Below are 64,215 nucleotides of genomic sequence, written 5' to 3'. Positions count from 1 at the left end.
CAGAAGTTTGAAATGAGTTACTGTGTATCATGGTATGTTTGTGTCCCCCTCAAAATTCATATGTTGAAGCCCTAACCCCAAAGTGATTATACAGTATTTAGAGATGAGGCTCTAAGGAACTAATTAGGGTTAAATGAGGATAAATGAATGGGATCCTGATCTTGTAGGATTAATGTCCTCAAAGGAGACTAGGATTTCTCTCTCTGCCTCTTTCTCTCAATCCATACACACACACTAAGGAAAGGCCTTGTGAGGACATAGTGAAAAGGTGGCCTTCTACAAGCCAGGAAGAGAGCCCTCACCAGAAGTCCACCATGCTGGCACCTTCACCTCAGACTTCCAGCCTCAAAAACTGTGAGAAAATATATGTCTGTGTTTAAGCCTTTCAATCTGTGGTATTTAGTTATGGCATCCCAAACAGACGAATACACCATATTAAAATCAAGGTATTAGAAGACTTTCATTCTTTCTGAAGGCACTAAGATAGAATCCTTTTCCTTGCCTTTTCCATCTTTAAAGGTCACCTACATCCCTTGATTTATGGCCTCTTTCCATCTTCAAAACCAGCAAATGCCTTCATTGTAACATCTCCATCTCTGACTACAATTCTTCTGTCTCCCTCTCCCACATTTAAAGGACCCTGGGGAGTACCTTGAGTCCATCTGGATAATCAGAAATAATGTTTCTATTTTAAGTTTACTCGATTAGTAACGTTAATTCCACCCACAGTTAAATTCACCCTTGCTATGTAACATATCATTGGGTTAAGGATGTGGACATCTTTGCAGGGCCATTATTCTTCATAGGAACTCAATCACACATTCACCTAGGAATGCTTTCAAAAATAACTGAGTTCTCTGGGCTTCCCTGGTGGCGCAGTGGTTAAGAATCTGCCTGCCAATGCAGGGGACACGGGTTCGAGCCCTGGTCTGGGAGGATCCCACATGCCGCGGAGCAACTAAGCCCGTGAGCCACAACTACTGAGCCTGCGCATCTGGAGCCTGTGCTCCGCAACGGGAGAGGCCGCGACGCGACAGTGAGAGGCCCGCGCACCGCGATGAAGAGTGGCCCCCGCTTGCCGCAACTAGAGAAAGCCCTTGCACAGAAACGAAGACCCAACACAGCCAAAAATAAATAAATAAATTAAAAAAAAATAAATAACTGAGTTCTCTTCAGCCAGGTTGAAAATGTATTGAGATTAGTTCTTTTGTAAATTGAAAAATAACCATTTTTTTTTTTTTTTTTTTTGAAAAATAACCACTTTGATTATGCCATTACCCCTGACATTCAGGTAACTGAAAACACCCATAAACAGAGTAACTATACATACGGACGTAAATAAAACCAAAAGCTTCTATTTAAGAAAAACAAATATAACTGGCAAGACACTTCTGTCAATTCTTTTTTCTATTCAGTGAATAATACTATTCATGGCTCTTTCATGAATGAAATATTTTTTTAAACGATTTTTTTTAAGGGAACTTTATTTATTTTTTTGGCTGCATTGGGTCTTTGTTGCTGCGTGGGCTTTCTTTAGTTGCAGCGAGTGGGGGCTGTGGTGCGTGGGCTTCTCATTGCTGTGGCTTCTCTTGTTGGAGCATGGGCTCTAGGCATGCAGGCCTCAGTAGTTGTGGCACACGGGCTCAGGAGTTGTGGTCCACGGGCTCCAGAGTGCAGGCTCAGCAGTCGTGGTACAGGGGCTTATTTGCTCCATGGCATGTGGGATCTTCCCAGACCTGGGCACGAACCCATGTCCCCTGCATTGGCAGGCGGATTCTTAACCACTGCACCACCAGAGAAGACCCGTGAATGAAATATTTTAAACAATGTCTCTCTCTCTGATATATATATACCCATAAATGAAAGATAGTATTACTTTTTATGTGTTTTAATAGGAAATAAATGGCATCGTACAATATACATCTTCTGCAACTGGAATTTTTCATTTAATATTTTTGTAGCTTGTCCACATTGATATTTGTAGCTCTGGTTTGCATACCTTTATGGTTAGACAGTACTCTGTTTTATGAATATAACAAAATGTATTTAACTGTTCAGTGTTTGATGAGCATTTTGGTGATTGCCAACTATGATGGTTAATTTTGTGTTAACACTTTTAGGCCAAAGTACCCAGATATTTGGTCAAACATTATTCTACATGACTCTTTGAAGGTATTTTTTAAATGAGAGTAACATTTAAATCAGTAGACTTTGAGTAAAGCAGATTACCCTCCATGATATGGGGGAGCCTCATCCATCAGCTGAAGGCCTCAATAAAATGACTGATCTTCCTCAAAGAGAGACCAACATACTGCTTTTGGACTCAGACTGCAGGATCCACTCTTCACCAGATCTCCAGTCTGTTGGCCTACCCTGCAGAGTTTGGACTTGCCGGCTTCCACAATCATGTGAGCCAATTCCTTAAAATCTCCCTCTCCCCCTCCCCTTCACCCTGTACTCTCCCTCATTCTGTTTCTCTGGAGAACCCTAATACAATAACTTTCTCTATAATCAATATTTCAGTGGGTACTTCTGTACATGTTTCCCTGTATGCATATGGAAGAAGTTCTCTGGGGCTATTCCTATTATTGGAGCTGCTGGTTTGAAGGGTATAAACATCATCATTATCATGAGATATTGTAATATTGCTCTCCAAGCCGGTTATCCCAATTTATCATCTTAACAGCATTGCTCTTGCTTTACATACCCACCACATCTTGATATTGTCAGTTTTTGTCAACTGGCATTTTTAATAAGGAATCTCATTGTTGTTTGAATTTGCATTTCTGAGATTTCTAGTGAAGTTGAGCATAGTTTCATTTGTTTGTTGGATGTCCATATTTCCTCTAATATGAATCACCATTTTACATATTTAAATCTTTTTTTCTATTGGTTTGCTTATCTTTTTCTTATTGATTTCAAGAAGTTCTTTTTTAGGTTACCAATCTTTTATAAGTTATATGCATTGCAAATATCTTCCCCCAGATTGTGGGTTTTCTTTTACTTTATTTGTGATGCATTTTTGTGTAGAAATTTACTAGATTTTGAGTAAGCCATACTGTCTCTATATTTCCTTTAATTACTTATTCATGTCAGTTCTCTGAAATCTGTGATGCAGGTTACTGGGGCCAAAAGGGTACAGTTCTGGGATGCTCATTTGTTCTTTCTGGGTCCAGAAAAAGGAAAGGTTTTCAATGTTTTAATCTGGCTGAGGGCTTATGAGTTGCTTTTGGTCTGTACCTGATTAGCCTTTCTCATCTTCCTCCAGGAGAAGTTAGCCACCTGAGGAGCATAGTTCCTTTTGGACTAGTTTCATCTTTTACTGAGTGGCAGCCTTTATCACAGTCTTTTCCCCTTGTAGCGGGCAGTGGGCACTTGTCTGTCTCTCCTGAATAGCTAGAGTGAGAACTGCTAAACCTCTGCCCCTATTTTCAGGGAATACCCCCACCACTGCTTCATTGACATCTGGGTGGAGACAAGGTTCATGCTCACATCCACTTAACAAGCCCCATCCCTTGGTTCAAGGGGGTTTATGAGTGTGTTGTGTTGACCATAGCTAAGGTTAGCAAACAGGCTCATGCACGAGAGAAGCTCACCATAGTATCCCTATCACTCTGCTTCAGGTCCTCATGCAGTGAAGTTGCTCTCTCTCTCTTCCGTTTTGAATACATTTCACTCCTGTTTTGAGATACCAAAGTGTTTACCTTTTCCCTTACCCAAAGCCTGATACCGAATGTGATGTCCTAATTCACATTCCACTTAGTCTTTCTCCCTTTCATATATATTTGAAGAGGGGCTTCTCAAGAACATCCCCCTGCACAGATGCAAAAAAGGGAAATCAGTACAACAGAAGACTACATGCAACACTCTTAAACCATTTTATGGACTGTAATATAATTTTTTAAATTCTATGATCATTGTTCAACATAGAGTTGCAGGGCCTTTAACTACCAATAAACCCACGAGGAAGTGGCCCCAACTTGGTCAGTTATTCAAATTAAGTGTGTGTAGTGCTTGGCACTCCACTCTGTCCCTCCACTGACATCCCAGAACTTCAGGCAAATCATCAGCTTTACATCCTAGTACACATGTGAGTATTCACAGAACTAAGTAGCTTCAAAGTTCTGAATGGAATGTTTATTGTTATGGCTGTTTGGATGTCCCATCTTAAACTCTTCCTCACAGTAGCTTTGAGAGGCTGTTGATGTGTGCCAGACAGAGGATCAAGCCTCCTCAAACTCACCTCTCAGGTAGCCATTTCATGTGGAGTTTTTCCAGGGACTAATGTGTTCCAACTGTTGGTCACCATAACTGATGTCTGCCCTTTCTTTAAGTCTATGGTCCTATTCATGACCTACTGAAGATTTTATAACTTACATTAGGAAATGGTAGTCTTCAGGCAAAAGGATCTATAACTTGGCCGATGGTTCATTGCTGATGTTCTGATATAAGTGAAAATCTTGCTCCCTTTCTGGAGACGGTGCCCACCTTCCTGGGTTTAGGACAAGTCTCTGAGATTCCCACTCAAGTGTTCAATATCAAAAGTTGGAAGCAGAGATTTATATTTATATCTGGAGAACAGAAAAACAGCTATCACAGCTCATGAGTAACAAATCTCCAGCCCCATCTTATTTCTGAATTATAATTAGCCACATATATAAAATACATCTGCCCCTACATGAGCCTCTTCTCTCCTGTCCTGATACAGTTACTCCATCCACACTCCCTGCCCCCATTTTGTGGTCCATCACAATGACTCCTGCTCTTCCTCTTCTTCAGGATACCTGGGTGTTATCTCTAGCTTCTCTATTTATAAATCTAAATGACAACAAAACATCTCTGAGGTGCATATTTTTTGATCTTTAAAACTGGGATGAGAGGAGAATGACGTTAGTGAAGTGGCAAAATCACAGTTTTCTAACATATTCCACCCAAAGAAGACTGATCTTGACAGTCACCCATGAATGAGAATGCCTTTGTGAAAGCCCAGCAGTTAAGCAGAGATATTCCAGCACACTGTTGGAGCAAAAAATATATATATATCAGAGATTGGGCACATTGAAGAGGGTAAGAGGAAGGATTTCACTTTATCCACATCACCCGTTCCCCAAGGCAGCAAAGCTCAGTACCAAGGGAGACATTCTTGGCTATGATTTTTCCCACTGAGCAAAGTTGGGCATGAGAGGGAGTACCTAGCTTGCCCAGATGTGCAGGAAGCCGCCAAAGAGAAAAACCTATCCAGAATACTGAGGTATGTCGAACAAAGAGGGGGCAGCTGGGAGAACTGTAGCTGGAGCTCTTGGAGGACAGCAAAAGGGCATGGATCCTATAAACTGCATCACAGACTCCATCAGGTAGCCCACCCACTAGCCCTTGGGGACACCTCACCTGCAGATCCCACCAAACTGGCCCACAGGCACCCCAAATACTTCACGTGCCTCACCTACTCACATCCCTTCCCTCTGGCCAGCTCCTGTGCATGCCGCCAAAGGTGGCAAGAGTGAATATTTGGAGATGGCTAGTGAGTACACACAGAAAGGAAGCCTGACAATACAAGTCTGGAAAAAAAAAAAAATCACACAAACTTGAGCATTCAACACCAGCCTAGGGAAAGCAAACAAGAGGTTGTCAATACCTGGCCTGGCTTTGCAGGGTAAAGAGAAGGCATAAAATCTTAAGAATTACCCCCAACAGGGAACAAGAAGTGTGGAGCGGACATGTTCATAGAAAGGTCTGAGAAAGCCTCAGAATCCCTAATAGGGCTGTCAGAAGATATTTCTCTCCAGAAAAAGGTCAGTAAAGACTAAATTATGTTAAATCATATAATTATCATTTCCTTTTGTTTTGAGAATAATTGATTTACTCTGTTAGCAATTTTGAAGTTTACACTACAGTATTGTTCACTATAATCACTATATATTGTGCATTAGTCTCCAGAACTTATTTATCTACTAGTTGCAAGATTGTACCTATAAACAACATCTCCCCAGTTCTCCAACTCCCTACCCCCAATAACTTCCATTCTACTCTCTGGTTTTTCACAAGTTCGGTTTTTTAGATTCCACATATAAGTGATATCATACAGTACTTGTCTTTCTCTGTCTGAATTATCTCACTTAGCATAATGGCCTCAAGATATATCCATGTTGTTACAAATGGCAGGATTTCCTTTTTTCTCATGGCTGAATAATATTCCATTGTATAGGATAAAAATATCTATATAGATAACTCACATCTTCTTTATCCATGTATTCATTGATGGACACTTATGTTGTTTCCATATCTTGGCTATTGTGAATAATGCTGCATTGAACATAGGTGTGCAGATCTCTTTGAGATACTGATTTCAATTTCTTTGGATATGTACCCAGGATTGGAATTGCTTTATCATATGGTAGTTCATTTTTTAAAAAATTTTTTGAGGAAGCTTCATACTGTTTTTCATAAGGCTGTATGAATTTACATTCCCACCAACAGTGTATAAGTCTTCCATCTTCTCCATAGTCTTGCCAAAATTTGTTATCTCTTGTGTTTTTGATAAAAAGCCATCCTAAGAGATGTGAGGTGATATTTCATTGTGGTTTTAATTTGCATTTCCATGATGATTAGTGATATTGAGCACCTTTTCATATACCTGTTGGCCATTTGTATGTCTTCTTTGGAAAAATGTCTATTCAGGTCCTTTGTCCATTTTTAAATTGGATTATTTGCTTTTTCGATATTGAATTTTATGAGTTTTGTATATATTTTGGATATTAGTTCCTTATCAGATATATGGTTTATGAATATTTTCTCCCATTCTGTTAGTTGCCTTTTCAATTTATTATTTCCTTTGCTATGCATAAGCTCTTTAGTTTAATGTAGTCTCACTTGTTTTAGTTTTTGTTGCCTGTGCTTTTGTAGCTTATCCAAGAAATCATTGCCAAACCAATATCAAGAATATTTTCCCCTATTTTTTTCTTCTAGCAGTTTTATAATTTCAGGTCTTAACGTTTATACCTTTGATTCATTTTGAGTTAATTTTTATGACTGGTGTAAGATAAGCATTCAGTTTTATTTTTGGCATGTGGATATCTAGTTTTCCCAACACCATTTATTGATGAGACTTTCCTTTTCCATTGTGTGATATTGGCAGCCTGCCTGCTTGTATGCCAATACCATACTGTTTTAATTATTATGGCTTTTTAATATAGCTTAAAATCAGGAGACATGATGCTTCCAACTTTGTTCTTCTTTCTCAAGAATGTTTTGGCTATTCAGGGTCTTTTTTAGTTCCATGAAAATTTTAGGATTGTTTTTTCAACTTCTGTGAGAAATGCCATGGGAATTTTTAGCAGGATTGTATTGAATCTATAGATTGCTCTAGGTAGTATGGACATTTTAACACTATCGATTCTTCCAATTCATGGACATGGAATATTTTTCCATTTATTTGTGTCTTGTTCAATTTGTGTCATCAATGTCTTATAGTTTTCAGGGTACTCACCTCCTTGGTCAAATTTATTCCTAAATATTTTATTATTGTAAATGGGATTGTTTCTTAATAGCTCTTTCAGAGAGTTTGTTGTTAGTGTATATAAATGTAACTGATTTCTGTATGTCAATTTTGTATCCTGCAACTTTACTAAATTCATTTACTGGTTATAATAGTTTGTAGAGTATAGTGTTTCCTATATGTAAGATCATGTCATCTATAAACAGATAATTTTGTTTCTTCATTTCCAACATGGATGCTTTTTATTGCTTTTCTTGCCTAACTGCTTAGCTACTAGTTCCAGTACTATGTTAAATAGGACTGGTGAGAGTGGGCATCCTTGTCATCTTTCTGATGTTGGAGAAAAGGCTTTCAGCCATTCACTGTTGCATATGATGTTAGCTGTGGGCTGTTGTATATGGCCTTTTTTATTTTATTTTATTTATTTTATATCTTTATTGGAGTATAATTGCTTTACGATATTGTGTTATCTTCTGCTGTACAACAAAGTGAAGCAGCTATATGTATACATATATCTCCATATCCCCTCCCTCTTGAGCCTCCCTCCCACCCTCCCTATCCCACTCCTCTAGGTCATCACAAAGCACCGAGCTGGTCTCCCTGTGCTATGCAGCAGCTTCCCACTAGCCATCCATTTTATATTTGGTAGTATATACATGTCAATGCTACTCTCTCACTTCATCTCAGCTGTGTCCTCCCCACCATGTCCTCAAGTCCATTCTCTACATCTGCATCTTCATTCCTGCCCTGTATGGCCTTTTCTATGTTACAGTACATTCCTTCTATACCCAATTTACTGTGTTTTTGTTTTTAAAAGATGTATTTTTTCAAATTATTTTTCTGCACCTATTGAGATGATCATATAATTTTTATCTTTCATTCTATTAATGTGGTGTGTCACATTTATTATTTTGCATATGTTGAACCATCCTTATATCCCAGAGACAAAATCCACTTGATCATGGTGAATGATCATTTATTGTGCTATTGAATTTGGTATGCTAATATTTTATTGAGAATTTTTACATCTATATTCAACAGGAATAATGGCCTGTAATTTTCTTTTTTTGTAGTATCTTTGGCTTTGATACCAGAGTAACCCTGGCTTCATAAAATGAGTTTGGGAGTATCCCTTGCTCTTCAGTTTTGTGAAAGAGTGTGAAAAAGATTGGCATTAATTCTACTTGAATGTTTGGTGTAAGTCACCAGTGAAACCATCTGGCCCTATATTAGAGGTTTTTGATGATTGATTCTATCCCCTTATACTTTATTGTTTACATTTTCTATTTCTTCATGATTCAGTCTTGGTAGATTGTATGTTTCTAGGAATTTATCCATTTCTTCTAGGTTATCCAGTTTTTTTGGCATACAGTTTTTCATTGTAGTCTCATAATCCTTTGTATTTCTGTGGTATCAGTTGTAATGTTTCCTCTTTCATTTCTGACTTTATTTAATTCCTTTCCCTTTTCTTAGTTAACTAAGCTAAAGGTTTGTCAATTTTGTTCATCTTTTCAAAGAACCAGCTCTTAGTTTCATTGATTTTTTTTTTCTTTTTTTTGATCTCTTTCATTTCTGCTCTTGGTTATTTCCTTCCTCCTGTGAACTTTAGGCTTAGTTCTTTTTTCTAGTTCCTTGAGGTGCAAAGTGAAGATGTTTATTTGAAACTTTTCTAGTTTTTAATGTAGGTATTTATGGCTATAAATTTCCCTCTTAGAACTGCTTTTGTAGCATCCCATAAGTTTTTGTATGTTGTATTTCCATTTTCATACATCTTAAGATATTTTTTTTATTTCTCTTTTGATTTCTTCTTTGACCCGTTGGTTGTTCAGGAGCATGTTTAATCTCCATATATTTATGAATTTTTCAGCTCTTTTCCAGATATTAATTTCTACTTTCATACGATTGTGGTTGGAAGAGATACTTGGTATGATTTAAATCTTCTTAAATTTGCTAAGACATGTTTTGTGACCCATCTTGGAAAATATTTTATTGCACCACCATTTTCATTGCAGTATTATTAACAGTATCCAAGATATAGAAACAACCTAAGTGTCCATTGGCAGATGGATGGATAAAGAAAATAATGTTATAAATGCTGGAGAGGGTGTAGAGAAATGGGAACCCTCCTACACTGTTGGTGGGAATGTAAATTGGTGCAGCCATTATGGAGAACAGTATGGAAGTTCCTTATAAAACTCAAAATAGTTACCATATGATCCAGCAATTTCACTTCTAGGCATATATCCAGAAAAGACAAAAACTCTAATTAGAAAAGATACATGCACCCCATTGTTCATAGCAGCACTACTTACAAAAGCCAAGACATGGAAGCAACCTAAGTGTCCAGTGACAGATGAATGGATAAAGAAGATGTGGTATATATAAAAAAGAAATATTTCCATTTGCAGCAGCATGAATGGACCTAGAGATTATCATACTAAGTGAAGTCAGACAGAGAAAGACAAATATCAAAGGAGAAAGGGGGAGGAGGGATAAATTAGGGGTTTGGGATTGACAGATACACACTACTATATACTACATATAAAACAGATAAACAACAGTGACCTACTCTATAGCACAGGAAACTATATTCAATATCTTATAATAACCTATAATGGAAAAGAATCTGAAAATGAATATTTATGTATGAATCACTTTGTTTTACACTAGAAACCTAACTACATTTCAATTAAAAAAAAGAAAGAAAATATGCCATATATATATATATATATATATATATATATACACACACACACACACAATAAGATATTATTCAGCCATAAAAAAAGAAGGAAATCCTAACTTTTGCAACAACATACATGAACCTCGATGGCATTATGCTAAATGAAATAAGTCAGACAGGGAAAGATATATACTGTATTATCTCACCTATATGTGGAATCTAAAAAAGCCAAACTCATACTAATAGAGTAGAATGGTGGTTGCTAGGGGCAGGAGGGTGGTAGAAGTGGGGAGATATCATTTAAAGAGTACAAACTTGCAGTTATAAGATTAATAAGTTCTGGGGATGTAATGTACAGCATGGTGGCTATAGTTAACAATATTGTATCATATAGTTGAATTTTGCTAAGAGAGTAAATCTTACATGTTCTCATCACACACAAAAAAGGTAATTATGTGAGGTGGTGGCTGTGTTAACAAATCTTATTGTGGTAATCATTTTGCATTACATATGAAATACAAATCATTATGCTGTATAACAAACTTACATAATGTTATATGTGAATAATATGTCAATAATGTTAGAAAAAGAAAAAAGGAAAAAACTAGTATGAGGGTTGAGCTAGAAATGATACGTTAGTTCCCACACTGAACCAACTACAATTCTCCTAGAAAAAAAGATGTTTGATGTCATGGAGTAATGTCCAAAATTATCTCCAGAATTAAAAAGCTATAATATTTGCTTGAAGCGAAATACAAGATTTACATTCTCTCTAAAAACTCAGAAGAATTTCCATTTTATATAATTGGAGAGTTATTACTCTTATTGAGCACCTGTGATATAGGAAACATTTATGTTGTGGGAGTGTTTAAAAACAGTGTTTGTATTTTAGGTCCACTGGCAGCTATACCTTGCTTTATCAAACTAGAAATAATCATGACCAGGGAAAATATTTAAAGTGAGATTCTTTAAGAAAACAATTGGAAGACCACCAACTTATCCAGCTGTTTTACTTTTTCTCTGGTGATGTGTCTATAAAGATCAGTACAGTTACACTTATTAAGAAACATTAAAAATACACATATAAAAACATCTATATACAATATATAAAACAATAATAGATTTATTAAAATAGTAAATTAATATATTGGTAATAGCAATTTAAAAAATAAGTATATTTCTCATTTAAACATTTAAAATATTTGGAAATATTTTAACAAAGTAACCCTAAAATTTATGTGGAAACTCAAGGGATCCAGAATACCCAAAGCAATCTTGAAAAAGAACAAAGTTGAAGGACTCATTCTTCTACATTTCTAAACTTAACTACATACTAAAGTAATTAAGACACTGCAGAAATAGAGACACAGATGTAGAGAACAAACGTATGGACACCAAGGGGGGAAAGTGGCGGGGGGAGGGGGGTGGTGTGATGAATTGGGAGATTGGAATTGACATGTATACACTAATATGTATAAAATGGATAACTAATAAGAACCTGCTGTATAAAAAAATAAATTAAATTAAAAAAAAGAAAAATACAGTACAGCACTGTAAAAGAAAATATATATATATATATATAGGCACCACAACAAATCAAGTTCATATAAAAAGATTAACATTAAATTAAAAAAAAAAAAGACACTGCAGTACTGACATAAGATAGGCATATATATCAGTGGAACAGAATAAGAGTCCAGAAATACACCATTATGTTTATGGCCAATTGATTTTCAACAAGGATGCCAAAATACTTCAATGGGAAAAAACAGTCTCTTCAACAAATAGTGCTGGAACCACTAGATACTCGTATGCACAAGAAAAAGTTGTAGTTCTATCTCACAGTGTACACAAAATTTAACTCTAAAGGGATTAAAGACCCAAATGTAAGAGCTAAAACATTAACCCTATTAGAAAAATCAGAGGAATAAATCACTGTGATTTTGGATTATAAAGTGATTTCTTAGACATGACATATAAAGTACAAGCAAAAAATGACAACAAAAAAAGATAAATTGTACTATATCAAAGTTATAAACGTCTATGCTTTAGTGGACATCAAGAAAGTGAAAGGACAACCCACACAATGGGAGAAAATATTTGCAAATCTTATATTTTATAATGGGATTTAATCCAAAATGTATAAAAACTCTCACAATTCAACAATAAAAATACAAATAACATAAGCAAAAAATACACAACAATTTGAAGAGAGAGTTCTCCAAAGAAGATATACAAGTGGCCAATAACACATGAAAAGTTGCTCATGAACATTAGTTGTTAGGATAATGTAAATCAAAACCACAATGAGATATGACTTCAGACCTACTAGGATGGCTATAATAAAAAAGACAGACAGTAACAAGTGCTGACAAGGATGCAGAGAAATAAGAACTCTCATACTTTGCTAGTAGGAATGGATTAGCCACTCTGGAAAATATTTTGTAGTCACCTCCAAAATTAAACATATAGTTACCATGTTAAAGTAAAAAACGGAAGAAAGAAAAAAAAAAGAAAATAGCTCTTAAGGTTGCATTTTCCTCTCTTTCGCTAGGATCCTTTCTTCACTTCTCTTTACCTCAACTCTCATTTCATAGCCTGATTCTTGGTAATGCAAGCTATTATTGAAAACTCACTCTTGTTTTCAGTAATAAATATTTTTCCAAAGTATATCTTTCTCTTATCAAGACTGATATTCATGTGTTGCATTAATGTTGTGATGTCTTGTTTGCTTCTTTTAATGTATCTGAATGAGAGTAAAACTTACAATATTTGCCCCAAAACAAAGTAAGTAAATCCTTTAATACTTTCAATGTATTTATAGTCACTGTTAGAATCATCTTCTTAGACTTTGAGCTGGAAGCACGAGTTTGTAAATTTATTTCATAAATTTAATCCTGATGCAAGCTGAGGAAAATACAGAGAATAATGAGAATTTAATCAGGGCCAATTAGAAAATTTTGACTCCATATATATTTGTTCTAAGTTTGTTAGGATCACGGCACTAGAGTTAGATAGCTCCCCAAGTCTCATTTTTAAAATTTTATCTGTTTTTTACGCAGGATAAAATGTTTTCATGTCCACCATAACACATCCTTCAACCTTGGAGGAAAAAAGTTCAGACAGTCATTGTCAAATGATTCTGAACCTAAAGATTTAATGGTATTTAAATAGATCAAGGCCACATGGGAATGTGTGTAACAATTTACAGGGTTTACTACTCTCATATTAGCTGGGGCTTCTTGTATTCCTGAGGTTCCTTTATGGTTTTTGTTGCGAGATAGACTCTGTAAATAAAACCATAAATATTTCAGTTGAGAACACTTTAAAAAATAAAGTATGGATGATGTTCACCATTTAATTTAATGTTTACCATTAAATGAAGAAAAACTAAACCTGAAGTTGAAGTTGATTCCTGTCTCTAACAATGTTATTTTTCTGTAATGTTAGATTTTGAAGACAAAAGGAGGAATCTCTCCAATCTGTCAGAGTCTCAAGCATTTATATAATCTAGATTATGGATTTTTGTAATATACAACCCACAATACAATGGATGCAAACACCAGGGTCAATACCCAATTATCCACCTGGATTGGAATATTTGACTCAGGTATGATAATATGTTTCTTAATTTAGTTGATGGAAAATAACATGAATTTAGATAGCTTCAAAATATAATTTGTGTTACTGGAAAATATTTTGACTATAGATTAAAATACTACACCTGTAACATTAAAAATCTTACATTTTATTTAATTTTAATTTCTGATTGAGGTAGTAAACTTATAATTTAAATACAGTTGTCCCTCAGTATCCACCAGGGGACTGATTTCAGGACCAGTCTGGCAGATACCAAGACTGGAAGGTGCTCAAGTCCCAGAGTCTGCCCTCTGGATATGAGGTTGATTGGATTTGTGGATGCAGAAACAGGAGTATGGAGTGATGTCTGTAGAGTTACTCAAAAAAAAAATCCACATATAAGCAGACCCTAGCAGTTCAACCATGTCATTCCAGGGCCAGCTGCAATATAACATTGTTATTTATAAATGTACTTCCTGAGAAACCTATTTAAAAATAAATACCTACTTTTTAAAATAGGAAACTGGATTTGGGGAATGTAAGTAAAAATGACTTAAGGGCTCTTCAGTTCATCTAACTGCTTAGATAGTAGAAGCCTGGTATGCAAATGTAAAATATGAACACTAATATTAGGAAAACATCTCTGTTCGCTACCAAATTTAATGACACGGAATTACTATTTTTGTTTACGCTATCAATTCTGATTTAATTTCCTAAGTGCTGTCTTTGAATAGTTAATTAACTTTGGCATTTCACATTACTAATTATTGGCCACATCTTATTTTTTAATTCTTTAAAAATGAAACAGTATGCATGTTCCTTCTTAAAAAGGTTGTTTACATTTTCAATGCTTAATTGTAAACTTGTTGCAAACAATAATATAAATCTAATAAGTCATTTTTGAATATGGGTAAAAACTACATTAAACTTTTTACTTCAAATTACAGTATAGATATTTCTCTCTGAATTTCAAAAATATTTTTAATAAAAGTCTTTAAAAATTTTTTGTGAACAAAAATATTGAGTACATTAACAATGGAGCAAAAAGAATACACTTTAGAGACTATCTGATAATATTTTTTCATTTCCTTTTTCTATGGTAAAAAATTTTTAAACTTCACACTTAGACTAGTATAATGTTATGACATTTGACAGAAAAAATGAGAGATGTTGATAATGAATCAATTACTTTAAATATCCTAAATGGAAGTATTAATGTATATATGTATTATTATGTGCTTTAAATTTAGTTTGAATACTTCATATCACCTATGTTTACTTTCTACTGTAATAGATAAATCACTTACGTGTGTGTCAGCGTTTTGATCTTCTGGAAGGTATGTACCAAATGCACTGGTATATTAATTCTTGAATATGTACCTTGTTTTGCTATAGTTCTACCAACCCCTATAAATTAGTGTTTTGGTTTTTTTTTGGCTGCACCGTGCGGCTTGTGAGATCTTAGTTCCCCCACCAGGGATTGAACCCGGGCCCTCGGCAGTGAAAGCATAGAGTCCTAACTAGTGGACAGCCAGGGAATTCCCTTAAAGTGCATCTTATGTCTGAGGATAGCTAAACCTTGATATATGAAGCGATTATATAGAAGGTCTTTAGATGATGAAAACGTGAATGTGATCGTAGTCTTCTCATGGGAAGGGAGGGATAAAGATATTGGCTCCAGATTACACCTGAAAATTCTAGTCTGTGTTAGTCTTCCTAAGCAGTAGGTCTATTTCCTGAAAGGTTTTGCCCATCCTGAATTCCTCAAATACAGGTATTTCAGAGAAGCAACGATTCCAAATTTTTCAGGAGTTCTGCTAGTAGAAGCAGAATGCAGGTAAAGTAATGTGCGGTCCAATTCCACTCCCTAGTCTGAGAAGTTAAACTGTCCATTAGAATTCAACTGTTCAGGGGTTTCCCTGCTGGCGCAGTGGTTAGGAATCCGCCTGCTAATTCAGAGGACATGGGTTCAAGCCATGGTCCAGGAAGATCCCACATGCCGTGGAGCAACGAAGCTGGTGCGCCACAGCTACTGAACTCGTGCTCTAGAGCCCGCGAGCCACAACTACTGAAGCCCATGAGCCTGGAGCCCGTGCTCTGCAACAAGAGAAGCCACCGCAGTGAGAAGCCTGTGCACCGCAACGAAGAGTATCCCCCGGTCGCCGCATCTGGAGAGGGCCCGCGTGCAGCAGTGAAGACCCAAGGCAGCCAAAAATAAAATAAATTAAAAAAAAAAAGAAGGATGAGAAAAAGAAAATTGCAGAAATATTTTTTTGAAAAATAAGAATTCAACTGTTTACCTTTATCTCAACTTAGTACAAATATTTCTTTCATGTAGATGATGCTGTAGTACATGTAAATAAAATGAAATTGAATGCTTAGTTTAAAAAAATAGTATTATCACCACTGATGACCTTTCTCATTGACATTAGAGGATCTAAGACTAAAATACGCATTTAGGGTTTTATTTAATTCACAAAAGCATTCCAATTTAGGTATATTATAAATGAATGCTGGGGGCGGGTACGTTTCTTGCTACCTTACACTAAAGGCTTTTTTTTACGTAAGACAATTTATTTCAGAATCCCCACTGAGTACCTATAATGAACAAGCCATGTGTTACCATTTTGAAAGGATCAAAGATGAGTCAGACCTGGCTTTGCCCTGAAGGGCTTGCCCTAAAATGTGAGAGTTAATATACTTAAATAAAATCACAGTATGAAGTAATAAAAGTCATGAGATAGGTAGAAACCAATTGTGGGAACTCACAGGACAGAAACAGCTACACTTACTTATAATTTCAGTAGCGACAAAAATAGCAAAAATATTGAGAAAAATCTAACCATCTATGTTATGGGAAACTAGTTCTCCAAACTAATGATTCTTAGAGTATGGTCACCAGACCAGCAGCATCAACATCTTCTGGGAACATGTTAGAACTATCAAATTCCCAGGCTTTATCATAGACCCACTAAATAACCAAATCAAGAGATGGGGTCTGTGCTTTATCAAGCCCTCCAGATGGTTCTGAGGCAGGCTAAAATTTGAGAACTACTGCTCTAAATGATATGTTCACATAATCTAACACTGTACAGTTATTTAAAAGAATGAGACAGCTCTACAAAATTGTCAGGAATATTTCCAAGATATACTGCTAAGTATAAAAAGCAATTACAAAGTAGTGCATATGTTAGCATGTGAGTATGTGTGTGTGTGTGTGCAAAATACATTTAGGCTTTGCATATATTTGAGATATCTCTAGAAGAATGCATATGAAATTGGAGAAAGAAGAAGAAATAGAATAAGCCTGGAAGGAAGAATTGTTTTTAATTTTATACTCTCTTTGCATTTTTAAATTTGTGCCATGCATATATAATTCCTAATAATAAAAAGAAATTAAATTTAAAAGGCAGTCAGATTTTTTTTCATAAATTTTGAATCATGATTTTTCTGTGAAAGTTACATCAAAATGAATACCTTTCAAATACGTTGGTACAATATGAAAACATAATTATGCTCATTTGTACATTAATCATTAAAAAGTGAGGAAATTCTGTAACTATTAGTTTCAAAGGTTAACAAAATAAAATGTTAAATGTATATTAGAGAAATATATACTCATTAAACATATACTCACTAAAGAACATTTAAAATTAAGAAAAGTGGGAGATAATCATCCATGTACAACTACTGATAAATTTTTTCTGAAGGCTTTTTAAAAAATTCCTTTGATGAGGTTTTTTGAAATCACTTTTAATCATTGTCCATGAATTTTATATATTTATTCACTTAATGTTAATATTTTTGTTATTTTTATCTTAACACCCACCATTAAAAATATTTTTAATTGAAGTATAGTTAATTTCCAATGTTGTGTTAGTTTCAAGTGTACAGCAAAGTGATTCATTATACATGTCTATATATATATTTTTTTTTCAGATTCTTTTCCATTATAGGTTATTATAAGATATTGAGTATTGTTGCCTGTACTATACAGTAGGACCTTGTTGTTTACCTATTTTATGTATCATAGTGTGTATATGTTAATCCCAAACTCCTAATTTATCTCTCTCCACATCCCTGCCCCGCCATCCCCATTGGTAACCGTAAGTTTGTTTTCTATGTCTGTGAGTCTATTTCTGTTTTGTAAATAAATTCATTTGTATCATTTTTTTAGATTCCACATATAAGTGATAGCATATGTTATTTGTCTTTGTCTGACTTACTTCACTTAATATGATAATCTCTAGGTCCATCCATGTTGCTGCAAATGGCATTATTTCATTCTTTTTATGGCTGAGTAGTATTCATTGTATATACACACCACATCTTCTTTATTCATTCATCCCTTGATGGACATTTAGGTAGCTTCCATGTCTTGGCTATTGTAAATAGTGCTGCTATGAACATTGGGGTGCACGTATCTTTTTGAATTAGAGCTTTCTCCAAATATATGCCCAGGAGTGGCATTGTGGAATCATACGACAACGCTATTTTTAGTATTTTAAGGAGCTATTAAAGTGGCTCTACCAATTTACATTCCCACCAACAGTGTAGGAGGGTTCACTTTTCTCCACACTCTCTCCATTTGTCAGTGTAGACTTTTTAATGATGGCCATTCTAACTGGTTTGAGGTGATACCTCATTGTGGTTTTGATTTGCATTTCTCTAATAATTAGTGATGCTGAGTTTTCTACGGATATATGCCCATGAGTGGGATTACAGGATGATATGGTAATTCTATTTTTAGTTTGTAAGGAACCTCCATAATGTTCTCCATAGTGGCTGTAGCAATTTACATTCTACCAACAGTGTAGGAGGGTTCCTTCTTCTCCACACCCTCTCCAGCATTTATCATTTGTTGACATTTTAAAGATGGCTATTTGACAGGTGTGAGGTGATACCTCATTGTAGTTTTGATTTGCATTTCTCTCATAATTAGTGATATTGAACATCTTTTCATGTGCCTGTTGGCCATCTGTATGTCTTTTTTGGAGAAATGACTATTTAGATCTTCTGCCCATTTTTTTAATTGAGTTTTTCTTTTTTTGATATTTAGCTGTATGAGCTGTTTTTATATTTTGGAAATTAATCCCATCAGTAGCATTATTTGCAAATATTTTCTCCCAGTCCTTAAGTTGTCTTTCCATTTTGCTTATGGTTTCCTTTGCTGTGTAAAAGCTTATAAGTTTAATTAGGCCCCATATGTTTATTTTTGTTTTTATTTCCATTACTCTAGGAGGCAGATCCAAAAAAAATCTTGCTGCAATTTATGTCAAAGAGTGTTCGGCCTATGTTTTCTTCTAGGAGTTTTATAGTATCTGATCTTACATTTAGGTCTTTAACCTATTTGGAGTTTATTTTTGTATATGGTGTTAGAGAATATTCTAATTTCATTCCTTCACATGCAGCTGTTCAGTTTTACCAATACCACTTATTGAAGATACTGTCTTCTTTCCATGTATATTCTTGCCTTCTTCATTGTACATTAACTGACCACAAGTGTGTGAGTTTATTTCTGGGCTTTCTATCCTGTTGCATTGATCTATATGTCTGTTTTTGTGCCAGTACCATACTGTTTTGAATACTGTAGCTTTGCAGTATAGTCTGAAGTCAGGGAGCTTGATTCCTCCAGCTCCATTCTTCTTTCTTAAGATTGTTTTGGCTATTCAGGGTGATCTGTGTTTCCATACAAATTTTAGAATTTTTTGTTCTAGTTCTGCGAAAAAATGCCATTGATAATTTGATAGGAATTGCATTGAATTGCCTTGGGTGGTATGGTCATTTTAACAATATTGAGTCTTCCAATCCAAGAACATGGTATATATTTCCATCTGTTTGTGTCATCTTCAATTTTTTTCATCAGCGTCTTATAGTTTTCAGAGTACAGGTCTTTTGCCTCCTTAGGTAGGTATATTCCTAGGTATTTTATTCTTTTTGATGCGATGGTAAATGGGATTATTTCCTTAAATTCTCTTTCTGATCTTTTATTGTTAGTGTATAGAAATGTAACAGATTTCTGTATATTAATTTTGTATCCTGCAACTTTACCAAATTCATTGATTAGCTCTAGTAGTTTTCTGGTAGCTTTCTTAGAATTTTCTATGTATAGCATTATGACATCTGCAAACAGGGACAGTTTTACTTCTTTTTCAAATTTGGATTCCTTTTATTTCTTTTTCTTCACTGATTGCTGTGGCTAGGACTTCCAAAACTATGTTGAATAAAAGTGGCGAGAGTTGATATCCTTGTCTTCTTACTAATTTTAGAGGAAATGCTTTCACCTTTTCACCACTGAGTATGATGTTAGCTGTGGGTTTGTCATATATGACATTTATTAATCTTGAGGTATGTTCCCTCTATGCCCACTTTCTGGAGAGTTTTTATCATAAATCGATACTGAATTTTATCAAAAACTTTTTCTGCCTCTACTGAGATGATCATGTGATTTTTATTCTTCAATTTGTTAATGTGGTGTATTACACTGAGTTGTGGATATTGAAAAATCCTTCCATCCCTGGGATAAATCCCACTTGATCATGGTGTATGATCCTTTTAATGTATTGTTGGAATCGGTTTGCTAGTATTTTGTTGAGGATTTTGTATCTATGCTCATCAGTGATATTGGCCTGTAATTTTCTTTTTTGTGATATCTTTGTCTGGTTTTGGTATCAGGGTGATGGTGGCCTCCTAGAATGATTTCAGAAGTGTTTCTTTCTTTGCAGTTTTTTGGATTAGTTTCAGAATTAGTTAAATCTTCTCTAAATGTTGGTAAAATTCACCTTTGAAGCCATCTGGTCCTGAATTTTGCCTGTTGGGAGTTTTTAAATTACTGATTCAATTTCAGTACTGATAATTGGTCTGTTCATATTTTCTATTTCTTCCTGCTTCAGTCTTGGGAGACTGTACCTTTCTAAGAATTTGTCCATTTCTTCTAGGTTGTCCATTTTATTTTTTTATTTATTTTTTATTTTTTCATTTTTCTCTTATTTTAATTTTTTTAACATCTTTATTGGAGTATAATTGCTTTACAATGGTGTGTTAGTTTCTGCTTTGTAACCAAGTGAATCAGTTATACATATACATATGTTCCCACATCTCTTCCCTCTTGCGTCTCCCTCCCTCCCACCCTCCCTATCCCACCCCTCTAGGTGGTCACACACCACCGAGCTGATCTCCCTGTGCTATGCGGCTGCTTCCCACTAGCTATCTATTTTATGTTTGGTAGTGTATATATGTCCATGCCACTCTCTCACTTTGTCACAGCTTACCCTTCCCCCACTCCGTATCCTCAAGTCCATTCTCTAGTAGGTCTGTGTCTTTATTCCCATCTTACCCCTAGGTTCTTCATGACCTTGTTTTTTTTTTTTCTTAGATTCCATATATATGTGTTAGCATATGGTATTTGTTTTTCTCTTTCTGACTTACTTCACTCTGTAGGACAGACTCTAGGTCCATCCACCTCACTACAAATAACTCAATTTTGTTTCTTTTTATGGCTGAGTAATATTCCATTGTATATATGTGCCACATCTTCTTTATCCATTCATCTGTTGATGGACACTTAGGTTGCTCATTTTATTGAACATAATTGTTGCTCATAATTGTCTGTTCTGATCCTTTGTATTTCTGTGGTTTAGGTTGTAACTTCTCCTTTTTCATTTCTCATTTTATTGATTTGGACCCTCTCCCCCACCCCCTTTTTTTTTGATGAGTCTGGCTAAAGGTTTTTCAATTTTGTTTATCTTTTTAAAGAGCCAGCTTTTAGTTTCATTGATCTTTTCTATTGTTTTTTAATTTCTATTTTATTTATTTCTGCTCTGATCTTTATGATTTCTTTCCTTCTACAAACTTTGGGCTTTGTTTGTTCTTCTTTCTCTAGTGGCTTTAGGAATTATGTTAGGTTGTTTATTTGAGATTTTTCTTGTTTCCTGAGGTAAGATTTTATCATTATAAACTTGCCATAGATTTTGGATCATTGTGTTTTCATTTTCATTTATCTCTAGGTATTTTTTGATTTCCTCTTTGATTTCTTCAGTGATCCATTGGTTGTTTAGTAGCATATTGTTTAGCCTCCATGGGTTTGTGTTTTTTGCAGTTTTTTTTTTTCCTTGCAGTTGATTTCTAGCCTCATAGTGTTGTGGTCAGAAAAGATGCTTGATATGATTTCAATTTTCTTAAATTTACCAAGCCTTGCTTTGTGGCCCTGCATGTGATCTATCCTGGAGAATGCTCCATGTGCACTTGAAAAGAATGTATATTCTGCTGCTTTCAGATAGAGTGCTCTATAATATCAATTAAGTGCATCTGGTCTAGTGTGTCATTTAAGGCCTGTGGGGTTTTTTTAATTGATTTTCTGTCTACATGCTCTGTCCATTGATGTAAGTGGGGTGTTAAAGTCCTCCACTATTATTATGTTACTGTCCATTTCTCCTTTTATGTCTGTTAATATTTGCCATATATATTGAGGTGCTCCTATGTTGGGTGCATATATATTTACGATTGTTATATCTTCTTCTTGGATTGATCCTTTGGTCATTATGTAGTGTCCTTCTTTGTCTCATGTAACAGTGCTTTAAAGTCTATTTTGTCTGACATAAGTATTGCTACTCTAGCTTTCTTTTGATTTTCATTTGCATAGAATACCTTTTTCTATCACCTCACTTTCAGTCTGTATGTGTCTCTACATCTTAAGTGAGTCTCTTGTAGGCAGCAAATATGTGGGTCTTGTTTTTGTATCCATTCAGCCAGTCTGTGTCTTTTGGTTGGAGTATTTAATCCAATTACATTTAAGGCAATTATTGATATGTATGTTCCTATTGCTATTTTGTTAATTGTTTTGGATTTATAGATTTTTCTCTTTTGTTCTCTTCTCTTGTGATTTGATAACTATTTTTAGTGTTGTGTTTGGATTCCTTTTTTTGTGTGCACGTGTGTATGTCTATTATAGATTGTTGTTTTGTGGTTACCATGGTGAAACCCAACATTGTAAATAGCTACCCAATAATTCTAAATAAGGGATAATACATATTGCCTTTTGTTGTTAAATATTTACTTTGCTTCCATTTTATTTTTTTTTCTAAGTTGTGTAGTAGTGAATATTTGGTGCAGAAAGCAGTTTTTTAAATTTTAGGATTATTTGTTTGCATGATCACAGAAGTAAAATTATTAGGACAAAAGATAATATTTCCATTTTCTTGCAAAAAAAGGTGAATTTATTATCTTCTGTGGATGATATATGAGAGTGCTCACTGTCTCCCCTAATTTAGCACAAGTGAAATATTTTTTCTTGGTTTCTATTAGCCAGACTGAAGACCTAATAAAGTCATTTTCATGCCCTATAGGAAGGAAAAGATGAAGAGGAGTAATTTTTAAAGTAACTCAAAACATAATAGTTATAGGTTAATTTCTCTGAATTTCAAAAATGATACAAAAAAGCTATGCATGGAATTTTAGTAGTAAAAGGAACCAGAGGATAGCTACCATCTCTTTTATTTTTCTGTATGGGGAAACTAAGATATTAGTGAAGAAAGTTGCTTAAAACCAAGGGGTTTCTTACCCAACATTACCCAACTTACTCAAATTTGCACATAATTTGATATGCAATTTATACAAGTCACATCAGTTTTATTAATAAATCACCATATTGTTTCATTCTTTAGTCCTTGGTCTTTTTGAAACTAACAAAACATATGATGTCATGAATAATCAAGGACAGAGAATTTATTTTGCAGAAGAGAAAAGTAATTGTTTCCTCAGACACTTCTGTGGACCTTCAAGGCCTTTTACCATGACAGTTTATGGCAATGTAGGATGCGATGTTATTACTATGCATAAAGCTCTAAGATGGAGCTGTTGTTGGAGTAACTGCTGCCCACAAAAGGTCAGTAAATATTATTTCTACAATGTGATTTAGAATGTATTTGAGTTCCTTCAGAAAAGCCTCAACACGGGGCAGTATATGAAAATTAAAACATTGGGTTTGGCTACAAAGAATAGTCTGGAATGAAATATGTCAGAGAAAGAATTATATTCATGTCTCATACCTTCAGGATGAGACTCATGCATAACACTGTGAATATTTTTCAGGCAATGAAAGTCATAAGAAATTTAGATTTTTAGAAGTTTTTTATTCTAAAATATCATTGTGATTTTTACTTGCATTTCCCTGCATGTGCTTATTAGCTATTGAATATCTTATATGTAGTGTTTAAATCTTTTGCCCATTTTAAAATGAACTAATTTGTCTTATTGAATTATAAGAGTTCTTTAGATAGTCTGGATATAAGCCTTTTGTCAGATATGTGTACTGCCAATATTGTGTCCAGGTTTATGGCTTAGGTTTTCATTTTATTATCCTTGGAAAAAAGAAGGTTTCAATTTTGATAAAATCTAATTTATCATGTATGTTCTTTTATGGTCCATGCTTTTAAGAACTTATCTAAGAAATCTTTGCCTATTACAAAATAGCAAAGACTGTGTCTTATATTTCTTCCAGAAATTTTATATTTAGGTCTAGTTCCATTTGGAGTTAATTTTTGTGTATCTGTGAGGAAAGATCTGCGACTTTTTTTTTTTCAATTTGATATCCAGTTGTTTGAACATCATGTTTTGAAAAAGACTACCCTTTTCCATATAACTGTCTTTTTATATCTTTGAAAATAAATTGCCAATATATGTGTATACCTATTTCTAGAATCTACTCTCTTCCACTGTTCCACTGATCTATAGATATAGCTATACATAAATATGTACCCTATGCCAATACTACATTGTCTTGACTACCTAACTTTAGAGTAAGTCTTAATACTAGCCACTATGAGCCTTCCAATTTTGGTTTGCTTTTTAAAAATTGTTTGATTCTGTTAAGTACTTTGCAATTTTCATGTAAGTTTTAGAAGAATCTTTTATATTACTTGAAGTTTCCTGCTGAGATAGTGATTTGGATGGCATTGAACCTATTTATTAATTTTGGGAAGAACTGATTTCTAACTAATACTGTGTCTTCTGCTCAATGACTATGGTACATTTCTCCTTAGATTTAGGTCTTCATTAATAACTCCCAGTAGTTGTTTGCAGTGCTTAGTCTTACAAATATTCTATTAGGACTAAATTTAAGTATTTCATGTTTTTAGATACAATTAAAAATATCTTCAAGTTAAACATTCCATTTTTGTTGTTCATATATAGAAAAACAATTGACCCTTTATTATTGATCCTTTACCTTTTGACTGCCAAAAATCACTTATGAATTCTAGCAGGTTTTTACAGATTCCTTAAAGTTTTCTTCAATTATATAATATGAAAATAAAGTTTTACTTCTTCTTTTGCTATCTGTATGCTTTTTATTTATATGTGTATATGTATAAATGTCATTTATTTATTGCCATTTTGTTCTGGTTAAGAACGCTATTATAATATTGAACAGAAGCAAGAAAGGATAGTCTTGCCTTTTGTACTGACTTTGAAGAAAAGATTTAATTTTTAAGTATGAGGTTATCTGTAGTTTTTTTTAAGATACACTTTCTTAGGTTGGGGAAGATCCCTTTTATTCCTAGTTTTCTGAGTTTATACCATAAATAAACTTTGTATTTTGTCAAATATTTTTCTGCATCTATTCATTTGATTATATGACTTTTCTCTTTTAATCTGTGAATATGTGAACTGCATCAATTGATTTTTTTAAATGTTAAATCAACCTTACATTCTTGAGGTAAATCCCACTTGGACATATTTCTTATTCTTTTTATATATTCCTGGATTCACTTTGCTAAGAATTTGTGTTTATGTGTATGATATATAGGTCTGTATTATTCTTTTAAGTTTTTGTGTGGCTTTGGAATTAGGATAATGTTAGTTTCATAAAGAAAGTTGGAAATGTTCCTTATTCTTTTCTGAAAGAGTTTGTGTAGGATTAGTATCATACCTTACTTAAATATTTGATTATATTCAACAGTGAAGCTATTTTAGCCTGTAATATTGGGTGTGTGAAGGATTTTAGGTTGAAATTCAAAACTTCTTTAATATATTATAGGGGTAGTCAGGTTTTCTTTTTCTCCTGAAGTCCATTTTTATAATTTGTGTCTTTCAAAGAATTTGTCTAACCTAAGTTATTGAATTAATTGGCATAAATTTGTTAATATATTCCTTTATTGTCCTTTTAAGTTTGCATATTATATAGTAATAGCCCCCTTTTCATTTCTGACAGTAGTAATTTGTGTTTTCTTTCTTTTTTCATGCTTAGCTTAGGGAACTTTATTGATTCTTTCAAAGAATCAGCTTTTGTTTTACTTGTTTTCTATTTTTTGGTCCATTTCCTATTGTTTTTTTTTTTCTTCTAATCTTTTATTATTTCTTATTTCTACAATTTGTCCTACCTCCTTAAAGTAGAAACTGTTATTAAAAACTTTTCACAACCCCGTGCAGCACTGACCGGGGCCAGACCTCAAATAAGAAGCCACAAAAATCAAGGGACTCAAGCAGTGCCATTCCCTTTTCCAAATGTAGACTCACGTCCAGTTTTTATCTTCAGAATCATTTTAAGAGATTCTCATAGTAGAGTTCTAGGGATTTCCCTTCTGTTTCATTGTGTAATGTTAGGAATATAGCTTCTTGGTTCTTTTTCAGATTTACCTTCTCTGTACACCTCCTCCACATTTACCTGAAATTCTCTTCCTTTAATCCCAGATCTTCCTGTCTTACTCAGTTTTTATTCTACTCCCAGCAATTTCTTGTCAGTGTAAAACTTTGTTATGAAAGGGAATCTTGGATGGATGATTTTATAAAAAGTTCTTATGCCTAGACAACTTCAGCCCCAGTCAATCTTCCCACAGTCTTCTTATACTGCCTACAAATTAGGAGCTATGAAGTTCCATCCCATTTTCAGCTATGTTTCTCAAACTGGTCCTTTGAGCTTTTATTCTGAGTGGGACCCCTTTCTTTTTGTGAAGAATACTTGTTAGTGGTGTCTGGATTCCTTGGATCTCAGGAATATCTTGCTGCCGTCACTTGTTTCACTACATCTACTTGTATTTTAAGATGTGAGGCTATAATTTTTCCATCTACTTTGATAAATAATTTGACAGTGCTTTGGTTTTGTTTAGCTATCATACTTGTTCTATCCCTTTTATGAGGGTTTTGAGAAGATTCAAAAACTACATCACCACTGCCACTATCTTGACTTAACAGTCTCCATTTATTTTTTGAAAGAGTAATACTTATATATATATAAAGAAGGAAGGAAGGGAGGGAGGGAGGGAGGAAGGAAGAAAGGGAGAGAACGAAGGAAAGGGAAAGAAAGTCAGCTAGCAAAGAAAGTTATTCAGCTAAAACAATGTCTCTCAAACACTTATTTCCTATGTCTGCTGTATTCTTCTTCAGAGGCAACTGCTATTATGAGTTAAGGTATTCTTCCAGAATTATTCTGTGAATATTTGTACAACAGGTGCATATTTATGCTATATATATGTATACATATACACATATATATGTGTGTATGTGTGTGATGTGTTTGGTACACAATTGGCAGATATTCTTCTACAATTTTTTAACTTGAAGATTATATCAGTATGTATAGAGCTTTCTCATTCTCATAAATGGCTGCATAATAACCCGTTGTATGGATGATATACCACAATTTATTGAATCAGTCTCTATTGATTCTGATGAACTGGGCTTTAAATCACAATGAGCATGAGGAATTTCAATGAATTCATATTTGCATTGGCATAGAGGTACAAAAGTCCTTGGCATGTTGGATAATAAACAGTTTTGGTGTGATTGGAGTTTTTAAGGCATATCTATTGGGCATGGAAATTTAAAAAGTGATCCTCGTAAGCACCTAAAGATTATTATTATCCCTCTTTTGCAAATGGACAATTAATTTCAGAGAGGTGAGTGACTTGTCCATATTTCATGTGGTTAGTGAGCAGCAGCATCAGATCTCAACTCAGGGATTTCAACAACTAAATCCTTTACTTCCATGTCCATTCCCAAATATAAGTCATGCTTTAAACTCACGAAGTTCTGTCCACATATACAAAAAGCTAAGTAAAAGGTAGCATATAAGTAAATACAGTGTTGCTTACAAATCAAACATATCTCACTTGATTAATACTACATTTTTTAATATTTTGTAGCTAAAAGTTGAGGCCCCTCCTGGAGAAATAATTGGATATGTTTATCAATACTATCACCCATTTTTGCTAATGTTTAAAATAAAAAATGAGAATAAGGAGGATTTAATGAAAATCAGAGGGCCATGTGTGGTTTCTAGCTGTCTCAAAGATCTAAATTTTAATGTGAGTAATTCATAATGTTTTAAATTATCATGCTCAAATTAATTAATAATTTGATAATTGTCTAATGCACATAGTTAATTAATGTGATTAAAAGAAAATAAAAACATATTACAATTACTATAACTATTTGCCTAATTTTTAAATTGAATTTCTAATTCATAGTTTCTTTGCTTAATTAAGACCTACAGTTTGTGAAGCTTATAAGGCACCTTTTTAATCTATATTTTAAGTGTATAGTTATCAAACAACAAGTTTTATATTTAATATTTCAAGGAACGTTGAAAGAGAAAATTAACTTTATTGCAGTGGACAATGACATAATCCAGCATTAATTATAGATAAGAGATTAATGCTAATTTTTATAAAATTCTGAAACTGGCATGATACAATTTTGTTAAATTTTTATGTGCTTACTGATTTATTTCTCAGATTATGGCCAACATTCAGATAATAATTTAGGAAGCTAACTACTAAATATAGTTAATAAACATCCCACTACACTTGGTTAAATGTGAAGATTCCTAAGCAACAAAGAATACTGTCTTGGTTTGATAAGATATTCAATTTGAAAAAAGACTGCTTTTCAGTCTTTCATCAAGGACATGTTTGCTTGTTTTAATATCTGAAATGTCTAGTCAGAAATCTGGACACAGCCTAGGTAAAATACTGCCTGATTTTTTTCCTTCTTTAGAATTATGTCAATTCAGTTTAGTGATACTTACATGTACTGATTAAGACATACTTAAAAATTAATTATAATAATAAGTTTAGTTTAGAAAAATTTAATAAAATGAGCACACAAGACTCTATTCTTCTCTGTTTCAAGTTGGAAACCAATGCAACAGAGTGGTCTGTGCATAAAACCCTGGAAGCCAAAGCTACCTTGCCTCATTTTTAATAACATCATTGTCTTGTATCTCACATTATGGTACAATAAATCCTACTTTATTCTAGTGTCTTAAGAACTATTGTTAAGGTATATAGAATATTTCCTATTTCTTCTACGTTTGAAGCAAAGCCATTTTAAAGCTGGCACTTATAGGTAACCTCCAAGAGCAAGGGACAAGAAATGAGGTAATGATTCTGTGAGAATGTGCATCTTTTGCATGAATATGGACAAACCTTTTAATACTTTTGGCTATGGAAAACAGGAGAGAGGTAAAGGAGTAGCTAGGACTACTATAGGACAGGACTAGGGTGAGGCAAATAAGATATTTATCTCAGGTACAAAATTCAAAGGGACACCAAAAAGCCTAGTAATTAAGATAAATGATATTTGATTATATTTTAAACATCAAAATTAATGCAAAAAATCTATTTGGAACAAATACCAAAAATTTAAGTTAAGACAGAAACTGACTCTGCATGACTTGTCTCCCTGCCTTACCATAATCTTGCTCCTGCCTGGATGGGGGCACAGAGTGGACAGGGAGGTATTTTTATGAAAGGTATGTCCTTAGCATGCTTTGATTTTAAAGGAAAGAAGCCAAATTGGAGGAAAAGTGTGGAGAAACAACCAAAATTGAATATCTGATGAACCCTGTCTCTTGGTATGGGACCTAAGGCATGTAGGGAACTGGCCTCGAACAGGCATAGAGATGGCCCATTAATCACACTAGGAAGGAAGCAGGACGTGTTGGTACAGATATAATAACTTTCTAGACTGGCGGCTGGGAGTCCAGTAAGTTACTGTCCAGTTGCTTCTATTTTCTCTTCAGTGGAAAATATAAGCTGTATTGTTGAGGGTGAGGGGGAACGATGTGTTCAGAGTTCTGGAAAAACTGGAAAAGTTTGACACAGTTATGTAAAACTCTTCCATATTTCTCTCCCCAAATTCCTTAACATTACTTACAAGGCTATGTATGACCTAGCCCTGCATACCTCTCTTTTCTTACTTTCTACCACTATCCGCCTCACTCACTTCGCTCCAGCTATGTTTATTCCTAAACCAGAGCCTTTTCACATGTAGCTGACTCTCTCTAGGAAGCGCTCACTTTCCCTATTCCTCTGTCACTAATTCCTTCGGACCCTCCAAATCTCAGCTTTAATGGCATTTTCCCGCTTTTTCTCTAAAACCATCCCCCCAATTCTTTTAGTCTGCCTATTATCTCCCTATTATACTCCATCATATCACGCTACCTTTTCCTTTCTGGCATTCATCACAAAATAAGCAGTAGCATTTATCACAGATTTATTGTTTTACCTTTACATGAGCATCTCTTAGGTTGAGAAATGAATATTACTTGGTACAAGAAGTAGTGCTCCAGGGAGTCCAGATGAGTAAAGAAGAAAAGGGGTGAGGTAAAGGTAGAGGGATTCAGAAAATCAGGATGCTTAGGAAAGAATTAAGTGTGTAAAAGAGCTGAAAAGCTAGTGGTTTTCATTTTCTAATTAAATTGATTCTCTGATCAAATTTAAGCAAATTATATACATTAATGTAATTTTATATATAATATGCATTGTATATAAAACATAATATATGTATGTATACACATACATATAAATAAGATCACTTGTATCCAATCAATTTGAAAATTTTCTTTTAGGTAGAAATTGTCTGTAGATGTTTTCATAGGCTACTTTGTGTCCATATTGCATATTCTTTTTACTTCAGATTATATTATAACTCACATATGATTATAATTCATATGGGTCATATTTAATTACTAAAATTGATGTGGGAATGCCTATTGTTTTTATTTCAGAGATTTTATCTAAGGTTAAAAATATTTTTTATTTTAGTTTTTGTCCCTGGATGAAAAAATGGTTATTGGTAAGATTTCCAATCAGTGGACTGGATTTATGAGGGAACGTTTTACCAATGCTGATAAATTTCGGATCCAGTTTCCTTTTGATCTTGATGTCAAAATAAAAGCATTGATGCTCGAAGCAAGTTTCCTCATTGTGAGTCTATTTTTATTCTATCTAGCTGCACATTAATTTTCTGAGATTATCACTACATTTTTGCTAATATTTCTCCGCAAATCACTTAGATCAATTGCAATCTGTGCTTTTGGTCTAGTCCTAGGTCCCCAAATTACATCATGGATTGAGTGTTCACATTGCAAAGGAAATAAAAACGAGTGTCCTGGAAATGTGATCATTAAAGTTGAATTCCTTTGCCTTAATGAAAAACAAGACTAAGTCACTGAAAATAAGAACACAATGTCTCATTCAATGTAATTTACTGTTATTTCCAACAATTTAAAATCTTATAATAAGTACCTTTTTTAACATTTCATTTAAAAAGTAATCATTGTTAATTTGAAACCACAGAGATGTGGAAATATATATATATATATATTTTTTTTTTTTTTTTTTGCTTTGTGGCTATACATAATTTTCTTTTTTTTATTGGAGTATAATTGCTTTACAATGTTGTGTTAGTTTCTGCTGTACAATAAAGTGAATCAGCTGTATGTATACCTACATCGCCTCCTTCTTTGACCTCCCTCCCACCCCCCACCATCCCACCCATCTAAGTTATCACAGAGCACCGATATGTAGAAATATTTAAAAAGAAAATATCACTTGTGATTTCAGTTGGGTCTTAGGGAGAAAATGAACATAAGCAACTACCTTCATTCTCCAAATATTATGAAATGACAGGAAATGGCAGAAGTGGTATGCAGGGATGAATCATACAGTATTAAGAAATTTGGAGAAAGAGTAAAATAAACAGATTAGATAGCAGATCGAATGTAGCTGAGGAAAAAATTAGTGAACTGAGAGATATAGTTGAGGAAATTATTCATAATGAACTACAGAGACAAGGAAACATGAAAGTCAAGAGTTCTAAGTAAGTAAGATAGGATAGAGAATAACTGCTAAAAAATTTCCAGAAGAAACATGAATCCAGTGATTCAGAAAGGACAATATATCCTAAGTAATATAATTAAAAAGCAACATCTATATAAATCACAGTGAAGCAGCAAAACAGCAAAGAAAAATAAGTAACCAGAAAGAAAAGATAAATCTCCCACAAGCAATTAGACTGACAACTGCCTTCTCAACAGAAAGAGTGGAAGCCAGAGAGTAGAATAATATCTTCAAAGTATTGATTAAAAAAACGATCTTAACTCTCAAATTCTGTTTTCTTCAAGAATACATATCTCAAGGAGAAGAGGAAAATAAATAAATTAGTTTTTTAAAAAACACAGTTTTAAACATACAGACCATTTCTAAAGGGGATAAATCAGGAGGAAGGAACATAATCTGAGAAGAATCATCTGAAGTTCAATAATATTTATGAGAAAATAAAATGCTAACTATATTTGTGAATGTAAACATGTTTTTAAAAATAAATCAATAGCAGAAGTGGTTCAAGATGGCAGCATAAGAAGAGCCTGAACTCACCTCCTCCCATGGACACACCAAATTTACCACTACACATGGAATAATTCCCTCTGAAAAAAGCCTGAAAACTAGCTAAATAGCTCTTCAACAATGAAGGATAAAAAGACCACATCAAGACAGGATGGAGAGGCAGAGATGTGCTCTCACCCAAAAACCCACACTTGGTAGAGTGACCCACAATCGGGAGGGGTCTCACAAATACAGATCTTCTCCCTCAGAAGCAAGGTGTTCATGCCCCACTTCAGGCACCCCAATCCTTGGGATCTGCACTGAAAGACAACCCCCAAAACATCTGGCTTTGGAAACCAATAGGGCTAATGTTCAGGAGATTCAAAGTGCTGTAGAGAACAGAGATTCCACTCTTAAACGGCTCATATGCAGAATCACCCCAAGACAGCATACAAGCAGCAGTTTGAAAAACATGTAGATGATATTAGCTCATGAAGGAGATTCACTAGCTAATCTTTTTTTTTTTTTTTTTTTTTAAATTTATTTATTTATTTATTTTTGGCTGTGTTGGGTCTTCGTTTCTGTGCGAGGGCTTTCTCCAGTTGCGGAGAGCGGGGGCCACTCTTCATCGCGGTGCGCGGGCCTCTCACTGTCGCGGCCTCTCTTGTTGTGGAGCACAGGCTCCAGACGCGCAGGCTCAGCAGTTGTGGCTCACGGGCTCAGTTGCTCCGCGGCATGTGGGATCTTCCCAGACCGGGGCTCGAACCCGTGTCCCCTGCATTGGCAGGCAGACTCTCAACCACTGCGCCACCAGGGAAGCCCTCACTAGCTAATCTTAAAGCATCTGCTAGAGGGGCAGGGGCCTGTTGGGACTCTGGGGACAGAGATGCTGGTATGTACCATTTTCATGCTCTCTTTCTACCTTGTAAGGGCCAGCATTGACAGGTGCCATTTTTGTACTCCTGTTACCTTGCTAGTGCTGGCGGTCATACTCTGCCTGTAGTCTTGCTAAAGCCAGCAGTCATGCCATGGCCCCAAGCTCACCTGTGGCCCTGCTAAAGCCAATAGGTGTGTACAGTCCACACAGGGGATACCTCTTGATCACCTGGCTCTGGTGGCCAGAGGTGCTTGTGTTTCTGGGCCCCATGTGACTGGTACAATGAGAGGGAGAGTGCTTAAAAGGCTACCACCCCCCAGACCATGGCATAGACAGCAGACTGGAACACACGCCCAGTCTTCCTGTGAAAAAGGCTTATCTACTTGTGCTGAAACCTCAGGTTGAGGGGCAGGTTTTAGGTTTACTGCACATCTAGAGGCTTCAAATTTTCCTCAGGGAACATAGGCTGGGGGAATGCCATTTTTGCACTTTCTCTTGGTCTTGCTTCAGCTCAGTGGTACCTATCAGGAAGGAGATTATACATTCATCTAGAGTCCCAATTTCTGCAAATATCACCAAAGGGATGCCTCCAAATTACTTGGTCTGGAGTCCAGCAGGGTTTATGACTGAAATCCCATAGGACTGTATATATTTGCATACCTTAAAAGCTGCTGCTTAAGAATCTGGCTTCCAGTGAGCCTGAAACTAGGTACTGACTGAGATCCCTCCTTTCGGACACTGACAAACCTTGGAAAAACCTCAACAACTGGGACCTTTCAAGAATAAATCTGGGTGCTTAGGTAATCACAAAAGTTTGAGACATAAGCAAGAGCAAGGGCAAGGTTAAATGATAAGATTCATCTCCTATACAAGGCCATTCCTTCAAGACTAGGAAAGGTAGATGCTTTGCCTAATGTAAAGACAAACACAGAGAGTCAAGCAAAATAAAGAAACAAAAATATGCACCAAATGAAAGAACAAGATAAAACACCAGAAAAAAAGAAAAAAAAAACTTAATGAAATGGAGATAAGTAGTTTACCTAATTAAGAGTTCAAAGTAAGGGTCATAGAGATGGTCACTAAACTCAGGAGTGGATGAACACAGTGAGAATTTCAGTAAAGAGAAAGAAAATATAAGAAAGTACCGAACAGAAGTAATAGAGCTGAAGAATACAATAACTGAACTGAAAAATACATTAGAAAGGTTCAACAACAGACTAGATGAAGCACAAGAAAAGAACAGTGATCTCGAAGACAGAAACAGTGGAACTCACTCAAACTGAGGGGAAAAAATATTATATGTATATATATGGCTTAAGGGACCTATGGGACAACATCAAGTTGAACAATATTCTCGTTTAGGGATCCCAAAAGAAGAATAGAGAGAAGAGGAACAGAAAACATATTCAAAGATAATGGCTGAAAACTTCCCTAACCTGGGGAAGGAAAAAGACATCCAAATCAAGGATTCTCAGAAAGTTTCAAATAAGAGGAACCCAAAGAGATCCACACCAAAACACATTATACTTAAAATGCTGAAAGATAGAGAATCTTAAAAGCAGCAAGAGAAAAACTTGCTACTTAAAAGGGAACCCACATGAGGCTATCAGCAAATGTCTCAGTAGAAACTTTGAAGGCCAGAAGGGAGTAGCATGAGATATTCAAAGTGCTGAAATGGAAAACTTCTAGTCAAGAATATTCTACCTGGCAAGATTATCATTCAGAACTGAAGGAGTTTTCCAGATAAGCAAAGCCTATAGTAGACACTCAAAAGATAATTTTAAAAGGAATTTAAGGATAACACTAAAGAAAGTCATCAAAACACAAGGGAAGAGAAGAAGATAGTAACAAGAGAGGAACTACAAGACAGCCAGAAAACAATTATCAAAATGACAGTAAACACATACAATTTAAAGGTAAACAGACTAAATTCTCCAATTAAAAAACATACACTGGCCGAATAAAAAACAAGATCCATCTATATGCTGCCTACAAAAGACTCACTATAGGAGGAGGAGCTTCAAGAGGGTGGAAGAGTAAGACGTGGAGATCACCTTCCTCCCCACAAATACATCAGAAATACATCTACATGTGGAACAACTCCTACAGAACAGCTACTGAACGCTGACAGAAGACCTCAGGCCTCCCAAAAGGCAAGAAACTCTCCAAGTACTTGGGTAGGGCAAAAGAAAAAAGAAAAAACAGAGACAAAAGAATAGGGACAGGACCTGCACCAGTGGGAGGGAGCTGTGAAGGAGGAAAGGTTTCCACACACTAGGAAGTCCCTTTGCAGGCGGAGACTGGGGGTGGCAGACGGACGGGGGAAGCTTTGGAGCCACAGAGAAGAGCGCAGCAACAGGGGTGCGGAGGGCAAAGTGGAGAGATTCCCTCACAGAGGATGGGTGCCAACCAGCACTCACCATCCCGAGAGGCTTGTCTGCTCACCTGCCGGGACGGGCGGGGGCTGGGAGCTGAGGCTCGGGCTTCGGTTGGATCGCAGGGAGAGGACTGGGGTTGGCTGCGTGAACCCAGCCTGAAGGGGCTAGTGTGCCACAGCTAGCCAGGAGGGAGTCCGGGAAAGTCTGGAGCTGCCGAAGAGGCAAGAGAGTTTTTCTTGCCTCTTTGTTTCCTGGTGCGTGAAGAGAGGGGATTAAGAGCGCTGCTTAAAGGAGCTCCAGAGACAGGCGGGAGCTGCGGCTATCAGCAGGGACCCCAGAGATGGGCATGAGACGCTAAGGCTGCTGCTGCCGCCACCAAGAAGCCTGGGTGCAAGCACAGGTCACTCTCCACACCTCCCCTCCCGGGAGCCTGTGCAGCCCGCCACTGCCAGGGACCCGTGATCCAGAGACAACTTCCCCGGGAGAACACATGGCGCCCGTCAGCCTGGTGCAATGTCACGCCGGCCTCTGCTGCCGCAGGCTCGCCCTGCATCCGTACCCCTCCCTCCCCCCGACCTGAGTGAGCCAGAGCCCCCGAAACAGCTGCTCCTTTAACCCGTCCTGTCTGAACGAAGAACAGACGCCGTCAGGCGACCTACATGCAGAGGCGGGGCCAAATCCAAAGCTGAACCCCAGGAGCTGTATGAACAAAGAAGAGAAAGGGAAATCTCTCCCAGCAGCCTCAGGAGCAGTGGATTAAATCTCCACACTCAACATGATGTACCCTGCATCTGTGGAATACCTGAATAGACAACGAATCATCCCAAACTGAGGAGGTGGACTTTGGGAGCAACGATATATATACATTTTTCGTTTTCTCTTTTTGTGTGTACACTTATGCTTGTGTGTGATTTTGTCTGCATAGCTCTGCTTTTACCATTTGTCCTAGGGTTCTGTCGGTCCTTTTTTTTTTTTTTTTTAGGATAGTTTTCAGCGCTTGTTATCACTGATGGATTTGTTTTTTGGTTGGGTTGTTCTCTTCTTTCTTTCCTTTTTTTTAATTACTTAAAAAAATTTAATAATTATTTTTTGTTTTTTATTTTAATAACTTTTTAATTTAATTTAATTTAATTTTACCTTTATCTTTCTCTCTTTCTTCCTCTCTTTATTTCTCTCCCTTTCCTTCTTTCCTTCCTTCTTTCCTTCCTCCTTTCTTCCTTTCTTTCTTTCTCTCTCTCTCTCTCTCTCTCCTCTCTCTTTCTTTCTTTCTTTCTTTCTCGCTTTTATTCTGAGCCATGTGGATGACAGGCTCTTGGTGCTCCAGCCAGGTGTCAGGGCTGTGTCTCTGAGGTGGGAGAGCCAAGTTCAGGACATTGGTCCACAAGAGACCTCCCAGCTCAACGTAATATCAAATGGCAAAAATCTCTCAGAGATCTCCATCTCAACACCAAGACCCAGCTCCACTCAACGACCAGCAAGCTACAGTGCAGGATACCCTATGCCAAACAACTAGCAAGACAGGAACACAACCCCACCCATTAGCAGAGAGGCTGCCTAAAATCATAATAAGGCCACAGACACCCCAAAACACACCACCAGAGGTGGACCTGCCACCCAGAAAGACAAGATCCAGCCTCATCCACCAGAACACAGGCACTAGTCTCCCCCACCAGGAAGCCTACACAACCCACTGAACCAACCTTAGCCACTACGGGCAGACACCAAAAACAACAGGAACTACGAACCTGCAGCCTGTGAAAAGGAGATCCCAAACACAGTAAGTCAAGCAAAATGAGAAGAAAGAGAAACACACAGCAGATGAAGGAGCAAGGTAAAAACCCACCAGACCTAACAAATGAAGAGGAAATAGGCAGTCTACCTGAAAAAGAATTCAGAATAATGATAGTAAAGATGATCCAAAAATCTTGCAAATAGAATGGAGAAAATACAAGAAACGTTTAACAAGGACCTAGAAGAACTAAAGAGCAAACAAACAATCATGAACAACACAATAAATGAAATAAAAAATTCTCTAGAAGGGATCAATAGCAGAATAACTGAGGCAGAAAAACGGAGAAGTGACCCGGAAGATAAAATAGTAAAAATAACTACTGCAGAGCAGAATAAAGAAAAAAGAATGAAAAGAATTGAGGTCAGTCTCGGAGACCTCTGGGACAATATTAAATGCACCAACATTCGAATTATAGGGGTCCCAGAAGAAGAAGAGAAAAAGAGAGGGACTGAGAAAATATTTGAAGAGATTATAGTTGAAAATTTCCCTAAAATGGGAAAGGAAATAGTTAATCAAGTCCAGGAAGCACAGAGAGTCCCATACAGCATAAATCCAAGGTGAAACACGCCAAGACACATATTAATCAAACTGTCAAAAATTAAATACAAAGAAGAAATATTAAAAGTAGCAAGGGAGAAACAACAAATAACATACAAGGGAATCCCCATAAGGTTAACAGCTGATCTTTCAGCAGAAACTCTGCAAGCCAGAAGGGAGTGGCAGGACATATTTAAAGTGCTGAAAGGGAAAAACCTACAACCAAGATTACTCTGCCCAGCAAGGATCTCATTCAGATTTGACAGAAAAATTAAAACATTTATAGACAAGCAAAAGTTAAGAGAATTCAGCACCACCAAACCAGCTTTACAACAAATGCTAAAGGAACTTCTCTAGGCAGGAAACACAAAAGAAGGAAAAGACCTACAATAACAAACCCAAAACAATTAGGAAAATGACAATAGGAACATACATATCGATAATTACCTTAAACGTAAATGGATTAAATGCTCCAACCAAAAGACATAGACTGGCTGAATGGATACAAAAACAAGACCCATATATATGCTGTCTACAAGAGACCCACTTCAGACCTAGGGACACATACAGACTGAAAGTGAGGGGATGGAAAAAGATATTCCATGCAAATGGAAATCAAAAGAAATCTGGAGTAGCAATTCTCATATCAGACAAAATACACTTTAAAATAAAGACTATTACAAGAGAAAAAGAAGGACACTCCATAATGATCAAGGGATCAATCAAAGAAGAAGACATAACAATTGTAAATATTTATGCACCCCACATAGGAGCACCTCAGTACATAAGGCAAACACTAACAGCCATAAAAGGGGAAATCAACAGTAACACAATCATAGTAGGGGACTTTAACACCCCACTTTCACCAATGGACAGATCATCCAAATTGAAAATAAATAAGGAAACACAAACTTTAAATGATATATTAAAGAAGATGGACTTAATTGATGTTTATAGGACATTCCATCAAAAACAACAGAATACACTTTCTTCTCAAGTGCTCATGGAACATTCTCCAGGATAGATCATATCTAGGGTCACAAATCAAGCCTTGGTAAATTTAAGAAAATTGAAATTGTATCAGGTACCTTTTCTGACCACAACACTATGAGACTAGACATCAATTACAGGAAAAAGTCTGTAAAAAATACAAACACAAGGAGGCTAAACAGTACACTACTTGATAACAAAAAGATCACTGAAGAAATCAAATAGGAAATCAAAAAATACCTAGAAAGAAATGACAATGAAAACATGATGACCCAAAACCTATGGGAGGCAGCAAAAGCAGTTCTAAGAGGGAAGTTTATAGCAATACAATCCTACCTTAAGAAAGAAGAAACATCTCAAATAAACAACCTAACTTTACACGTAATGCAATTAGAGAAAGAAGAACAAAAACACCCCAAAGTTAGCAGAAGGAAAGGAATCATAAAGATCAGATCAGAAATAAATGAAAAAGAAATGAAGGCAACGATAGCAAAGATCAATAAAACTAAAAGCTGGTTCTTTGAGAAGACAAACAAAATTGATAAACCATTAGCCAGACTCATCAAGAAAAAAAGGGAGAACCTCAAATCAATAGAATTAGAAACGAAAAAGCAGAAGTAACTACTGAACTGCAGAAATACAAAGGATCATGAGTGATTACTACAAGCAACTATATGCCAATAAAATGGACAACCTGGAAGAAATGGACAGATTCTTAGAAATGCACAACCTTCCAAGACTGAACCAGGAAGAAATAGAAAATATGAACAGACCAATCACAAGCACTGAAATTAAAACTGTGATTAAAAATCTTCCAACAAACAAAAGCCCAGGACCAGATGGCTTCACAGGCAAATTCTATCAACATTTAGAGAAGAGCTAACACCTATCCTTCTCAAACTCCTCCCAAATATAATAGATGGAGAAACACTCCCAAACTCATTCTACAAGGCCACCATCACCCTGATACCAAAACCAGACAAAGATGTCACAAAGAAAGAAAACTACAGGCCAATATCGCTGATGAACATACAGGCAAAAATCCTCAACAAAATACTAGCAAACAGAATCCAACAGCACATTAAAAGGATCATACACCATGATCAAGTGGGGTTTATCCCAGGAATGCAAGGATTCTTCAATAAATGAAAACCAATCAGTGTGATACACCATATTAACAAATTGAAGGATAAAAATCATATGATCATCTCAATAGACGCAGAGAAAACTTTTGACAAAATTCAACACCCATTTATGATAAAAACCCTCGAGAAAGTAGGAATAGAGGGAACTTTCCTCAACATAATAAAGGCCATATATGACAAACCCACAGCCAACATCTTCCTCAATGGTGAAAAACTGAAACCATTTCCACTAAGATCAGGAACAAGACAAGGTTGCCCACTCTCACCACTATTATTCAATATAGTTTTGGAAGTTGTAGCCACAGCAATTAGAGAAGAAAAAGAAATAAAAGGAATCCAAATCAGAAAAGAAGAAGTAAAGCTGTCACTGTTTGCAGATGACATGATACTATACATAAAGAATCCCGAAGATGCTACCAGAAAACTACTAGAGCTAATCAATGAATTTGGTAAAGTAGCAGGATACAAAATTAATGCACAGAAATCTCTTGCATTCCTATACACTAATGATGAAAAATCTGAAAGTAAAATTAAGAAAACACTCCTATTTACCATTGCAACAAAAAGAATAAAATACCTAGGAATAAACCTACCTAAGGAGACAAAAGACCTGTATGCAGAAAATTATAAGACACTGATGAAAGAAATTAAAGATGATACAAATAGATGGAGAGATATACTATGTTCTTGGATTGGAAGAATCAACATTGTGAAAATGACTATACTACCCAAAGCAATCTATAGATTTAATGCAATCCCTATCAAACAACCACTAGCATTTTTCACAGATCTAGAGCAAAATATTTCACAATTTGTATGGAAACACAAAAGACCCCAAATAGCCAAAGCAATCTTGAGAAAGAAAAACGGAGCTGGAAGAATTAGGCTACCAGACTTCAGACTATACTACAAAGCTACAGTAATCAAGACAGTATAGGACTAGCACAAAAACAGAAATATAGATCAATGGAACAGGATAGAAAGTCCAGAGAAAAACCCACGCACATATGGTCACCTTATCGTTGATAAAGGAGGCAAGAATATACAGTGGAGAAAAGACAGCCTCTTCAATAAGTGGTGCTGGGGAAAGTGGACAGCTACATGTAAAAGAATGAATTTAGAACACTCCCTAACACCATACACAAAAATAAACTCACAATGGATTAAAGACCTAAATATAAGGCCAGACACTATGAAACCCTTAGAGGAAAACATAGGCAGAACACTCTATGACATAAATCACAGCAGTATCCTTTTTGACCCACCTCCTAGAGAAATGGAAATAAAAACAAAAATAAACAAATGGGACCTAATGAAACTTAAAAGCTTTTGCACAGCAAAGGAAACCACAAACAAGACAAAAAGACAACCCTCAGAATGGGAGAAAATATTTGCAAGTGAAGCAACTGACAAAGGATTAATCTCCAAAATTTACAAGGAGCTCATGCAGCTTAACATCAAAAAAACAAACAACCCAATCCAAAAACAGGCAGAACACCTAAATAGACATTTCTCCAGAGAAGATATACAGATTGCCAACAAACACATGAAAGAATGCTCAACATCATTAATCATTAGAGAAATGCAAATCAAAACTCCAATGAGATATCATCTCACACCGGTCAGAATGGCCATCATCAAAAAATCTACAAACAATAAATGCTGGCGATGGTGTGGAGAAAAGGGAAGTCTCATACACTGTTGGTGGGAATGTAAATTGATACAGCCATTATGCAGAAGAGTATGGAGGTTCCTTAAAAAACTAAAAATAGAACTACCATACTACCCAGCAATCCCACTACTGGGCATATACTCTGAGAATACCATAATTCAAAAAGAGTCATGTACCACAACGTTCACTGCAGCTCTATTTACAATAGCCAGGACATGGAAGCAACCTAAGTGTCCATCGACAGATGACTGGATAAAGAAGATGTGGCACATATATACAGTGGAATATTAGCCATAAAAAGAAATGAAATTGAGTTATTTGTAGTGATGTGGATGGACCTAGAGTCTGTCATACAGAGTGAAGCAAGTCAGAAAGAGAAAAACAAATACCGTATGCTAACACATATATATGGAATCTAAAATTAAAAAAAAAAAATGGTCATGAAGAACCTAGGGGCAAGATGGGAATAAAGACGCAGACCTACTAGAGAATGGACTTGAGGATATGGGGAGGGGGAAGGGTAAGCTGGGACAAAGTGAGAGAGTGTTAGTGTATATATGGACATATATACACTACCAAATGTAAAATAGATAGCTAGTGGGAAGCAGCCGCATAGCACAGGGAGATCAGCTCAGTGCTTTCTGACCAGCTAGAAGGGTGGGATAGGGAGGGTGTGAGGGAGGGAGATGCAAGAGGGAAGAGATAAGGGGATATATGTATATGTATAAGTGATTCACTTTGTTATAAAGCAGAAACTAACACACAATTGTAAAGCAATTATACTCCAATAAAAATGCTAAAAAAAAAGGCTCACTATAGATGTAAGGACACACAGACTGAAAGTGAAGGGATGCAAAATATGTTTCATGCAAATAGAAACCAAAAGAAAGCTGGGGTAGTTATAGCTATATCAGACAAAACAGACTTTAAAATAACACTGTAATATAAGACAAAGGTGGGCATTACATAATGATAAAGTGTCAATCCAACAAGAAGATATAACATTTGTAAATATTAATGTACTCAACAAGGAGAACCTAAAAATATAAAGTAAATATTCACAGACCTAAAGGGAGAAATTGACAGCAGTACAATAATAGTATGGGACTTTAATTCCACACTTAACATCAATGAATAGATCATCCAAACAAAATCAATAAGAAAAGCCAACCTTAAATGACACATTAAACCTGACAGGTTTAATACATATATACAGAACATTCCATTCAAAAGCAGCAGAATACTCATTCTTCTCAAGTGCACGTGGAACATTCTCCAGTCTAGGTCATATATTAGGTCACAAAACAAGTCTCAATAAATAAGAAGACTGAAATTATATCAAGCATCCTTCTGACTACAATGGTACGAAACTAGAAACCAATTACAAGAAGCAAACTGGAAAAATCACAAATATGTGCTTAAACACATGTTATTGAACAACAAATGGGTCAACCATGAAACCAAAAAGAAACCAAAAAGAAAAAAAATACCTTGAGACAAATAAAAATGGAAATGCAACATACCAAAATCTATGGTATGCAACAAAATTGATTCTAAGATAGAAGTTCAGAGAAAAACAGGCCTACCTCAAAAAATAAGAAAAAATCTCAAATACTCAATCTAACTTTACACTTAATAGAAATAGAAAAAGAACAAATGAAGCCCAAAATTAGTAGAAGGAAAGAAATAATAAGATCAGATCAATAATAAATGAAATAGAGACCAAAAAGACAATAGAATAGATCAATGAAACAAAAAGCTGGTTCTTTGAAGAAATAAGCAAAATTAACAAAACTTTATCTAGACTTACCAAGAAAAAAGAGAGAGGGCTCTAATAAATAAAATCAGACATGAGAGAGAAGTTACAACAGATAACAAAAAATACAAAGGATTATGAGATACTACTATGAAACTAGAGGAAATGGCTATATACCTTGAAACATACAAATTTTTCTCATAGTGGGCCAAGAAGCAAGTCTCAACAAATTTCAAAGAATTGCTATAATTTGGACCTTGGTATCTAAGCAAGTAACACTAAATCAGAAGTTGATAAAGACACATGTTTTTAAATATTTTGTACACATGGAAACACATAAATAAGTCAGGGATAATAAGTAATGCATAATGAAATTTTAAAAATACATTAAATTGTATAATGTGAAAACTTCTGGAATGCAACTACAAATGTTAAAGAGAAATGTAGAGCTGTAAATATTTATCGAAGAAAAGAAAAGAAGTGAAAAATTAAGGAACCTGGTATTTATCTCTAAAAAGTTAGTAAAAGAACAGAACAAGCTCAAAGGAAGCATAAGGAAAAAAATACTGAATTATTGATCAAAGATAAATAAACAAACAGTATCCACACCTAGTCTCTAGATGGAAAAGAACTTTCAAAGCAAGTAAGTCACAAAGTAACAGACTGCTAAATTAGAATATCTTAAACTTCTGTGCCTCAAAACAAATCATAATATTAAATATTCAAAAGCAGACAAGAAACTAAAATATATGCTTCAAATATGACCAAGAAATAATATCCTTATATTAATAAAAATTTTACTTAAATGAGAAAAAGAATCAAATTCCAAATGGAAGTGGACAAAGAATATGAAAAAGTAATTTATACAACCATTAAAGAGGGAATACAAATAATCAGTAACCATATGAAAACATTTTCAAAAACATGAAGAAAAGGAATAAACAGCAATGAAATACCCCTTTTCATTTTTTTTTCATAATGATGAACTCTCAATGCTGATGAAGATTTAAGAAATCCGACACTCATGAGCTATATAGGTACAACTTTGGGGGAAAAAATTGAAATATCCATTAAAAATTTTAATGTTGGTATTTTTCATATGTATTAGTTTATTCCAAAAAATTAGGAGATGCAGACAAATAATTATGTGTACTCATAAATAGCAATAAAATAGTATAATCTATGTTGCAAACTTCACTCTAATAAATAAAAAAATATTAAAACCTAAAACTTAAGGTATGATATTTATTAAGCACATTATGAGCTATCTCTAAAATAGAATGTTAAAGACTCAAAATAAATGCTCAGTAAATGAGCGTTAATAACATGGATATTCAGGATATATTATGCAGTGAAAAAAGCAGGATATATGCATACTATAATACCAACTGTGTGTCTGGAAGGAACTTGAACTGAAACATTAATGGTAGATCTTGAGACAATTGAAATTATAAGTTTTTCCCTTTTTTCTTCCTATATGTTTATATATTGAATGAAAAAAATATAGGGAGAAATAAGTTGGAATTAGTTGCTGTTTTCTAAGGGAAATGAATTTATATTATATTCAAATTTATTATTTTGGTGTATTTAAAAGTAGTCTATCATTCTTAAACCCTTAGAAACTGGTTCCTCACAGGTCTGATCTTCAGAATTCTGTTTTAATATGTTTTATAATCATGTTTTAATAACACAGGACCTAAAATTCACTCTCAGGTATAAGGTCTATAACTGTTTCTACTATTAAACCAGCTTAATTACATTTATTTTTCATTTTCATCCTAGGACTACATGTATTTTGAATTCTGGTCATAAGAATCAGCCTGAAAGATCATGCCAGAGATCACTGGCATTAAGTTTTGCCAGCCCTCAGCAAAATTAAACAAATTTCACTTAGAATATCTAAATAAAGTTTTGTTTCACTAAAATTATTTGTCTGAATTTTTCTGCGTAACAAACCACACCAAAATTTAGGAACTTAAAAATGATCATTGAAAGCAAAAATAAACAAATTGGACATAATCAAACTTATAAGCTTTTGCACAGCAAAGGAAACCATAAACAAAATGAAAACACAACCTATAGGCTGGGAGAAAATATTTGCAAATGATGCGACCAACAAGGGCTTAATTTCCAAAATATACAATCAGCTCATATGACTCAATAATGAAAAAGCAAACAACCCAATCAAAAAATGGGCAAAAGACCTAAATAGACATTTCTCCAGAGAAGACATACAGATGGCCAATAGGCACATGAAAAGATGCTCAACATCACTAATTATTAGAGAAATGCAAATCAAAACCACAATGAGGTATCACCTCACACCAGTCAGAATGGCGTCATTAAAAAGTCTACAATGACAAATGGAAAGGGTGTGGAGAAAAGGGAACTCACTTACACTGTTGGGGGGAATGTAAATTGGTACAGCCACTATGGAGAACAGTATGGAGGCTCCTTAAAAAACTAAAAATAGCATTGCCATATGATCCAGCAATGCCACTCCTGGGCATATTTTCAGAGAAAACTCTTATTTGAAAAGGTTCATGCACCCCAATGTTCATAGCAGGACTATTTACAATAACCTAGACATGGAAGCAACCTAACTGTCCATCAACAAACAAATGAATAAAAAAGATGTATATATTTACAACAGAATACTACTCAGCCATAAAAAAGAATGAAATAGTGCCATTTGCAGAAACATGGATGGACCTTGAGATTATCATACTAAGTGAAGAAAGCCAGACAAAGACAAATATCATGATATGACTTATATGTGGAATCTAAAATACGACACAAATGAATTTATTTACAAAACATAAACAGACTCACAGACATAGAAAAAAACTTATGGTTACCAAAGAGGAAAGGGGGTGAGGGAGGGATAAGTTAGGAGTATGGGGTTAGCAGATACAAACTACTATATATAAAATAAACAACAATATCCTACCATATAGTACAGAGAACTAAATTCAATATCCTGTAATAAATCATAATGGAAAAGAATATATATGTATCTTTTTGAATTATTGTTTTCTCCAGATAATCCCCAGAAGTGGGATCCCTGGATCATATGGTAACTCTATTTTTAGTTTTTTAAGGAACCTCCATACTGTTCTCCATAGTGGCTGTACCAATTTACATTCCCACCAACAGTGCAAGAGGGTTCGTTTCTCCACACCCTCTCCAGCATTTGTTATTTGTAGACTTTTTGAAGATGGTTATATTACCTGCGTGAGGTAAGATACATGCACTCCAATGTTCATAGTGGCACTATTTACAATAGCTAAGACAAGGCAGCAACCTAAATGCCCATTGACAGATGAATGGATAAAGAAGATGTGGTACATATATACAATGGAATACTACTCAGCCATAAAAAAGAATGAAATAATGCCATTTGCAGCAACATGGATGGACCTTGAGATTATCATACTAAGTGGAGTAAGTCAGAGAGAGAAATACAAATATCATATGATATCACTTATATGTGGAATCTAAAAAAAAAAATGATACAAATGAACTTATTTATAGAACAGAAATAGACCCACAGACATAGAAAACAAACTTATGGTTACCAAAGGGGAAAGGGGGGCAGGGATAAATTAGGAGTTTGGGATTAACGTATATACATTACTATATATAAAATAGATAACCAACAAGGACCTACTCATAGCACAGGGATATATATATATATATACGTATATATATATACATATATATATAGATACACATAACTGAATCACTTTGCTGTACACCAGAAACACAACGTTGTAAATCAACTATACTTCATTTAAAAAAAAAATGATCATTGTATTTAGCTCAGGATTCTTCTGTATAGTTCTCCTGGTCAAGACCTGGCTCACTCATGCATGTGCAGTCAGTAAACAGATTGGCTGGGGACTGTCACATCCCAGATGGCTTCATTCATATTTCTGGCTGTTGTCTGAGGCAATAGGGGCATCAGGTCACATAGCTCTCATCATCTAGAAGGCTAGCCAAAGCTTTTACACATGACTATATTAGAAAAGCAGCAAGAAAGTTAAGCTCAAATGTTCCTGCTCATTTCAAGCCTCTGTTTCTATTGTACTTACTAATGTCCCACGGGCCAAAGCAAGTCAAATAGCCACGTCCAGATTCGAGGAGTGGAAAAATGACTCAATTTCTTTATGGGAGTTGCTGCAAAATATTGTGGCTTTTTAAAATTCTCCCCATTCTACCATTGTCCACCCTCTGGTTATAATTATTTCATTCTCCCCACATGAAAAAATCTTCAACCATCTCAGAACTTCTAAAACTCTCTTTCCTTATGCCATCAGGTTCAAGTCCAGTATCACATGATCTGCATCTTTTGTGAATGCAAATGAGGATACTTGGATGCAGTTCCTCTTGATTCAGAGACTTCAAAACTAAAAACACCCAACAATAGTGAGCCAAGGGCAAAATAACCACAACAAACAAATGGACTCCTCATAGCAATTTTAGAATTGAGATGGGCATGTGTTGCCAGCTCCCCTTACTCCAGGAACAGAGAATATTCTGCCCTCTGGCAGTGGCTCTCTAGTCCATCGTTCTCTGTGTCTCTGCCCTCTGGGATTTTGGCTCTGCCTTCTGAGACATTTTTCCTTTTCTAAATGAAATGGCCATGTTTTTAACTAAGTAGCTTTGTAGACTTCTTCCTACCTACGGAAAGTTGGAGACAGAAGTCTTTTCATCTTAAACTGGCTCAGCCTTTTTTAGTCTATGCTAGTATAACTCTCTTAAAAAACTGTATGGCTTTCCATGTATCAGATTTAGCCCTCTCTATTAGAAAAAGTCACATGCAGTCTTCTTTTCAGGACAGGCAAGACAGCTGGGTTCTAAAAGCAGCCAGAGAATACATCCTTATACACAAGCACTTTTCAAACCTCTGCTTACATCAAGTTTGTTAATGTCCCATTGGCCAACTCAAGTCACATGGCTAAATCCACATTCAAGGGACATTTAAAGAGATCCCACTCCTTGATGGCAGGCACAATAAAATATTGTAGACATTTTTTTTCACACTCCACCACATGATTTAACGGGTAATTTTTCTTGATTTGAGTTTGCTATAGACTGAATATTTGTGTCCTCCAAAATTGATATTTTGAAACAAAATCTCCAATGTAATAGTATTTGGAGGTGGGGCCTTTGGGAGGTGATTAGTTCATGAGAGTGGAGCCTGCATGAATGGGATTGGTGCCCATATAAAAGAGGCCTCAGAGAGCTCCCTTGCCCTTTCACCATGTGAAGTTACAGCAAGAAAACAGCTGAGTATGAATCAGGAAGGGGATCCTCACCAGACACTTAATCTGCTAGCATCCTGATCTTGGACTTCCCAGATTTCAGAACTGTGAGAAATAAATTTCTGTTGTTTGTAAGCCACTCAGTCTATGGTATTCTGTTATAGCAGCCCAAACTGACTAAGACAGTGTTACCTATAAAATAGTTTTTAATATATGATTTTATTTCTCAGTTCTATCTCATTGTGAAACTGACTGATAATTATTTATGATTATTCTTGGATATGATTGGTTTCAACAAGAGATAAATCCAAAAAAACAGGTCATTCTACATCAGAACTACACAGACACTGTCTTAAGGGGAACAAAAGAGATAAAGACTCAGTGAGATATAATAAAGCAAGGACTGAATATTTCCACACAAAGGCTAATCTTCCTTCTTACAAAAGTGTTTGGATAGAGAAGCCCTTGTCATACAAAGATTGCCATTTCACGTTCTGAATAAATCCTGTCCTGGTGGTAAGGATTTCTGTCTGCAGACGAAAATAGTAGGTTTTTGTTTGCAAAAGTTCATGCTTGGAATGGGTATGACTTGGATCATTCTAGAAAGGTGAAATAAAAAATTTGAAGGCGTCAAAAGTGGCTCATCTAACGAGAGAGGGGTAGACTTGAGTCAGCTATTGACAGTGGGTAGGGATTGGTGGCCTACTCCCTTTCAGTGATCCAGAGGTAAATGGACCCACATGTACGCCTAAAAATATTTAGGGTGGTTGGCCTGGGAGATACACATAAAGAACCCCACTCTCTGGCCCAGTCAGAGGGAGTGAGGGCTCCTGCCTTCCAAAGGACCTTGGCCTCTGAACTTCTCCCCAGTTTTCTAGAGTTTATAACATTCCTTAGCAGTCTTTTATGACCTTTTAGTTGGAGGGCAACACACACACCCTCAAAACATACATGAGATTGAATCTCTTACCACACTGGTGATAAGAGACTTGGAACCAAATTGATTTCAAGAAGAAAATAATATGATATTTTTTGCTCCCAAATTTTGTGGAGCAATTTAATTTCCAAATTATTTGTCTCATTTACAGTTCCTACTGTGAAACTTATCTGCCTACAACACCTGGAAGACACATTGACTTTTCCCTCTCCATTCAGGTCTGATTGAATCGGGGTACGGCGCCACTGGGGCAAGGTACTCAGCCCCGCTAAATTGTGTCTGTGGTAGTAGTATCTACTTAAAGCATTGCTTGGAACATAAAATTAGATTATTTTTAGCACAGTGTATGGAACACACTGAATGCTTAGTGTATATTAGTATTATTACAGCCATATTCAATTGAATGTTGATAGTTCAGATATTCACATACCCACAATGGAACATTAATATATGAAGAAAATTGGACCTTATTCACACACTGGTATCTTGTTTGTTTGCCTCCATTTAAACAGATATGAACACATTTTTAGAGGACAAAGGAGTTTTGTTTGAAATTATTAAATTTGAATATTTTCTGCTTTTGTTTTGGTCAGGCTTCCAAAGGCTAAGCACAAAACATTAATATTTCAATGCTCACTTTCCAGAACAACATTCTAAACTATTTATGTAAGATATGTTGGAAAAAATAAACTTGTCTCCAGCTCACAACTTATCAAATACACCTCATGCAATAAAACAATTACGAGAGGAAGAGGAAGAGGAAGTATGAGCTATGTGTCTGTTTCCAGTCTCATCCTTTGTGATTTGGGCATTGGGGGTCAGAAGCTGGTAAAACTGATCAAGAAGAGATCATGTAGGCATTTTGACACAGGTGGAATTGTTTTAGGGACAAAGTTTAGCCCTACCATTTACAGATGATTTTGAGGCTCTTCTAGCACCCTGAGGATTAGAAGCTTTGACAGCACCTAGACCCAGTGTCCTTGGTATGAAAAGTGACATTCCTACAACAGGTCATAGCACAGATGAGGTTTATTTAGATGATATTGGAGATGGATAAGTGGGAGCAAGGACCCAAGGAACAGGGAACAGCATGCAGTGGGGAACTAAAGGGGAGAGACTGACTTTTAAAAATACATGAAGTGGGGCTTCCCTGGTGGCGCAGTGGTTGAGAATCTGCCTGCCAATGCCGGGCACATGGGTTCGAGCCCTGGTCTGGGAAGATCCCACATGCCGCGGAGCGGCTGGGCCCGTGAGCCACAACTACTGAGCCTGCGCGTCTGGAGCCTGTGCTCCGCAATGGGAGAGGCCACGGCAGTGAGAGGCCCGCGCGCCGCGATGAAGAGTGGCCCCCGCTTGCCAGAACTGGAGAAAGCCCTGGCACAGAAACGAAGACCCAACACAGCCAAAAATAAATAAATAAAAAAAAAAAATACATGAAGTACTTTTAGACTCTGGTATGACTTGGTGACATTATGAGGAGTGGGTGGGAGAGCACTGAGGTCCTGTTAATACCCCATAGGGAGCTATTGAGCCAGTGGGTACTTGAGTTAAGTTGTTATTGCTGTTATTAACACTCTAAAGAGTATTTGATTTCTATCAGGTATTGAAGATAACTAAGCTACATGAAATGAGGGGTGTTGTTGTTGTTGTGTGTTTGTTTTCTGAATGTGAAACTTCCAAGAAGTAGCATTAACCTTGCATGCCTCATTTTTTTTTGTCACTGAATATGCGAATATGTGGGATTCACGCATGCTCCCCAAATTATCAGCCAGTGAACACATTTGATATGGTGCCAATGAGATTTTCAATTGCCTTATCGAAACAATCCAATAGAATTTTAGAGCAAGTTAACTGGAATTTTAAAATGCACTTCAAAACAAGATGTTATTATGCATAGAAATATATTACCCGTTAGTCTCACCAACTATGTATGTGAATATGACACCCTACCACTCTTAGAGAAAAGTAGATCATGCCGAAAAATATTTTCCAAGTCATCCACCAAAATAATTCATTGACAGATGGGTGCTGACATTTTGGGGGAAACGCCAGTGCTCCTGGTTATTAATTTCTGGCCATTCATTGAGATAGTCGTCCTCAAACTTTAGCATGCATCAAAGTCATATGGAGGGATTATTAAAACAGATTGCTGTACCCCAGTAGCTCTTAGGTGGGGCCTGATAATTTGCATTTCTAACAAGTTCCCAGGTGAAGCTACTGCTACTACTGATGGGGTCCAACTTTGAGAAACTACCAGATTTCATCCAGAATTCCATGAGCTTCTGAAAGAACCAAGTTCAAAAAATATCATGACGCTTATTAAACATTTTAGAGGACCACTGGAATAATCCAAATTACCCCATCTTTAAATAACATGGTTGGAGATCTTCAGGTATCTACTACAGAATGTAATGATGATTTAATGAAATCATAAGAATTATGCCAGCTCACAGGAACCGACACTGGGAACTTCCCCATCTCTACCAAGAACTTTGGTATTTATTGCCTTTGAATGTGCATGTGGGATATCAACTTTGCTGGTCCTTTCTGTCCTTGAAGAAGTGTGTTCTCAGAAATATACCAAACCATCCTGTAGGAAATATCATTCCTAGTGCAGTTAGCAAGCAGTTGGACCAGTTGGCATCTGTTCCACATGCAAAGTCTGCAGGACAATTATCAGTATTCAAAGAATTTTGGACAATTATCAGTATTCAAACTGATATTCAAAACTAGAGAAGCTTTGGGTTTAGATTAGTTTGGTTTTGATTGGATTCAGTAAGTTTACAAGCCAAATGTCTACTGAATGTCCAAAGATAATTCCTACTTCAAAGCAAAAGAGTCACCTTTGCTGTTGTACAGATATTAGGAACCCTGGTAGTACAGCATTGCTTTCTTGGTTTTTATGTGAGAAAATAAATGCTAGAAACAATATGGCTATAACTGCACACGCTTCTTGGGACATTGATGTAACCTGGAGATGTAGCTGTCTGGAATTTAATTTTGCCACCACATGAGTAATTGTTGTAGATTATTTCTTCATGACTATGTATGTGTCAGATACGTGTGACCATTCCACACTACCAGTACTAGCTTAAAAAGCTTGAAGTCATCAAAGCAGACCTTCCTTAACTTCCTGCTAATCTACCGACAAACTTATTTGAATTCATAGTTTTTTTTCCTCCTTATCACAAAAGAAGAGGTATCTGCCTTTCCTCCCATCAAAAAGGCAACCAAACCATTGGTGCTCTAGATGCTTTCCTCCTCCCAAAGCACTTTGCCCAATCAGTTAGCTCCTTTATCTTCATCTCTAACCTCTCTCCCTAGAGCAGAGTATTACTCTTCGAGTTAGCAGAATTAACATAACCTAGGACCTTTTTAAAAAGGCAAATTCATAGGCCCCACCCTAGACTTACCTAGTCAGAAACTCTGGGGATGGGGCCCATCAATCTGTGTTTTAACAAACTCTAGGTAATTTTAATTGTCACTAAAGTATGGGAAGTACTAGAATAACACAGTGGTTCTCAGACTTATCTACACATTGGAATCACCTGGGAGCTTTAAAAAACTATTGATGATTTGTCCTGTCCCCAGAGATTGATTTCATTCATCTAAAGTACAGCCTGGGCACTGAATTTTTTTTTTAATAGAATTCTTTTAAGAGCAGTTTTAGGTTCACAGCACAGAGATTTCCCATATACCCTTCACCCCCACAAACACAGAGGCCCTGTAATTTTTAAAAGCTCTCCAGGTGATCCGCATGTGTAGCAACGTTTGGGAACCACTCCCAAGAATACTTTTCTTAGTAGTATTTAAACATGCTCAGGATACTCTTATTTTTCCTGAGATTTCCTTCAGTCACATGTCTCCCACTAGCTTCAACATTTTTATTGTTGTTCTTTCATATCTAAGCTTGATTTTTCTCTACTTTCCTTCTCCACTTCCTATTTACTACCCAGTTCACTGAGATTTCTCTTGCATTTCCACCATTCCCTTCCTTGACCAAGGGATTCTTTTAAACCGTATGTTAATTGACTTCTCTAGGGCATTTGGTGTTGTTGACAACTCCTTCTTGAACTTTTCTCTTTCACTGCTTTCCACACAAGCCATTCTCTGGGGTTGATTCTCAAGCTCAACTCATTCTCAGTCTCTCTTAGATTTTCTCCTGCGCCCATCCCTTAAATGTTGATGTTCTTTAAGTTTGCATCTCAGGCTCTCTTCTGAACTACCTAGCTTAGCAGGAAAGTCGGAGGTACATGGAGAAGTTTTTTTAAATTAACTTGTATTTATTAATAAATAGCATGTGAATAGTCTAAAAAGCCAAACACTGATAAAAGACTTAGAAGTCTCTGGCTACTCCCCTTTACCCATTTTCCCAGAAAAACAAACAAACTTGCTGGTATTTTTGTTCAGAACTTCATAGATCAGTTTGTGAGAAATGACATTTTAACAATATTGAAACATCCACTCTGTGAACATAGTATATCTCTCTTTTATGTAGGTCTTCAATAGAAATTAATTTAATAGAAATTTTAAAATTTCTATTAAAGACTTACATAAAAGAGAGATATACTATGTTCACCAAAGAAGACATACAGATGGCCAAGAGGCACATGAAAAGATGCTCAACATCACTAATTATCAGAGAAATGCAAATCAAAACTACAGTGAGGTATCACCTCACACCGGTCAGAATGCCATCATCAAAAAATCTACAAACAATAAATCCTGGAGAGGGTGTGGAGAAAAGGGAGCCTTTTTGCACTGTTGGTGGGAATGTAAATTGATACAACCACTATGGAGAACAATATGGAAGTTACTTAAAAAGCTAAAAATAGAACTACCATATGACCCAGCAATCCCACTACTGGGCATATACCCAGAGAAAACCATAATTCAAAAGGACACATGTGCCCCAGTGTTCACTGCAGCACTATTTACAATAGCCAGGACATGGAAACAACCTAAATGTCCAACGATAGATGAATGGATAAAGAAGATGCGGCACATACATACAATGGAATATTACTCAGCCATAAAAGAGAACGAAATTGGGTCATTTGTAGAGATGTGGATGGACCTAGAGTCTGTCATACAGAGTGAAGTCAGAAAGAGAAAAACAAACATTGTATATTCTGACCATACTGATGACTGTTTTAAATGTTCTTTTCTCTCTGACATGATCCATAGTGAAATTGCTGGAGTTCTGCCTGCTGCTTTCCTCGTGGCCTCTTCTTGGGTAGTGAAATTAAGTGACATTTGGATTTTTATTTGGGTGGGAGGGCTAGGACAGTTCTTTTAGAAATGTCCATTGAAATATCCCCCTTTAATTTCCAACCTTCTCCTTCCCAACCCTTGAGGCTAAGTGCGTTGTAAAATATTGCCAAAATAGAAAGTGTTTTGTAATACTGCAATAAAGGAGGTTTGTTTTGTGGGGAAAAAAATAAATTAAAAAAAAATAAAAGACTTAGAAGTCTCTGGCAACAAATGAACTTGCTGGGATTTTTGTTCAGAATTTCATAGATCAGTTTGTGAGAACTTACATTTTAACGATATTGAAACATCCACTCTGAGAACACAGTATATCTCTCTTTTATGTAGGTCTTTAATTTCGATCATCTAAGTTTTAAAGTTAGCAGATTAGAGGTCTTACCTATTTTTCATTATTACTTTTAACTACATATTTGATGTTTTTATGCTGGTGCACATGGCATCTTTTAAATTATATTTTCTAATTTTTGTTTCTAGTATATGGAAATACAATAGATTTTGTGCATATTGACTTGCATACTGTGACCATGCTAAATTCACTTACTAGTTCTCATAGTTTCTTTGTAGAGTCTTTTGGATTTTTGTGCACACAACCATCATTTGCAAATAAAAATAATTATAATTTATACTTTCCAATCTTTATTGATTTTCTTGCTTTTTCTTGCTTTTTTGTACTTGATAGGACCTCCACTATAACAGTGAATAAAAGTATTGGCAGTAGATATTTTTGCTTTATTCCTAACTTTCTTTAAGGGGAAATCTTTTGATATTTTACCCTTCTATATGTTGTTAGCTCTAGGTTTTTGGTAGATACTCTTAATCAGACTCAGTAAATTTAATTCTATTCCTAAATTGCTGAGATTTTTACCAACTTACATTTAATTAATTTTTATGCATCTGGTGATAAGGTCACATGGTTTTTCTCCTTATTCTGATAAGTTGGTGAATTACATTGATTGATTTTGAACTATTTAGCTAACCCTGCAGTCCTAAAATATCAATCATTTTTCCATATCCCACTTAATCATAATGTTTTGTATGTTTGTTTTTGCTGGGGTGTACTAGTTAATAGTCTGTTAAAGATATTTACATCTATGTCCATGAGCGATTTTAGTCTGTAATTTTCTCCTCTTGTGATACTCTTGTTGAGTTAAGGAATCAGGGTTAATCTGACCCAGTGCTGTGCTGATAAATGCTGTCACTGGCTTTCCAGGGGGAATAAAAGGCCTCGATTTATAGTGATTGATGCTTACCTTGGTGAACATACTCCTGTCATAGCTGATTTCAATCTACCAATGTGATGTCACTGAATACGGAGTTGGAAATAGATGCTCACAATTGTCCCTTGTTAGCCTGTGAAATCTGGCTCCAGCATACCACTATTCTGACCTTAAAAAAAAAAAAAAAAGGTTGGAATTTGTTCTATCACACTTTACACTCTGAAAGAACTGGTGCAATATTTGTATTTCTACTTCCTCTTTAAATTTTTGTCAGCACTCACAGGGTTTTAATGAATGAGTCTCAATGTTGATCCCATCACTCCTGAAATAAATATAATTTTTCTTTTCTTAATGCAAAACAGTTCCTTCCTCTACAAAGAGCAAGTCTTCAACTGCACTGTCTTTCAAAAGAAGCTCTTATTTAACATATAAGTGCCATATTGCCATATTCCAGGGAAAAGAAAAGCAAATGATGCAAAAAGCAAAAAGATCCTCATGATCCTGCTACCTGACAAGTACATCTGTATTTGGCTAAATAATTAGCAGTGTTTTTTGTCAAATGCTATTGGAGAAAGATTTATGCTAATAATAGTTCACTTTGCCTTATGCTAAGACATTAGCTTAATCAGTGGTTCACTTTCTCTTTAGCTAAAACATTAGCTAAATCACGTTGGGAAAATAAAACACAGAGGCAGAAACTAATTGGAAACACTGCTTTTAGGTAATGAATCACTTACACATCCATTTTTGGGATTCATTAAGTTTTAGTTTGGGAAAGTTTTTACATAACTCATGTAAAAATGCATAATTGTAATTGAGATATGTAATTGCCAAAATCTGAGTAAAAGAGGAATTTGGCATTTACTTCACCAAACATTCCATGAAAATTTTGACTAAATTTTAGGGGTCCAAAGATAAAAAGATGAACAAGGCTATATTCTACTACTTAAGGAGACTATTAAGGGACAAATACATTTAAGCCAATATAACTCTATCAGTTGATAAGGGCAATTAAAGAGGTTTATATAAAGTACTATAGAAACAATGAGAGAGCAATACACTTTTTTCTAGGTGGGAAACAAAGTCTACTGACAGTGTTATAGCCTTTCTCTCTCTCTTTTTCTTTCTTTCTCTTTCTTTTCTTTTCTTTTCTTTTCTTTTTTCTTTCTTTCTTTCTTTCTTTCTTTCTTTCTCTTTCTTTCTTTCTTTCTTTCTCTTTCTTTCTTTCTTTCTTTCTCTTTCCTCTCTTTCTTCCTTCCTTTCTTCCTCCCTCCCTTCCTTTCTCTCTCCCTCTCTCTCTCTCTCTCATATTCCCCCCTTCCTCCCTCCCTCTCCCCTCTCCTAGATTTAGCATTTTGAAGACCAATTTGAAAAACCGCCGAAGTATCCCTTCAGTAAACCAGAGGAAGTCGCTTTTACTCTAAGTCCTGTGGTTTGCTAAAAGGTTTGCTCAATCCAAAGGAAGAGGAATTCACTCCCAGAAGCATCACCACGGGCACAGAGCCATTCAGCAAAAGTGAGCACATTTAGGGTTAATGAGTACCATTCTCACAGGAAGAGAAATCTGATATCTGAGAGGTTCAGAAGTTTTATTAATGATGAAAAGAAATGGATCAGTCACAAACCTGTCTAGGAACAATTTTGCTTGTTGATTAGGATAGGTTTTATCACACCTTTAAACATGAAGACTGTTAAAAGAGTTGCTGAGATATCTTCCAAAAGCAGGACCAGCATTTTAATTTGCATAAAAATGCAGTGCCACTTGTTCAAATGCCACTAAACTTTCAAGATGGCAATAGCAGCACAAACCAAGCATGGGGCTCTATATGACTGCACAGTTCCCAGGCCAATGAAGCCAGTCCTGACCAGAGGGCAGTATCACTTTATATATTGAAGCAAAAATCTTTCTCATTTGGTCTAGAATGGAAAATCGTTATCTCTGAACTATAGCAAATACAGGTCTGAATCCTACCTCCATCGCATATTACTGACTGACTGTTGGACAAGTTATGAAGTTTTCCATTTCCTCACTGAAATGTGGCCATACAAATTAAAACTTCCATTGCAAGTTCCAATAATGTATATGAATGCACATGTGAATTTGCTTCTGCTGAATTTACAAATAATATTGTAAAAAAATTGTGCAAATTAGTGGCTTTACAATATTGCTGTTAGTTTTACAAATATAATTATGTTAAATTGAAACAGTCCTTTAATTTCTTTTTAAAAAATTTCATTTTCCACTGATGACATCCCTCATCTCAGTTGTGAGTTATCAATCACATAAATTCACTGTAAAGATCATTTTAAGATCAGTTTCTTAGATATTTAAATAAAAGTTATATATTTAGGTTTAAGAACATAATATCATGTGCATTATATATTCCACATATTATGTTCTTCGTTGTAATATTTCATCATTACTTCGGGGTATTCATAGATAAATTCATTTAATTTACATTGTGTTTAACAGTTTAAAAAATCATTTCCTAAAGCGGTTAGCATCTTAGCATAAAAACAGACTCATAAATCAACAGAACAGAATAGAGAGCCCAGAAATAAATCCACACATATATGGTCAATAATTTACAAAGGAGACAAGGATACACAGTGGGGAAAGGACAGTCTCTTCAATAAATGCTATTGGGAAAACTGGGCAGCTACATGCAAGAAACTGGACCACTATCTGAAACCACACACAAAAATTAACTCAAGATGGACTTGAATATAAGGCCTGAAACTGTAAAACTCCTATTAGAAAACATAGGCAATAAGCTCTTTGTCATCAGTCCTGGCGATGATTTTTTGGATTTGACACCAAAAAGCAAAGACAACAAAACCAAAAATCAACAAGTGGGATGATATCAAACTAGAAAGCTTCTGTACAGAAAAAGAAAACATCAACAAAATGAAAATGTAACCTACTGAATGAGAGAAAATATTTGCAAATCATATATCCAACAAGGATATATATATATATATATATATATATATATAAAGAACTTTATATATATATAAAGAACTTTATATATATATATATTTATATATATATATAAAGAACTCATACAACTCAGTAGTTAAAAAACAAGCAATCTATTTTAAAAATTGACAGAGAAATACTGTATAAAAACTCCCCAAGCCCAGTGCTGCCTCCTGACCATATTCACCAACTCATCTGAACTATTAAACAATGAGAAACTATATCCTCACTTAAAGATGTAAGAATTGAGATGCAGAAATGTTATGTAACTTTCCCAATGTTGCAGTGATGGAGTGGAAATCTGAACCCAGCACCATCTCAACATAAAGTCGACGTTATCAGCTATACAACACTGCACCCTTATAGGGACAGCATTAACATCATTCTGAATTTCATAGGGATAAACACTGTTTGTTATTCTCATATCATTTCCTTAGTTAATTTTAATCTTAGTAGAGGACGACTGTGGGCAAAAAATGTGTGTCTGATATTTTAAACGGAAACGCTTCAAATATAGTTAATCCTTCTTAAATAAGGAGATATATGTGTCAGTGGGGTGGTAGTGGTAGTCATAATTCTCTTAGTTTAACAGTTGCTTAAAATTATGATAATTAGGCCTATGGGTCAAGGTAGCCAGGCTCCCAAAAGGTCTGAGAGCCTTGAAGTTGTCTCTAAATAGCTGCAGTTTTCTAACCAGTATGCACTGCTTGTCGTAGCAAAACCCAGTGCTTTTGAGAAGTTGGGACTTGATGGGGAGTGCTAATCTCCTGTGACATGATGACTTCTACTGTGAGTCAGCACAGACCAAGCTGAGGTCAAAATGAGAAGCTCTTTTCCAACGTTTTTGAAAGAGATACTGACGAAGCCCTCCTTTCTTTTGACAAAGCTTATTACCCAAGTGATAAATGCAGAGATACAGAGGATAAAGCACCTATGGTAGCAAAAACAAAAACAAAAGCAGATTATATTTGTTTGTTTGTTTCCTAACTGGACAATTTTTAGCTTCAGAAGCTTTGAAAAACCAAACGTGAATACATTTTTGATGATGGGGAAAAGGTAGGAAAAGACTAGTTTCAAGAACAGAAGGCAGGAGGGGATTATACATTAAGTCTGAGACACATCAACAATAACAAAAGTGATGAAGTTCTTCCTTAAAGATTAGGAGGTCTAGTCTTAGAGAAGTTCTGTTGCTCTTGTAGAGCTCTACCAGGTAGTCAGAAAAGAAAATCACGTCCCTTCACCATCACCTAACACTTTCACATCTCCTCTTCCTTATCCCTCCACCCCTCACCACCCTCTCCATCAGATAAACTAAGGTTCAGAAACATGACACCTGCCACTGTCAGATACATCTGCAACAGCAGAAGAAAAAAGCCTGTTCATGAAAACTAATAAACACAGAATTGAGTAATTTTAAAAGAAATATAATTTCATTATTAAAAATTCATGCTACCTATCAAAGTGAAAGTATTTCAATCAAGAATATTCTAAGAAAAGGTAGTTAGAGATGTTTTGTTTTGAAATGTCCTATTTCAAATGTCAGCATGGGAAAGAGAGGTAAAAACCCTAGGTAACCCCTCTATAACTGGACACTATTATATTACCTGCTCTGGGCCCCTTTTTCTGGAAACTGGACATCTGCCATCCATCTACATTTTATTTACAGGCAACCAAGCTTTTATAAGATGATCACCCACCTCTCTCCATCGTTGCTTGGTTCAAGGACCATTCTCTGCTATGTGAAGTCAGAAGCAGAAAAGGCCAGCCTATAATTACAAATGATATATAGAGAAGCAGAGGAAAATTATGGAGAGAGGAAATATATTTATTGGTTTCACCAAAATACTATAGCTATAAGCAGTACTTAATTTCTGGGCCCTACATCAGAATAATTAAGTCAGGGTCTCTGGGTAGAGTCTGGATTTTAATAAATTTCTCCAGACTAAGGTGCAGACAGGTTTGCAAATCATGGTTCTAGACAGATGCAAGGCTCAAATGTATCTCCCACGTGGAGCTTAGAAGATACCCCAGTATCCACCCAGCAAATTACTGGGTGTACTTATCTAACATAGTTTCTCTGCCAGAATTTTAGAACACATCATGAGTGCTGCAGAGAGACAGCAAACAGTAAATATATACCATTTTAATGCAATGTTACATTTTTTGTAAGTTGGTTCAAAAATAAATTTTTCCTATACCTACAGTGTGATTCTTTTGACCAGGGGTTTAAAAAAAAAAAAAAAAACAGGAGAAAAGAGCTGTAGTCCTATATGAATATACCAAATCTATATAATTGAATTGGTTTAGTAGGAGTCTGAGTTTCAGGCCAAAGGCATGCTAAACCTCATTCTATAAAAAATCTTGCTTGAGTTCAGAACGTAAGTTAATGGCAAAATCCTAACAAAAACGCTTTTTAACTATACTTGGCTATTGTAGCAAGTAAGTAGTTGGGGAAAGTGTTATATTATTTTTAGTCTACATTTTACCTGCTTTTTTATTCACTGTCCACATTATCTTAGAGATACTGTTAAATGAGGGGGGAGCGAACCAAGAGGTAAATAAAAGGAGAAAATAAACATTTTCTTTGGTCTTTATTAGTTCAACAGAGGATTCAGCTTCAGATTATTCTGTGAAAAGTTCAAATTTGTCTACGTTCAATACACTTCCAAAATATATTCACATATTATATTTCATCTGATTCAAATGCTTTAATAGCAAAGCGTCTGTATACCTCTTTGTTTAAACATATTTGGTATATATGGGATCCTTAATCTATTCTTCCTTCTATCCTCCATTCTTTGCATCATCCTTGTCTAGTTGTTATTTTTCAGTTTCGAATATTTTTATTCTCCTTCCTTCAGAACATTTCTGTGCAATTTCAACATAGATGAGAGAATTCAAGACTCTTCCCCCAACAACTTACTTCTACTTTCTCCACAAGTATAAGACAATACAATATTTCCCAGGTTTCTTCCAGAGACCAATGCCAACAGTGCTTATGTGCCCTCTATATGGGAACCACACACACTCTCACAGAGTGCACTCTAGGGGAAAATGAACATCAGAAATTTATTTTTAAATTTACCTTTTTTTTTTAATTATAAAAAGAACCACCTTCCAAGTGTTGATTTTGTTAGATTCGCTTGAAAACTTCTTTTTGCTTCTTTTTTCCCTTTCAAGATTTAGGCCAAATTTAGGCCATTTTTATCTATTTCATTATTTGATGAGCCTTTCACATTTTTCTTCTGGCATTTGCTCTAACTTTGTGATACACATACACTAGAGGATTTAACCAGTTTTGACACAATTTCTTTTTATCTTATTTTTATAAATTCCTTCTATTTAACTTGTTCCAGAATTCTCTACATCCAAAGTAGAAAGGAATAGTATTGTTTCACCTAGCTTTGTTCCCATTCTTCTTCCCCTGCGGAGGAAGGAAGTTATATGTGTGAAGGGCATCTTCACATAGTTCAGATTGTGTCTAGGTCCATTAATTTTCTTGGTCATGAAGATAATCATACTGGTATAGTCAGTCAATCCAACATTTTCTTAATCCAAACAGTTAAAAAAACACCATGCCTCCATTCTTTAATGAGTTTGTTCATTTTTCTCATGTTAACACAGACACCAGGTACTTCTTCAAGGTGCTCTCTGACCTGCATTTGTCCATCTGCATAACTTAACAACTTTCACCACAAATGGGTTATACCTCAAAATCAGTATCACTGTTAACAGTTCTTTCTTGAAATATGGTTGCTGTACATTTTGTTTAGTTGGTTGTTGACAGTATATTTCAATTCTCTTGAATCTGCCATAAAAAAAACAACAAAGGAAATTTGTTCTCTCAGTTCTCAAGATTGTTTAGAACTCAACAGTGGGGTCATGCACCATTTTACTTTTCTCCTGAAATTCTTTAGCATAAACACCTTAGCTTTTTGGTTTTGGTATTATTTTGTTTTATTGCCTCCTTCTAAAGCTTTATACCCCAGAATTAATCTCATTTTTCCCCCTCTCTTAGCTCTGTCCTGATTTTTTCAGGAGCTGAAATTTCTCTTTTGATGCAATTTTAATGCATCAGAAACTTTATGGGTTTCTGCAAACCTGTATTTGTTTACAATTTGTTTACAATACAATTGTTCTAAGAGCTAGGGAAGTAAGCATTGACGATGAAGAAGTCTTTAGTCTTCTTATAGATGGACAGATTAACTGTTTTCATAGCCTAGAACATGTCCAAAATTTGTAGACAAGAAAGATTTTAATGTACTCTTCCACTGGAGGAAAAATATTGTCTTCAAAAATTTTGCAGAAATTGTTGATTCTATCAGAAATGATGACCAGGTAATCAAAACAAGTAAGACACAGAAATAATGAAGCTGGCAAGCTAGAAAGATCCAAAACACAAGTGTTCTTTCCAATGTTACTTTAAAAAGCTTTCATTTAAATAACTATTCAATTTTGAAATATTCAGCAAGTACTTATTAATCACCTACTATGCTGGACTGTATTAATCCCTGGACACAGATTTGAAGAAGCTGCCCTCACAGGACTTGCAGACTTTTCTCTTTTAATCTTCACAAAGATTGTTTGAAACATGAGGGTTGGCATAATTATGCCAATAATAGATAAGAATAAAGATTCAGTGTCTTGCCCAAGGTAAAACTGGAACTTAAATCTCTATATTTGAGAGGGGGGCTTTTTCAATATATAAAAATGCAATTTTATTGTCATTAAAAAAATATATCAATATCAAGAATAAACCAAGAAAGAAAATAAATGAAACAACTTGTTTTGGTTCTTTTTACTTGGATAATTTATACTCTGAATTAATGTGACTTGGTTGTTTATTTTGCAGCAACTTCTTCTCCAAGCAAGATATCCATTACTTCCTACTTGGAGTCATTCTTTCATTCTACAAATAATTTAGAGCCAGATATGTATCATACACTATGTTTCGCTTCACTCAAATATCTTCCAAAATAGTGAAAGAACCAGCACAGACTTTCTGGAACCCAACTGGATATTCTTTCCACTAAA

General features: G+C 35.5%; 1 protein-coding gene across 1 annotated transcript; it reads left to right on the top strand.

The window, feature by feature from the left end:
- Positions 1–13,695: 13,695 nt before the first annotated feature.
- LOC118893921 (phospholipid scramblase 1-like) lies at positions 13,696–45,388 on the top strand. Its single transcript, XM_036849577.1, has 7 exons — positions 13,696–13,788; positions 15,052–15,094; positions 23,420–23,640; positions 27,896–28,057; positions 30,800–30,961; positions 31,680–31,681; positions 45,292–45,388. Exons 1-7 carry the CDS (start codon positions 13,696–13,698, stop codon positions 45,386–45,388), a joined length of 780 nt encoding a protein of 259 aa, XP_036705472.1.
- The last annotated feature ends 18,827 nt before the right edge of the window (positions 45,389–64,215 follow it).

The sequence above is a fragment of the Balaenoptera musculus genome, chromosome 4 (assembly GCF_009873245.2).
Source record: "Balaenoptera musculus isolate JJ_BM4_2016_0621 chromosome 4, mBalMus1.pri.v3, whole genome shotgun sequence".
Classification (NCBI taxonomy): Eukaryota; Metazoa; Chordata; class Mammalia; order Artiodactyla; family Balaenopteridae; genus Balaenoptera; species Balaenoptera musculus.
The sequence above is the reverse complement of the archived record's forward strand: the minus strand, read 5'-3'. Positions and strand labels throughout refer to the sequence as shown.

Bases quoted from the DNA above. Each gene is read 5' to 3' on its own strand.
- LOC118893921 (XM_036849577.1), top strand. From the start codon at position 13,696: ATGGATTTTTGTAATATACAACCCACAATACAATGGATGCAAACACCA. The intron at 13,789-15,051 runs GTATGATAATAT...CTACTGTAATAG, and splicing joins GATTGGAATATTTGACTCAG to ATAAATCACTTACGTGTGTG. The intron at 23,641-27,895 runs GTCAGTAAATAT...AATATTTTGTAG, and splicing joins GTAACTGCTGCCCACAAAAG to CTAAAAGTTGAGGCCCCTCC.